The sequence below is a fragment of the Nicotiana tabacum genome, chromosome 22, assembly GCF_000715075.1.
Source record: "Nicotiana tabacum cultivar K326 chromosome 22, ASM71507v2, whole genome shotgun sequence".
Lineage (NCBI taxonomy): Eukaryota > Viridiplantae > Streptophyta > Magnoliopsida > Solanales > Solanaceae > Nicotiana > Nicotiana tabacum.
The window spans coordinates 114,824,898-114,896,986 of NC_134101.1; the positions used below are offsets into that span (position 1 = coordinate 114,824,898).

Sequence of the window (72,089 nt, forward strand, 5' to 3'; positions counted from 1 at the left end):
TATGTAGATGATATGGAATGAATTCTAGTAATTTGGAGCTTTTAAGTATGAGTAAAAGCCTAAAGGATCAAGTGGTGATGGAGTTCGGGGTCGAGAATCACATCCGAAAACGATTTTCAGTCTCGGAGAAAAGTGCATTGATGCGGCACATGGGGCGGCGCGTGGTGCACTGCAACAGTGTGTTTGCTGCCTGGATCTGAATTGCAATCTCCCTCATAAACCCCACTAGCACCCCGCGCGACATGTCGCCCCCGTGCGGTGCGCCTGTACAATTTGTCAATGTCCTATTTCGACTGAGAGAAGGGGGTTTCGTCCGAGCCCGACCCTACTTGGTATAAATATATGGAAAAATGTTATTTTCAGTACTTTTGATACATAATAAACCTAAGGAGGCTAAGAAACAGTTGGAGGAGAAAAAGCACAAGGATTTCAGCATTCCTTCCTCGCTCAAGACCCGAGTTTGGATTGAATTTATGTGTCCTTTATTTTACTCATAATTGTGATTAACTATTCCATATCTATGGAGTAGTTCTCTTTAGGGTTTGATGGATTTGGTATTGATATTTGTTTGTTGATTACAACTCTAGTTTTATGTATTGCAACATTTTGGATGATTTAATTGTTGCATATATTCACTTGTTCATGTAATCGAGGAGGCATAACTTGTGATATCTTTGTATATTTTTGGTTGTGTTTATTAATTTATCTTAGTAATCGAAATAAGCTAGTTGAATCACTGAATAAACCTAGTTAGGAGGATAATCGAGAGAGGTTCTCCTAATGATCAATCCATTATGTATTCTTCAATATCTTCACAAAGCTTAAATTGGTTCATCTCGTGAGGTGGAGAATTAATCGAGGGAGGAGTTTTTACTAAACAATTGAACTAATAATTAAGTGAATTCGAGAGACTCACATGAATATTAGAAGTGAATTATCTAGAGTTAAATCCCGGACAATTATCTTGGACCTATCCTACTAAAACCCTATCTTCTCCCATTGATATCTATCTTTGCTAATTCTTTTCTTCGATTTTCATTAGTGAATAGCTATAGATTCTTAGTTATTTTTAATACTAATCACAAAATTCTTAATTGTTGGTCATCTTGGATAGTAATCTAGCTACAAAAGTACGATAATATTGTTTAATTCCAATTCCTGTGGTTATGATATTATATTATACTATGTTCGACTAGCTAGCATATTTAAATGTGTGTTTTGCACTCGTCAAATTTTAGCGTCATTGACGGGGATTAGCAATCAATAGTGTTTGAAATAGTTTGTAGTGCTCATTCACAAATTTTCTTTTTGTTTTATTTTGTTTTTTTCTTTTTACATTTAGTATTCTTTGACTGTGCGTAGGATACATGTTAGATTGGTGCATGACTCAATCTTCTGGGAAAGAAGTGCTACCATACAAACTAGAGATATAAAAACTATCGTGATAGCTGAGAAAGAAAGAAATCTCCCCGATAATGTATAGAAGGTTAGGCAATCCTCAACCAAAGAAGCTATAGCAGGAGATGATGATAATGTGGATTTGGCTGCAAGAGAGGTAGCCTAACGACTAGAACAAGATGCAAGGGATGCTGAGTAAGCAACACTTAGAGATGCATAAATTGTTTACGAAGAGGAGAGGGCTCGGAGAATTGCTCAAATCAGCCTTTGGTTCAAGACCTGTTTGGAAATATACCAACCGGAGGAGGGAGACCACTTGGCAATTATGCTAGACCGGTATTGTCATGACCCAAACCGATGGGCCGCGACCGGCACCCGGTACCTTACTCAACCGAGTACCAACATAACGTATCTTTTTATGTCATGCTATCATAAATAACTGAACCAGAGAGGCTGACGTGAAATAGGTAGAATACAACAGGTAATGTCAACTTATACATAAGACATATGGGCCTCTATGACCAAAATATCAACTTGAACACTGAACATAGGCCGACAAGGCCATACATTCTTTTACGTACATGACATATGTCTACAAGCCTCTAAGAATACATAATTTTCATAAAGGTCGGGACAGAGTCCTGTCATACCAAACAATACACATCTAACTCATACTAACCAAACAAGCAACTCTAAAGCGAATGGAGCTCACCAATATCTTCTGCTGAGCTGATAGCCTACTTGGAGGGCTCTTGACCTTTTTATCAGGACCTGCGAGCATGAAACGTAGCATCCCCAGGAAAAAGGGACGTCAGTACAAATAATGTACTGAGTATGTAAGGCGCATAAATAAGTACATAACAGACACGGAGGAAATATAGAGTAAATGACTCCACCTATAAATCTAAATAACTTTGTAAATCATGAAATAATTGTAGTATCATGCATATGCGTATGAATGTCATGTCATGCATAGGTACATGTTTCATAACATCATCAGCCTCTGAGGGCATCACATCATATCATCTTGGCCACTGTGGACAAAATCATCAACGTATACCAGCTGATTAGGTGGTAGTGCGTATATAATGCCCATAACCTTTATATATATATATATATATATATATATATATATATATATATATATATATATATATATATATATACACGCGTATATAACGCCATCTGATCATGGGTCAATGTACATGAATGCAATGCATGAAAAGTACGTTAATAAAATCTTTCGGAATGCCATAAGACCATTATACCTTTGAATAATATCATGAAGTAACTTTTTTCAACTTACGTATTTTTCTGGGACCCATGAACAGATGATAGAATAATATGACACATGGAGAATCAAGAATATAGGCATTTCTAATAGTTCTATGAATAGAGTTATGTATGGAAATTGTGCATTTACATGTTTTAATTATGTCGTATGGATTATGCCAAAAGAAAGAAAGGATAGCCTTAACATACCTGGAGTAGGAAAAACTCCGTATAATATTCTTGGATAAGATTTCACCGTACTCCTTTAGAACCGCAAAATTTTACGTTGCCACGATTGTAACAATTCTCGTTGAAATTGTTTTGATGCAAGAATTTCCGTTGGAGCCTGGATTGAATTTAGCTACTGTTCTTGAAGTATTTTGAATCTATGAAGAATGATATTGAAATGAAGATGGACATTCTGAACTTTGCCCAAAATGAAAATGGAATCACGACTTAGTAGTAAGTCTTTCTTTTGTCCAAATGAAAAATGAGCCAAGACTTGTAATAAGTCTTTACTTTAATTTCAAATATATCTTAGATAGTGTCACGATCCATACCGATGGATCGCGATGTGCACCCGGTACCTTACTCAATCGAGTACCAACATAACGTATCTTTTCATGTCATATTATCATAAATAACTAAGCCGAAGAGGCTGCCGTAAAATAGGTAGAATACATGTAATACCAATCTATCCATAAGACATACATGCATATAAGCCCAAAATAACCACTTGTACCCTGAATATAGGCCGACAAGGCCATACAATATCTTACGTATATGACATCTGTCTACAAGCCTCTAAGAATACAAAATTTTTATAAAGGTCGGGACAGAGTCCCGCCATATCAAATAATACACGTCTAAATCATACTAACCAATTAAGCAACTCCGAAGCAAATGGAGTGCAACAACATCTTCCACTGAGCTGATAGCCTATTTGGAGGGCTCTCGACCTGTCTATCGTGACCTACGGGCATGAAACGCAACGTCCCCAAGCAAAAGGGACGCCAGTACAAATAATGTACCGAGTATGTAAGGCATATAAATAAGTACATAACAGACATGGAAGAAATATAGAGTAATTGAGTCAACATGTAAGTCTGGAAAACTTTGTAAATCATAAAATACTTGTAGTACCATGCATATGCGTATGAATATCATGTCGTGCATAGGTACATGTGTCATAATATTATCAGCCTCTGAGGGCATCCCATCATATCATCTCGGTCACTGTGGGAAAAATCATCAATGCATACCAGTTGATCAAGTGGTGGTGCGTATATAATGTCATAACCTTTCTCATATCCTATATACATATATATAATTACATATATACGCATATATAATGCCATCTGGTTATGGATCAATGTACATGAATGCAATGCATGAAAAGTACGTTAATAAAATTTTTCGAAATGTCATAAGACCATTTTGGCCTTGAGTAATATCATAAAGTAAACTCTTTTCAACTTTCGTATTTTTCTGAGATCCATGAAGAGATGATAAAATATTATGACACATGGAAATTCAAGAACATAGATATCTCTAATACTTCTATGAATAGAGTCATTTATGGAATTTGTGCATTTGCACATTGCGTTTGTGTCGTATAGATCATGCCATAAGAAAAAAGGGATAGCCTTAACATACCTTAGATGATTCTCTTGACAATCCCTCTAATACACGTCAATTGTGACAAAACACATTACAGAGGATCGAAGTAAGGAAAACTCCATATGATATTTTTGAGAAAGATTACACCATCCTTCCTTAAAATCGATAAATCTCACGTTACAACAACGACCATTGTAAATCACGTATGCAATCGCTTTTAAATGTAAACCTTGTTATGTGACAGAGAGAACGTAAACCTTCCTTAGAAGGCAAAAGAATATTATACAGGGAACGTAAATTCCTCAGATTGTTAAGATTGGTTACTGACCTTTCGTTGATTTGAATGATCATCTTTTTCAGCCTGCATCTATCATAACATGCATCTTTAGAATTTGAGTGCATCTAAACTACCACACCTATTTACTGGAATTTTTTCAACTCTACTAAGTGGTGGAGGTAAATTTCCTCTTAAGTTTTTGGAATTTTTGATTATCTCCTGTAATTGGTTGATGTTTCATGCATCTGTATATGCTGAATTCTTGATGGTGAAGTGGATAAGGTATTTGACTTCATACCTTATAAAACTAGATAATATAATAAAGGGAATGTAATCCTTGTATGTGGTCTAATAATGTGACACCTTTCTTTACATCATATGAGTCACTTGGTGGCTTTATTAGCTATTTCAAGGGCTGCCATGTGGGGACTTTGTCCCCACTTATTAATTATCCACAAATCCTTAATTATATAGTTAATCTCTCATTAAACCAATAATTAACCAATTACCCACATAATTAAGAATTGTCTTAAATTACTTAGAATACTAATCCCTTTTAACACACCTTATACATCTAACTAACATGGTCACGTGGTACCTTGTATGGTACTAGTCCATAAATACTGGGTATTAACGTTCAGCCCGTATTATCCCAATATCCCAAACTTGGGCGAAAAATTTATTTTCTTTATTTGCTTCCTCTCTCACCTTCACAAATTTACTTATCATTTGTTTAAAATAGCATAATCCTTATAATCTCCAAATAATCCTTTTCCTTGGACTAATGTCAATTACTTTACGACAAATTCAACGTACAATACTACATGGTGCAACATCGTCGTAATTTAATACTGCGTGACGTAATATCGATATAATATTGCGGGGCGTAACAGATAGCGACCTATTCAAGAAGACTAATGAGTCATTTATTAGTTTTGTGGCTTTTGCCACGTTTGGGGGGGGGGAGATTTAGTCTTTATCTCCTTTTTTAATAATTAACTAGGTAATGTTCCGTTACCCGGAATTTAACCAATTATCTGCATAATTTAAAACTATTTCCACTTACTTAAAATACTACTCACTTTTCACATACCTTATACACCTTACTATCATGTCCATGTGGTACCTTGTATGGTACTAGTCCATAAATACCAAGTATTTTAGCTTAGGCCGTATTTTACCCCAAAAATGCCCATCTTTGATGAAAATTCATTTTCTTGGACTTGCTTTCCCTTTCACCTTCACGAATTTACTCATCACTTGTGAAATAACATAATTCTTATAATCTCCAAATAATCTTTTACTTGGACTGATGTCAATTACCTTACGACAAATTCAACGTACAATACTACGGGGTGCAACATCGTTATAACTTAATACTACGAAGCATAACATCACCGTAATGTAATATTGTTGGGTGCAACATTGTCGTAACTTAATACTGCGAAGCGTGACATCACCGTAATATAATACTGCAAGGCATGACATCATCGTAATATATTACTGCAGGACGTAACATCATCGTAATATATTACTGTAGAGGATAACATCATCGTAATATATTACTACAGAGCATAATATCGTTGTAATACAGCGGGGCGTAAAATTATTCCCCTCTTTGGAACATTCATCCTCGAATGTTGACTGATGCACTTATCATTTTCATAACTTATATCTTCCGAATACTTTTGAACTTCCCTTGCCATCTAGGCGACTATTCTGTGAATGAGTCCAAAGTCCAGGGCTTTCCCCCTTAGGCCTCCTTCTCACACCACAACTTGTAGTCGGAATTCTTCCAATCTCATAACTGTTGGTACCTTTCATCATGTAGCCTGTGCAATTTTGACCTTGTAAGTGTGTCCAATCTCTAGGCTTCATATGTATAGCTTGATAAGATGCCCCTTTGGGCATCTATGAGTATACTGAAGTTCTTCGCTCGGTACTTTGTTGAATTCACGAATATTTATTTCATCACATAGGTCCGTTTAGCCATCCGTATGAATTTACTGCCATAACTCTTACTTTAATTTATCGTTGTTGAGGTCTGCTACCAAATCCCAGCTTACTCTCGTTGCTTATTCCATATGTATAAATTTAAGTCCTTTAATGCTTTCTCGTTACTACTCATCTTTAGAATGACAGCCTAATCTCATCTCATACTTTGTGACTTTTGTTCATCTATTATTGATTCACCTCAATATTGATCTACAATATACTACTAATAACTTGAAACTTCTTACGTAATACTTTGCCGCTAGGGCTTATGTTGCATTGAGGAATATTTGAAGTGATTCCCATAATCATATTTCATATTGTCTCAATGTGATTCACCTTATGGGGGTATCCTAATTTCGTGCCGCCAACGAAATCTTTCTCCTTCTTTTTTTTTAAAATCATTATTCAAACGAAGGCCCAAACATCATCCTTTATCTGTCACAATTTCACCCTCATTTTATTATCAGAGCAACATTTCATTCCTTCTAAATGCTATTAATCTTAGACTCCTTTGAGTTCATTCAGGTTATACTGAACTTTCAATAACTTAGAGAAACCATCATCTCTCTTGTTTCCATGGACTTAATCCTGAGCACTTATCCATTCTCATCACCTTTTCACTTACCTTTCCTCGTCCTTACTCATGTTTCCTTAAAACTTTGTTGCTCTGTCATACTTTAGCTTGCAACCTATATATATATCCATTTATACTACTCACAACTTTCCTTCAACTTTCTTGCACCATAGTTTCCTTATGTTATTCTGGAACGTCAAGCGAGACATCATAGGCTGAAAGACATACCGCCGACGATGCTGTTATCATTCCTAGATAATGAATCCTCGTGCTTCTGGCCCTTTTATCCAAAGTATGGACTATTCACGATCTTCTGTCTTTGAGTATCTCGTATGTTGTTCACCTTTATCTTACTTACCTTAAAATCTCGCATCGTATCTTCTATCTCTTTTATGACCTCCCTTCCACCTAGATGTAAATTCATGTCCATAGCTTGAAGCTCTATTATAATACTTGCACCTCTGGTGCATACACAATCCTGTGGGAGCTTCATGCGGACTTCTTATGAGACTGGTACTTTTCTAACTGGCTTCCTTGTAGAGCCATTATAGACTATGGTTGTTGTATTTCTCTTGAACATCTGATATTAAGAGTAATTCTATCATATTCTCAAGCACAACTTCTATAATTTTTCTACGTCCAATAATCAGACTCCTAATTTACTTGGGTGATGTAATTCTTTAGTTTCCTCTTCCTTCTAATCAGCCTTTACGTAGGCTTAAGCTATCTTCCGATCTGTGGCTCATGGTATCAGTTATTACCTTAGTCTTTCATGGGCGTTATGGAATATCCATGATATAATTTTCTAACAATTCAATCCTTTGTCTAGGCCCTGGGCTCAATTCTTTCTTTTAACTTATACCAGAGTCTTCTATGGCTGTATGACTGTCAACAAATATGCTGCCTGGATAATGCTCCAAAATCTTAAGTGTATCCATAACGTACTAACTCTGGATCATTGATCGAATAATTCTTTCATTCCATCTCAGCTTTCTTTAAACGTGTGCAATTACTTTTCCTGGTCTTTCTGCCCCTTGTTGCGTGCATACTTAACTCATCCTAGTTCCCATACATGCCAGAATTTTTATGCAACTCATATAGTCTCGAATATTACCTTCGATCTTTCTCCTCATTCATTAGCCACGGTAGGTGCTGTAGACATGTGATTTTTGACCCTCCCCAAGATTTTACATATTTTAGCATATAAATATTTATTTTAGGCCTAATATCGCTATTTCAATTAGTTTTGACTCTTTTACTTTATTTTATCACAAAAATAAAAACTACAAAAAATATTTTCTTTTATTTAGCTAATTAATATTTTATCTAGTCACTTTTAATTTATGTACTTTACATAAAATTTAAAAATACAAAAATAGTTCCACTTTATTTTTAGGAATATTATTTTACCTTTTGCAATGATTTTAATCTAATTCCATTTTTATCTTTAGTATGATATTTGAAAAATACTAAAAAAATAGGTTTGTTTTAACGGTTAATCGTATTTTAATAGTTATTTTACTTAAGTAGGATTAATTGGCAAATGAGGTCGTATTTTTAGTCTTGTTCACGAAGAAAACATAAAATTTGGGCTCAAACAATCCATTTTTAGGCCTAATTTTCGGACCTAGCCCATAATAACCCAAGCCCAATACCCCTAAAACTCTAAAAACCATTAAAAAAAAGGACCCTAATTTCCTAGACCTAGGCTTCAGCCGTTGAACAAAATACAGAAGAATCTTCAGCTCATCTTCTTCAACAAGGACCTACACTCCCTAGACACAGCCGTCACCTCAAAACCACAAATATCAGCGCCTTCTCCTGTTGCTAAACCCTTCCTCTGTTTATCCATTTGTCGTAATCCTCTGCTAATCTCCATAACCTCTGCATTTACAGCGTAATACAAAGGCATAAGTCTAATTACTTGCTAAATAGCTCTATCTTTTTCTTCTTTTTTTCAATGTCAAAAAATGGGTGGAGGAGCTGCTGCTACACTACCGAATGATGTACCTTGGAGAGCTGCTTCTGGTTCAAATCCAATCCCTAACATTCATTACTCCCCTATTCTTCGTATCCCTCAAAACCCTTGTTCCAATTATGCCTTCTCCGTTAGGAAGGACCCAGATCCAATTGGAAGTGGATTGGGGACGGAGGCTATTGTTTGAAGCTGTAGGTGCAGATTGCATTGGTCTTGGACAGATTGCACCTATTAAATTACTGGGGGTTAAGTTGTGCCGATTCCAGGTTGCGGATCCCAGTTCCGATCGCGGTTTAATTTTCTGGTCAGAGGCTAGCATTGGAAATTCTGCTTCCCATAAGGTCCATTTCTCAGCTTTACATCTATTTAAGCTTTGATGAGTTCTTGAAATTAATCTCATTGAAAGAATACAGTTTGGTTGTTTCACTGTCCTACATGGCTTATGATCTTTCAAATTAGTTTATTTGCCAAAGTTGCAGGTAACCGGTGTAAAGTAGCATTGCATATATATATATAAATCAATAATAGATAGAGCTAACTGATAATAAGAAATAATATATACACAAAGAATGAAGGCCGTGAAATGGCAAACTTCAATTCTTGCTTCACTATCACCGCTTGATGTCTACTGCATAAACTTTCTTAAAAAGATATAGATTGAAAAGGAAACCGTAAAGGTTTGGACTTGCAACTTAATAACTGTAGACTCCCGCTACACTTTTAGCTAATAGGTTTTATTAATCTTACAAGGGTCCATTCTATGTGTCACGATTCAAAACCCTTTGTGACTGAGTTTTTGTTTATGAATTTTATTAATATTTGATTTGTCAAATGCACGTCTATGAGTAAAATTGAGGGGAAGGGAGTGTTAGCTAAAACAAATGGTTTTTGTAATTGTTGGATGATTATTTGGACATACAGAAATTGAAAGATAATCGAGGCCATGTGGTTTCGAATTTAGAAGCCTAAAAATTTACTTTAAGTGATTAATGTAAGTGATTATCTTGGTCTCATTTTAATTTTATTTACTTGTTCATAACGTTCAGAGCATACTTAGGCCGTTAATATCCTTAACATCGTATCTTGCTTTAGCCGCGATCAATAATAAATTATCGTGGCAATGGGTACGGTTCCCGTGGCATGATCACGATACATAAATCTCAATTCGGGTGTGCATTTCATGTGATCCGACCATAACTTCGAATAATAATAAAAATAAACATGTTGTAAATCGTGGGTACAGTTTCCGTGACGCGATTCGCAATGTGTACCAAACAAACAAGTGTACGACAATTGTAACTTGTTCCAGAATAATTCCATAAATAATTAAAAGCGGTCAAAGGAATAAGATGCACAATAGGTTTAAAATATGTAATTAATCAGATAATTAGGCCAATAATAATAGTTGAGTGACCGTGCTAAAACCATGGAATCCGGGAATGCTTAATACCTTCTCCCGGGTTAACAGAATTTCTTACCCGGATTTTTGTGTTCGCAGACTATAATACAGAGTCAAACTTCCACGATTCGTGATTTTAAACCGGTGACATGGGACACCATAAATTATCTCAAGTGACGACTCTGATTTTAAATAAAATAATTTCGTTTTGATTGTCACTTAAATTGGAAAAAAACTCCCTTAATACCCCTTCCAGGGGTAGAAAAAGAAGGTGTGACAGCTCTGGCGACTCTGCTGGGGACAAGAACCCAGAATCTTTGGTTCAGGGTTCAAGAATTCGAGCTTAGAATAATTGTTATATTTGGCTTTTATTTATTATCTGATTTGTATTAAATGTTTGGGCCTAATGTGCTAAATGCCGCTTTTTACCGCTTTGATATTATTTAAACTGTATATAAAGTACTGCGAAACCCTTCTCTTCTCATCTTTGGGGAAGTGCACGCTGGCGTGACTTCTTTTTCTGTTAATGTCATACCCTAAATTTATAAAGAGGTTTGGACAAGTTACAAAACCGGATGACCTTTTGTTTCCCGGTACGTAGCCCCCCTCCCCCCCGACTCGAGTTGTCCACTCGTGTACACAAGTCCAGAAAAATATACCCAGGTTTTGAACCTAGAATAACACAGCCTCATGCCGGATCCCTAGTAGGAACGATTGATTGTATCACATGCGTTTGACTTTGGGGATGCAACACAGGGGTTGGGTCCGTCTAGGACAGGTATACTCAAAAATAAAAGACTATCCTGATGCATCCTATGTGCTACACGTTGCATTTCTTCAAGGGTAAAAGGGTTATTTGGCGGACCAATGATGGCTGAGGGTAAATGAGAAAAAAAGAGGGTGAAGTGTGAAAATTAAGCAAGTAGGGCCTAGCTATGTTTTTCTTTCACATTTTTTTTAAGAAAAAGGCAAAAAAAATATATGAAAAATCCATAAAGATTTTGCACTTTCCCATCATTTTTCAAAAATAAAAAAAAGGAAAAATAAAATACAAAAATAGTTTACATGTTTCATCATTTTTTTTTAAAAAGAGACAAAATATATTTTCTTTAAATTATTTGTTAATTTTTAATTCTCACCTGTATCAGTTCTTCCCGAACTATGCGAACCTGATTCTCGTCTCTCGGGGCAGGATAGGTATGTAGGGTCCGGTCTTCTTAGTGCCTCTTTTGTTCTTGGCTTCGAGGGTCGTAGCCAATTCTTGCATGTCTAGTCACTTTTGGCCACATCGGTCATTTTGCAAAAATAGGGCTATTTTCGCAAAATGGTTTGTTTAATTTTGTTTGGAGAGCGTTCATTCTATAATTAGGTGTCTCTTTACTTTAATGGTCTGCCCTTGTCGAATTTGCATGTCTAGCCATTTTTGGCCACATAGGCCGTTTTGCAAAATAGGGCTTTTTTCACAAAAGTGGTTCAATTAACCCATGTCTTAGAGTCCTAGGTCCACAACAAGGTGTCATCTCTGTTTAAGGTCCATTCTATTGAATTTGCAATGCTCAGCCATTTTTTTCCACATAGACCATTTCTATAAAATGGGGCATTTCTGCAAAGTAATTTTTCCATGTCTTAGAGGTCACTTTTGTTGAGTTGCACTTCTAGCTACCTTTTGGTCACATAAGCCGTTTTGTCAAAAATAGCCTCAATCATGTCTTGCACGTGTCCAATAGGGAGTATTATTGTCTCACATAGTGTTGGTTTCAGTTTTCTCATACATGTGTGGATCTACTTACCAGAGTTTGATCATGACAGACACCCCGGGACCATCCAGTCAGGACCGCTGCATCCAGGAGTTGCTTAAGGAGATTTTTTTTATGTTTGGAGTCTGTTTCTTTTTATGTTGTCTTGTACTTTATAGTCATGTCCAGTAGTAATGTTTCTTTCAGTTGGTGTCGGAGTTTGTCGTAGTATAGTTGAATTGAGTCTCTCATTATCATATTTCCTGTTTTGTATTTGAAAATAAAAAAAAAGTTGTAAATGAATAATCCCAAAAAGATTTTTTTAGTTTAATTTATCCATTACTTTTCCCGAACTATGCAAAGATCTGATTCATGCGGCATCATGATACGTAAGCAACCTACATAGGGTTCGATCGAATCATTTTTTTATTATTAAAAGAAAAAGAAAAAAAAGAAAAAAAAAAGAAAAAGGAAAAAAGAGAAAAAAGAGAGATGAAATTATGGGATGTGAGAAATGAGAGGAAAGAAAAGAGTGATAATTAGCGAAAAAAAGGAAGGAAAATGAGCAAGCCAAGAAATGCTAGAAAAGAAAGAAAAGAGAAGATTGAAATGAACAAAATTGGGATGATGCCAAGTGACTTTGTGACCCTAGAAGTCATTCTAGAACCGTTAATTGTTGCTACGTGCATTGCATGCAATGTGATATTTTTAGCTGTTAAATACCCTAATGCTAACAAGATGTCCCCATTTTGTTCCTTTTGTTATCTTCATTGAGCAGAAGGGTGGTTGGTTTGTGGTTCTTAAGTAACTCATCCATACAACAGAATGTCAAAGAACAAGGTAGTCATGGCTAGCAAAGACTTGGACACAGGGGTTATTGATCCATCTAAGGGAATTGTTGAATCAGAATCTGAGTTGAAAGAAGAGGTCTTAAGGTTGAAAGGACAGATGATCGAAATATATTAAGCCTAGATTAGTGGGCATCCTCCACCATCAGTTCCCACTAACTACACTAAAAACCTTGTCACTATTCCGCCATTGTTACAAGTCCAGGATATCTCCCCACAACCTTTTCAGACTCCATTCCCCAGAACCACCTCATATCCCGATCATTTGACCACTCATATTTTTGTAGCTCATCCACCTGCTACCTTTCCTTGATCCTCCCCGATGCCCAACACTATGCTCCAGAACCAATTTTCAAGGTCTTGGGTCCATACTCTTACGCTCCTCATTTTGAGCCTCCCGGTGAGACTGCAAAGCCCGCTAAGACAGTGGAGCAAGATGAGATATCTAGAAAGCCGAAAGGGTTTAAGATGCCAAAGTTTAATTTGTATGATGGGCGTAGAGATCCAGTAGCCTATCTAAGGGGTTATGGCAGTGAAATGAGAGGTGTTGGCGGGGAAGATGAGTTGTTGATGAAGTATTTCAGTGAGAGCCTGACTGGGACAACTTTGGAATGGCATACTCGTCAAGATGTCGGTAAGTGGCATGCATGGGATGACATGGCTCAAGATTTTATGTGACACTTTCAGTACAATATAGACATTGTCCCAGACCGCTCCTCCCTATCTCAGATGGAAAAGAAACCCGAGGGAAGTTTTAGGGAGTTTTGGCTCAGATGGAACGAACAAGTTAGTTAGGTCAGTTCTCCGATTAATAGAAAAGATGCTGCTGAATCCCGCCAACGAAAGGATCCAGTGGGCATTCCTGCTAAACGCTTTCAGCCTCAATACTGACCCCATGAATATCCTCGTACTCCAGATAATCCTTCCCAGTGCTGCTTTCCTCTACAAATCACCAAGGTCATGCCTTACCTTCCCAGTACTCTATCCACAATGCACCGCCATATGCTCCATACCCACAAGACTCGTAATGGCTTGCACCACCTTCACAAATATCGTCCCCGCCTCCTTAAGCATGTCAAACACCTACCCGTATGAGGTTCCAACCGAGGCGGAGTACAAAATGAAAAGACTTTCACTCCTATTGGAGAATCATATGCTAGTTTGTTCCAAAAGTTCAGGCAATTGGACATGTTGAAGCTGATTCAGATAAAATGTCGAACCCTTTTCCAAAGAATTTAGATTATTCTCAAAGGTGCACATATTGCTCTAATGCCCCGGGTCACAACACAGAAAATTGTTGGCATCTGAAAAGAGCAGATCAGAAGCTTATTGATGCAGGTGACATTATCGTGCAAAATCTAGATGTAGTAGACACTAGCCAAAGTCCATCACATGTTCATAATGAGATGTATATAGTGGGTATGATTTGTGGTGAAAAGGAATACGAGAATTCTTATGAGATCCTCAAAGGGTCACTTGCCGCAAAGTTTTCAGCGCTATCGGTCTTAGTTCCAAAAGTTGACATATCTGTTAGAGGGCTCGGATGTGAGTTCCGATGGTTCGACTAGCTTCGGGAGGTGATTTGTGACTTAGGAGTGTGAGCGGAATGAGTTTTGGAGGTTCGGAGTAGATTTAGGCTTGAATCGGCGAAGTTGATATTTTGACAATTTCTGGTTGATAGGCGAGATTTTGATATAGGGGTCAGAATGGAATTCCGAGAGTTGCAGTAGTTTTGTTGTGTCATTTGAGATGTGTGTGCAAAATTTCAGGTCATTCGGACATGGTTTGGTTGGGTTTTTTATCAAAAGCGGAATTCGGAAGATTTTAGAAAGTTTGGCTTGAATCCGAGGGTTTTTGGTTGATTTGATATTGTTTGAGGTGTTTTAAAGATTGGAACTAGTTTGGATAAGCTATTGGGATATGTTGGTGCCTTTGGTTGAGGTCCCGGGGGCCTTGGGTGAGTTTTGGGTGGTCAATCGGACCATTTCGTGAAGTTTGGAATTGCAGAAATCTGTTGTTCAATGTTGCATACAATAAACCTTCGCATTCGCGATAGAGGAGCCGCGATTGCGAAGGGTTAGCTGGTCAAGGCTGGATTTTGGCCTTCACATTCACGAAGGTCTGGGAAGTGATGCATCACGTTCACGAGCAGGGCAACGCATTCGCATAGAGGAATTGGGTCAGCGGTGTTTGTGGCCGAGTTATTCATCGCGTTCGCGAGAGAGGGAGTGCATTCGCGAAGAGTAAGTCTGAGGAACCATCGCATTCGCAATGGCCTTGTCGCGTTCGCGTAAGAGGATTTTGTTCAAAGTCATTTTTGTTCTTCGCAAACACGAGGCGTTGACCGCGTTCGCGAAGAAGGAATTAATGCCTGGGCAGAAAGTTTTTAAGGTCGTCTTGTCTGCGAATGTGGGGTTTATTTCCTCCATAGTTGGTCATTTTTGGAGATTTTTGAAGGAGATTGAAGAGGGATTCAAGGGGAAACATTTGGAGGTAAGAATTTTGGACTTAAAAATCGATTCTATTGTAAAATCTGCCCAATAAATCATGGATCTAAGCCTAAAAATTGAGAAATTAGGGCTTGAGATTAAGAGACTTTAAATGAGGATTTGAGGGGCCATTTGGACTCCAATTTTAGTGTTCTTGATATGTATAGACTCATGGTGATGTGATTTTTATCGAGTTTCGAGACATGGGCCCGGGGGTCGGGTTTTGGCCAATTTCGAGATTTTTGGTATTATTTGATTGTTTTCACTTGGGCTTCATTCCCTTAGCATATTTTGACGTCCTCGTTCTTATTTTTGATAGATTCGAAGGGCAAAGGCATCACAAACTAGAGATTTGACCGTTTCGAGGTGAGTAGTGGTTGTAAATGATGTTCTGAGGGTATGAAACCCCGGATTTGCACATCGTAGTGCTATATTGAAGTGACGCACATGCTTGATGACGAGCGTGGGGTTGTGCACTGTTGGGGATTGTGACTTGATCCGTCCCGAATGACTATTTTACCGCGTATTTGATTGAAATCTATTTGTTATCATCATGTTTTGGCCTGAATGTCATATTTGGGCCTTGTGCCAACTATTTAAACCCTTTGGGGATTTTTACCGGTATTTCCTCAATGTTTTGATTTATACTCGAACTCAGTCATGTTATATTTCATTGTTTTCGTACTCAACCATGTTTACTATGTTTTAACACTTAAATGATCTTTTAAATGATATTTTGGGCTGAGAAACATGTTTTACTACTGCCCGAGTGGCTTGCGAGGATTTTTGACTGAGTAAGGCCGATGACCTATGTTGTGAGGAAATATTTGATACTGATTATGAAGCCGAGGGCCTGAGATATGTAAGCCACGAAGTGGCTTGATTGATATGAGGTCGAGGACCTAGTGATGATGCCACGGGGTGGCTTGATATTGCGCTTGGGCCGTAAAGGGACCCTCGAGGAGTCTGTACACCCCCATTGAGCGTGGGTACCCATTGGGATGTGAGAATGAGCCCGAGGCCTGGTATTGTTCTATATGATTGCCCGAGGGGTTGATACTGTTCTAAAATGTTGCCCGAGGGGCGGATTTGTTGATACTGTGCCGAGGGGCGAGCCTTTATGTGTTTACTTTTCATAATTGACTGTGAATTACCTGCTTAATTATTGAAAAGGGATTTTCACGAAACTACATTTGAGTTAAAGGGTTTTACCTATCTTTCACTGTTTTACTGATTTTAATAGTTTTACTGCTTCATTATAGAATGCTTTGTGCCTTCCGTGATTTCTTGCTTTCAGTCTTTATTTACATTTGTTACTACTGAGTTGGAGTACTCACTTTACTCCCTGTACCCCTGTGTGCAGATTCAGGCGTTGCTGATCCTGCCAGTGCGAGTTGTGAGCTCCTGACGGACATTCGGAGTTCACGAGGTAGCCGCTTGACGTCCGCAGACTCGTGTTTCTCCTTCTTTATCATTTCTATTTCTGATCAGACAATTGTAATAGTTTATAGACTTATCAGATTTGTAGTAGGATTTATAGATGCTCATGACTAGTGACACCCCGATATCAAGCTGTGTTGGGTTGTTCTATTGCGTATTTATGATATTATCTGCTACTTTAGATTATTTTATCATGTTTAGACTGTTACCTAATGCTTAATTTTTAATAAATGGTAAAATGGGAAGTGTCGTCTGGCCTTGTCTTCATGAGAGGTGCCATCACGACCGGGTTCGGGTTTAGGGCCGTGACAGTTGGCAAAAGGGACCCAAAAGCTATTTGCTGGGGTCAATGTGATTGAAATTGGTAATGATATTGGTAATATTGATGTGGAACTCAGTGGTTAATATGTCAAGCTTGGTAATTGGAAAGAAGCCCCCTTCTTGGTTAGTTAGGAAGGAGTTCTAGTAGTTTATTTTGTTGTCATTTCTGTTGTCCGGGTTATTTCAGGATTTTGATCCAGATATTGTATTGTGACTTAAACCCTTCTATCCTTTTATTTTGCCTAGTTCGTTTAGTCGTAGTAACCCATTTAGTGTTGTCTAGGTTTGTTGCAGGATTGTAACCCCAGTTTATTTTGCTTGTTTTTGTTGTTCAAACCCTGTTACCGTCTGTCTAGTGCAATTTTTTGTTTTCTGTTATTTCTAGTCATTTTTTTGTTTAATTCTCTTCTCCTTTTATAGTTTTTTCATGCTGGCTCTAGTGATATGACATGCATGCATAATTCTAGGCCTGGTCTTAAAAGTTAATTTAGTCATGAAGCAATAAAGCAATTTTGAATATGATAGGGACACTTGAGGTAAATAAGTACAGATTTGGACATTTCGAGATCATTTGAAGCTCGAACCATGTGAAACTGGGGCAAATAATTTGGTAAGTTAATAGGGTGACAAGAATTCATTAAAGGAGAGTGCATCCCGGACAATTTGAAGCAAGCAATTTTGAGTTCAAGTGCATCTCAAGTTACAAGATAGAGTTAAGAAAGTTTTCTCCGAATTGACGGAGGATATCCATTATGAAGAGGGAATAACCCAACGAGGGTTCTGTACTTGACAAGGTGCTAAAGAAAAGTGGAAGGCATATCAATGATATCAATGCCGAAGCCGCAAAAGAAATATTGTGCACGATCTTCATTTTTCATCTTCAGGTTGCATGTGTTATACTTGGTATTCTTAGAGATTGGGAGGCCCACTTTCAGCTATCCAAACACTTTATACCCTTTGGCGCCCCTTTGAGCCTGTGCAGATTTCTTTGACCTCCCCTCTTTTGGAATCAAGTTAGAATCGGAAAAAAAAAATTCATATCCCCATAGATTTATTTTAGAAAGTTCATTCCAAAAGGAAAATTCAAAAATAAAAGAAGAGAAAAATAGAGAAATAAAGGAAAAACAAAAAGAATAAAAAAAAAGGAAAATAGTAACAAAGGTAGTCTTGTGAACTACGTTTGACCTGATTCTTGTCACCACAAGATACGTAGGCAGCCTTACGGTTCGGTCATACCAAATAAAATATTTCATAATCCCACGAAGTCGAAAGTGGGCGGTCTTTCTTAGTAACTCCATCAAAAAGAAAATAGAAAAAAGAGAATCAAATTCCATTGTTTTAGAAATTGGGGCAAAATTTTTAGAATGGATTCCAAAAGTTGTACATAAATTAACCCCGTTGTATTAGTTATTTTGAACTTTTATGATATCCTTTATTTCTAACCCTGTCCAAAAGCCACATTACATTCTAAAAAAGACCTCCCAGATAATCTTTGAGAGTGTTGAGTTTAGACATGCCAAGAGTATATGTTGTTTTTACCATGGTTAATGCCTTCTCATCTGCAAAATCAGAGGAAATTAGAAGAAAAGAATAAAATGAGAGAGTCTTATTGGTGAAAACCTTCACAGGCACCATAAGGCGATGATGAGTTGAGAGAAAGAACAAAATGAGAGAGGCTTGATGGTGAAAACCCTTCGGGCACTACAAGTCGAATAAGGATAGTGAATCAGAAGGATAATCGGAGCATGGAAGCCCAGTTTCAAGACTCAGAGGTACAACGAGAGTTAAACATTAGACTTGCTTGACAGTTTAGGCCACTTAATCCAAAGGTGCATGTCATGGTCATTAGAGTTGGTATCTACATCTGATAAGTTTATACTTTGTAGTTTTCTTGTTAGGTATCATCTCTTTTCATTGTCCTTTACCCTGTTCCTTTTGTCTTGTTTACTTCCTCTTCCTGAGTCTGTTTGGTTAGAACAAGTGAGAAATGACTTCAAAATTTACCACCAGCTTTCCAATTGCACAAAACGGGATCTGGCTAGCACATCAAAGTGGCATACATCAGTAAAGAACAACAAGCGCACTAAGCTGGTAAAAATCAACGTGTTTTGGGATTCATGTGAAGTACAAAGGTTCGGTATATGTCAATTCATGAATAATGCAACAGATAAAGGGTGTTGGGCTTGAACAGATCAAATGTATTTTCTATGATAAGGTTGACAGAGAAAGTGGTTAACCAATAACAAGCAAGGTCTTCCAAGTGGAAATCAAAGTTATCATGGCAAGTGAAGGACCAATAGACCTCAAGGCCAAGGCCAGTGGCATACATCAGGAAAGAACAACAAGCACATTGAGTTGGTAAAAATCAACGTATTTTGGGATTCATGTGAAGTACAAATGTTCGATAAATGTCAATTCATGAGCAAAATACAACAGATAGAGGATGTTGGGTTTGAACGGATCAAAGGTATTTTCTGTGATAAGAGTGACAGAGAAAGTGGTTAGTTAATAAACAAGAAAGGTATTTCGAGTTAAAATCAAAGTTATCATGGGAAGTGAAAGATCAATCTCCCTTAAAGTCAAGGCCACAAACAAACTACCATATCTATAAACTTACAAGTTTTCTTTTTTTGAAACAAGGACGAAAATTTTGTCCAAATCAAAGCTTGGAAGTTTGAATTTTTTTCAAGTGTCGTGCCCAAATTTTGTCAGCACAAAGGCGATTTGAGAAGGGGAAAGAAAAATTTGTTCGATCTGCAGGAACCCTCCATGAGGAAAAGCATGGTTCATGGGCAAGGAATTTTGTTTGTTCTGCAGAGATCCTCTAGGAAGAGAGCATGACTCAGGTAAGTTCATTCTCGGCTTTTCAGGACCCTCCTGGATAATGAGATTTAATTTTAATTTTCAGGACCCTCCTGGATAATGGGATTTAATTTAAAATTTTCAGGACCCTCCTAGATAATGAGATTTAATCTTAAGTTCTCAGGACCCTCCTAGATAATGTGACCTAGTTAAATTTTAAGACCTTCATAAAAAACAAGATTTAGCGTAAGTTCTACCTTTAGGAAATATAATTCAGATTTAAAATGTCACTCTTAAGATGAGATTTAATTTGAAGTTTTCAGGGCCTTCCTGAATAATGGGATTTAACTTTCAAATTCTTAGAGCTCTTTTGGGTAACATGATTCGATTAACGCTCAAAGATGTTTCCAGTACCAAACTAGGGCAGAAAAGTTTCTTTTGTTTTGTCTGCTTTGTTGCAATGGCAGGCGCACACTTGGAAAACAAGGGAATGCAGTTCAAGTGTTGGCAATTAGGCGCCCACCTGGAACACAAGGGAATACAGTTCAAGTTTCGGCAATCAGCGGCCACCTAGAGAATAAGGGAATACAGTTCAAGTTTTGGCAATCAAGCGCCCACCTAGAGAACAATGGGATACAGTTCAAGTTTTGGCAATCAGACGCCTACCTGGAGAACAAGGGAATACAGTTCAAGTTTTGTCAATTAGGCACCCACCTGGAGAACAAGGGAATACAGTTCAAGTTTTGGCAATCAGGCGCCCACCTGGAGAACAAGGGAATACAGTTCAAGTTTTGGCAATCAGGCGCCCACCTGGAGAACAACAGAATATAGTTCAAGTTTTGGCAATGAGGCTCCCACTTGGAGAACAAGGGAATACAGTTCAAGTTTCAATTCAAGTTAGCAGTAGCAGAAGCTCGCGGGAAGAATGCGGGTTAATAGTCCAAGATGACCAACAGAAGTAGTCTCAATCTAGAATATAAAAAAACGGGGAAAAAGAAAAGAAAAAAAGAGAAGTGAATCCAAAATACAGAAGCGGAGAAAGATGTAAACTGCTCAAGACGTGGTTGATGTCACAAGCACTACATGTCCGGTCTTGATCAGAGAAGTTGAAGAAGAACGATCTAGCACGTGCAGATAACAAGCGCCAAGGTTCAAATCTAAAGTCTGCATGAAGAACCATTCAAGACTCAAGATCAAGCTTTAGAAGACTTATAGATAGGAATCTTGTAACTCGTAGTTGACAGACTTAGCTAGTCTTTTTCATTTTTTCATGTAATAATAGGACCGCAGACCGGAACCTCAACGAAATGGCACCTCAATCGGCTCTTCACCTCGGTATACTCCATCACTGTTCCTATTTCTGAACTACACATGGCCTGATTCCTTTATAGCCAAGGATATGTAGGCAGCTCAGATAACAGGGTTCAGTCACATTCTCCTTTCTCTTAGTTTTTGGTCTCTCTAAATAAGGGTCGGGTCAAAAAACCTGTCTCGTCGTTCTTTGTTTGAAAACTCTTCGCATTTTCAGTCAAAGAGGGGTAGCTGTAGATAAGTGATTTTTGACCCTTCCCAAGATTTTACATATTTTAGCATATTAATATTTAGTTTAGTCCTAATATCGCTATTTCAATTAGTTTAGACTCTTTTACTTTATTTTATCAAAAAAATAAAAACTACAAAATATTTTCTTTTATTTAGCTAATTAATATTTTAACTAGTCACTTTTAATTTATCTAATTTACATAAAATTAAAAAATACAAAAATAGTTCCACTTTATTTTTTGGAATATTATTTTAATTTTTGCAATGATTTTAATCTAATTTCATTTTTATCTTTTAATATGATATTTGAAAAATACCAAAAAATAGGTTTATTTTAACAGTTAGCCTTATTTTAATAATTATTTTACTTAAGTAGGATTAGTTGGTAAATGAGGTCGTATTTTTAGTCCTGCTCACGGAGAAAGAATAAAATTTGGGCTCAAACAACCCATTTTTTAGGCCTAATTTTCGGACCTAGCCTATAATAACCCAAGCCCAATACACCTAAAAACTCTAAAAAAACATTTAAAAAGGACCCTAATTTCCTAGACCTAGGCTTCAGCCGTTGAACAGAATACAGAAGAATCTTCAGCTCATCTTCTTCAACAAGGACCTACACTCCCTAGACACAGCCGTCACCTCATAACCACAAAAATCCGCGCCTTCTCCTGTTGCTAAACCCTTCCTCTGTTTATCTATTCGTCGTAATTCCTATGCTAATCTCCATAACCTCTGCATTTACAGCGTAATACAAAGGCTTAAGTCTAATTACTTGCTAAATAGATCTATCTTTTTCTTCTTTTTTTCAATGTCAAAAAATGGGTGGAGGAGCTGCTGCTACACTACAGAATGATGTACCTTGGAGAGTTGCTTCTGGTTCAAAGCCAATCCCTAACATTCATCACTCCCCTATTCTTCGTATCCCTCAAAACCCTTATTCCAATTATGCCTTCTCCGTTAGGAAGGACCCAGATCCAATTGGAAGTGGATTGGGGACGGAGGCTATTGTTAGAAGCTGCACGTCCAGATTGCATTGGTCTTGGACAGATTGCACCTATTAAATTACTGGGGGTTAAGTTGTGCCGATTCGAGGTTGTGGATTTAATTTTCTGGTCAGAGGCTAGCGTTGGAAATTCTGCTTCCCGTAAGGTCCATTTCTCAGCTTTACATCTATTTAAGCTTTGATGAGTTCTGGAAATTAATCTCATTGAATGAATACAGTTTGGTTGTTTCACTGTGTCCTACATGACTTATGATCTTTCCAATTAGTTAATTTGCTAAAGTTGCAGGTAACTGGTGTAAAGTATCATTGCATATATATATATATATATATATATATATATATATATATATATATATATATATATATATATATGTATGTATAAATCAATAATAGATAGAGCTAACTGAAAATAAGAAATAATATATACACAAAGAATGAAGGCCATGAAATGGCAAAATTCAATTCTTGATTCACTATCACCGCTTGATGTCTACTGTATAAACTTTCTTAAAAAGATATAGATTGAAAAGGAAAATATAAATACAGTAGATTCCCGCTACACTTTTAGCTAATAGGTTTTATTAATCTTATAAAGGTCCATTCTATGTGTCACGATTCAAAACCCTTTGTGACTGAGTTTTTGTTTATGAATTTTATTAATATTTAATTTGTCAAATGCACATCTATGAGTAAAAATGAGGAAAGGGAGTGTTAGCTAAACAAATGGTTTTTGTAATTGTTGGATGATAAATTTGGGCATACGAAAATTGAAAGATAATCTAGGCTGTGTGGTTTCGAATTTAGAAACCTAAATATTTACTTCAAGTGATTAATGTAAGTAATTATCTTGGTCTCATTTTAATTTTATTTACTTGTTCATAACGCTCGGAGCATACTTAGGCCATTAATATTCTTAAACATTGTAGCTTGCTTTAGGCACGATCAATAATAAATTATCGTGACCATGGGTACAAAGTACTAAGACTTAGAGTTATGACGACCTGCTTATAGATGTTTTTTTCCTCTTCATCTTTGGCATCCATTCACATTATCAATGACCCTTACTGACCTTGCACTAATCCTTCTGTACCAAGGATAACAAAATCCCTCGCTCGCGATGGTGACACTTAGTGTAAGTGGCACATACAGTCTCTTAAGCTTAACTTTGCTCACCTTGCTCTAGGGAAGCGTCTCCCTAAATGACCATTCTCTGAATTCATAATGGATCTTCTTCTGTTGTCCATTCTATTATTGCCGGAATGCAATCTGAAATTCTAATGATGTCGATCATTATCAAATCACTAAATCCCTAATTCATGTTTACTTTATCTTTAGCCCATACTGATCTCTATTATTCTCTGGTCTAGCTTTTCCTATTTGTAATCTCGTTAGGGTCACGAACTTACTTCTTAAAATGAGGATATGACTTCATGGCCTATACTCTTTTGTTGTCCCAAGGCCTGTCACCTCTCGTCTCTTCATTCACTTGACTAGACTCTGTAATAGTGTCATTTCTGCTTTTTCCTTTTTTTTTCCTACCGTCGTTATCCATATATCACAACTTATTCATAATGCTTCATTATCTCTCTTCTCATTACTCTGCTAATATTTCTGCATATCCTTTTTCTTGTGAAAACTTCAACATGACATTCTTTTGCTTTTAGCTCTCCTTGCTTCATTTATCGGCTCTTCGGGTTGCTCAATGTCCTCGCTCTACTAGGGACGAGAGTCGCATTAAGGTAATATTAATCCCATCCAAGCTTTCAGTGCCTATCTTCTGATTTTTTTTTCATGCTAGTATTCACATCTAATCGTAATATTCTAGAGTGCAGCATCTAAGTGTCTCCAAAGAAAATCTATTGGCACATTTGTAATTCCCTTCGGAAATGTCAACTAACACAAACAATCCATTCACCACTTTGGGTTACTCTAACCCCAGCCGGATCTTGATATCCCGTCCTTCTCTTAACTAAACCTGTTAGCACCCACAGGGCATAACCGAAATAGGTGTGACCAATTGTACATACCTCTGTTACTACTATTGAAGTTAACTCAAAAGGCTTATATCTCTCTTCTTGAGTTGAAATACCGATAATCTTCATTAACTGGGTACCTCGTACCCTTTTTTACCTTGCTCCTTTTACTTACTGAAACTTGTACTTATCTTCTTCATTTCTCATTGTCCTTCACTATAAAGATGGATAGGCATTCGTGCCTTAAGGCTTCTTATCAGGAAGCTTACATCTATTAGTACACCCATGATCTGCTAAAAACATCATATTTACTTATCATAGGCATCATACAAAAATCCAATTCCTCTGACTCAGCTCTTCCACAACTATCTCTCTTTCCAACCTTCTTTCCGGATGTAGGTATCGTCTTATTACGAATAAAATAGAATTTCGGAACTTGAATTCTTATAAGTGAGCTCTACCACACGATCTAGAGTAAGAAGAAAGAGTGACAATCCTAAATGCCCTGTAGCCTCCTACTTATAAGTGTAGTGCATGACACACCCATAAATAAGACTCTACTAGACACGGCTTGTAGACTCCCTAGGACAAAACTGCTTTGATACCACTTTTATCACGACCCAAATCGATGGGCCGTGACCGGCATCCGGTACCTTACTCTACCGAGTACCAACATAACATATCTTTTCATGTCATACTATCATAGATACCTGAGCTGGAGAGGCTATTGTGAAATAGGTAGAATACAACAGGTAATGCCAACTTATACGTAAGACATATAGGCCTCTAAGACCAAAATATCCACTTGAACATTGAACATAGGCCGACAAGGCCATACAATTTTTTACGTACATGACATCTGTTTACAAGCCTCTACGAATACATAATTTTCATAAAGATCGGGACAGAGTCCCGCCATACCAAACAATACACATCTAACTCATACTAACCAAGCAAGTAACTCCGAAGCGAATGGAGCGCACCAACATCTTCCGCTGAGCTGATAGTCTACTTGGAGGACTCTCGACTTATCTATCAGGACCTGCGGGCATGAAACGTAGCATCCCCAGGCAAAAGGGACGTTAGTACGATTAATGTACTGAGTATGTAAAGCGTATAAATAAGTACATAACAGACACGAAGGAAATATAAAGTAAATGACTCCACTTGTAAATCTGAATAACTTTGTAAATCATGAAATAATTATAGTATCATGCATATGCGTATGAATATCATGTCGTGTATAGGTACATGATTTATAACATCATCAGCCTCTGAGGGCATCCCATCATATCATCTTGGCCACTGTGGGCAAAATCATCAACGTATACTAGCTGATCAGGTGGTGGTGCGTATATAACGCCATAACCTTTCCCATATCCCATATACATATATATACATACATATATACACGTATATAACATCATCTGGTCATGGGTCAATGTACATGAATACAATACATAAAAAGTACGTTAATAAAATCTTTCGGAATGTCATAAGACCATTATACCTTTGAATAATATCATGAAGTAAACTTTTTCAACTTACGTATTTTTTTTGGGACCCATGACCAGATGATAGAATAATATGACACATGGAGAATCAAGAATATAGGCATTTCTAATATTTCTATGAATACAGTCATGTATGGAAATTGTGCATTTGCACGTTTCGTTTGTGTCGTATGGATCATGCCAAAAGAAAGAAAGAATAACCTTAACATACCTGGAGTAGGGAAAACTCCGTATAATATTCTTGGAGAGGATTGCACTGTACTCCTTTCGAACCACAAATTTTACGTTGCTACGATTCTAACATTTCTCGTTGGAATTGTTTTGATGCAAGAATTTTCGTTGGAGCCTGGATTAAATTTAGCTACTGTTCTTGAAGTATTTTGAATCTATGAAGAATGATATTGAAATGAAGATGGACGTTTTGAACTTTGTCCAAAATGAAAATGGAATCAAGACTTAGTAGTAAGTCTTTCTTTTGTCCAAATGAAAAATGAGCCAAGACTTGTAATAAGTCTTTACTTTAATTTCAAATACATCTTAGATAGCCACCTATTCAAGAAGACTAATGAGTCATTTCTTAGTTTTGTGGCTTTTTACCACGTTTTTGGGGGGAAGATTTAGTCTGATTTAGTCTTTATCTCATTTTTTAATAATTAACTAGGCAATGTCCCGTTACCCGGTTATTAATCAATTACCCGCATAATTAAAAACTATTTCCACTTACTTAAAATACTACTCACTTTTCACATACCTTATACACATTACTATCATGTCCATGTGGTACCTTGTATGGTACTAGTCCATAAATACCTGGTATTTTAGCTCAAGTCGTATATTACCCCAAAAATGCCCAACTTTGACGAAAATTCATTTTCTTGGACTTGCTTCTCCTTTCACCTTCACGAATTTACTCATTACTTGTGAAATAGCATAATCCTTATAATCTTCAAATAATCTTTTACTTGGACTGATGTCAATTACCTTACGGCAAATTCAACGTACAATACTACGGGGTGCAATAACATCGTAACTTAATACTATGAAGCGTAACATCTCCGTAATGTAATACTGTTGGGTGCAACACTATCGTAACTTAATACTGCGAAGCGTGACATCATCGTAATGTAATATTGCAAGGCATAACATCATCCTAATATATTACTGCAGGACGTAACATCATCGTAAAATATTACTGCAGAGGGTAACATCATCGTAATATATTACTGCAGAGCATAACATCGTTGTAATACTGCGGGGCGTAACAAGTATACAACCAAGGATTATCAAGTGTTAGACCACTTCCAATTGCAGCCAATAATTTTGAGTTGAAGCAAGGGTTGCTTCAAACCCTTCAAAACTTTTGTGTATTTAGAGGGAAGATGAACGAAGATCCAAAAAACCATCTAATGGACTTCAAGGAGATCATGAATACCTTTCAATACAATGATGAGTCACAAGATGCGGTTTACTTAAGAGCATTCCCCTTGACACTCAAAGATGATGCAAAGCAGTGGCTTCGAAGCTTAGCCCAGGGATAAATTAGAACATGAGATAAGATGACCAAAAAATTTCTCGATAAATGTTTCTCATCTGCTAAGACGGGCAAGTTTAGAAGAGAAATCCATAACTTCTGTCAAAAAGAGACTGAAACTGTTTTTGAAGCTTAGGAGAGGTTTAAGGAGACTGTTAGAAAGTGTCAACATAGCGAAATTGAACTCTGGATGCAACACCATGGATTTTGGGATGGATTGACACTGGCCACATATAGAACATTGAGCAATGCAGCTGGAGGCCCGTTAATGAGGAAGACTCTAGAGGAGATAGTTACAATTCTTGATGAGTTGTTTGAAGATGCTAATCACTGGCCCGCTGAGTGTGGTGAAAGAAGAAAATCAACCAGTGTTCACCAAGTTGATGCTAATACATCTGTGCTGGTACGACTTGATGTTATAGCCAAAGAAATATGGAAGCTGACCTTAGCCTCGATACAAAGTGAGCCATATGCAGCATGTGATATATGTGGAAGAGGACACCCTATTCATGAGTGTCAAGCCTCAATCGAGGATGTTAATGATGTGGGGAATTATAACTTTAATGCAATGGGTCAGAAGCACCCCGGTTTTTCATGGAGTTCATCTGGGGGAACCACAAATTCATGGCAACAAAACAACCCCATATTTTAGGGACATGGAGCTTCATGTTTTACGAATCAGCCAAGGCTGTAGTTTCAGCCTCAACAATCCAATCAACGTGGTTTAGAAGATATAATGAATGCCTTCAATGTCAATACATATGAGAGGCTAGATGCTCATGGTGCAACTATCAAGGAACTTGGCACATATTTGCAAAACTTGGAGAAGTAAGTGGGGCAAACTGCAACATTATTGCTTGAGAGAGTCCCAGGACTATCCCAGCTGATACTGAGAGAAATCCTAAAGAAATGGTGAATGCTGTGACCTTAAGAAGCAGGCAAGTGTTGAAAGATCTCACTTCAATCCAAAAAGAGGTTGTACCTGAAAAAAAGTAGGGAGCATCTGAAAAATGAAGTTGATAAGAAGAATAAAGGCAAGAAGGGAGCTGACAAAAAAGAAGAAGGAGGAAACCTCAAGAATGAAAGAACCTAATGAGAGGCAGCATATGATTGCTCTACCTTTCCCATAAAATCTATATAGAGAAAAGCTGGACAAGCAGTTTGAGAGATTTTTAGATATGCTGAAACATGTTCAAGTAAATTTGCCATTCACAGAAGTGCTATCATAAATGGCAGCTTAAGCCAAATTCTTGAAGGAGATCCTGACAAAGAAGAGAAAGATAGAAGAGACCTCAATGGTCAAACTCACAGAGCATTGCAGTGCAATCTTGCAAAACAAACTCCTATAAAGGTATGGAGATCCATGGAGTTTTACTATACCTTGCTCTTTAGGCACTCTGAACTTTGATAAATCATTATGTGATTCTGGTGCCTCAATTAATTTAATGTCTCTATCTATTTACAAGAAAATGGAGAAGGAGATTGGAGAGATAAGGTTGGTGCAAATATCTTTGCAGCTAGAAGAACAAACGACTTTGATACCGATGTCTCAGTTCGGGTGGATAAGTTTGTATTCCCTGTAGATTTTATAATGGTCAAGATGGAGGAGAACAAGGAGGTCTCCTTCATCCTAGGAAGACCATTCTTATCAATGGGTAGAGCGATACTAGATATACACGAGAGAAGCTCACGCTGAGAGTGAGTGAGTAGACTGTGACTTTCAAGATAGATGTAGAAATGGGGGTGACAAAGGAGAATCCAACTGCAAGTGTTGAGTGAAAAGTGAAGGGTTCGAAAGAGAAGGCTGCAGGGAGTGAAAATGAAAAGTGTACGGTATATCCCAAGAAGGCTGAGAAGAAGTTGTCTGCATGGATGTGTGCACTAGTTCGGGCGTGAAGATTGGAGCTCGACTTTGATTAAGACCTAACTAGATGTTCAGGGAAGTTTCCTTTACCATATGCTTTTGAATTGTGTGTCATGGTGTCACAACCCAAATTCCACTCAGGGTTGTGATGGCACCGGACACCGCTGTCAGGAAAGCCAACCTTACTTAATTAAATTCTCGTTTAAATAATTTTGAAAACTATGATTTTTCCTTTAATTTTACCAGTAAAAGATAATCGTTTTAAATAAAATATGTATGTTAAGAAGTTAATACAAGATACCTCATAATCATCCCAGAACCCAGTGTCACAAGTGCACAAGCATTTACTAGAGAATGCAATAAAATACAGTAACTGTCCGGAATACTAGTGGACAAAATGAAAAATACAGTAAAATACTCTAAAGGGGACTCTGCTGGCTGCCGGTCATCTCGATAAATGCAGCTCACCTAAGTCACTAGCCACACTTGAACCTCTGCAACAAAAATGCACAGCAAGTGTAGTATGCATACGAAAACAACATGTATCCAATGAGTATCCCGTCTAATCTCGAAGAAGTAGAGACGAGAGGTCGACTTCGACACTTATTAATGGTCCAATGATAAATAGAAAAAGTGTGAGGAATTCAAGGATTTCATAAAGCAAAATTTAACTCATAAAGTCGGAAAGCAGGTAAACAACTTCTCAAATAATTAGGGAGTTTCAAAGGTATACTTTTCATTATCGTTATCAATTTATCTCTGGCCAGGAAGGGGCAATTATCAACATTTAAAATTCTCAAGCAAGCAATACAAGCATGCGCATATCATGCCGAGGTCGTATGACCCGATCCAACAATATTTAAACTGTGCACTGGCAGGGGGTCGAATGGAGCGAACCATACATGCATTTATTTAATCTACCGAGGTGTTCGACCCGTTCCGAAATTAAACACATTGGGTACATAAATACGGCCCTGCATCCGCAACACCCCATTGTCCCCAACAGTAACCTACTTGTCACCACCGTGCCGCATCATGTCCTTAAGGATAAGAGACGTGGGGGTCATCATATTGACGCTCTCTGATGAACTCATACAAAGAAGACCGAGAGACTATGCAAGCTAAAACACGATTGGGCTTCGAATCATCTAACCAAACAAACTTATTGGCCAAAGCTTGAACATCTGATGCTAGTGGCCTCCCACCCACTGTAATATATGCAAGGCCACCCATACTCACTGCCGTTCTACTCAAGGCATCGGCCACCACATTAGCCTTCCCGGGATAATACAAAATGGTGATGTCTTAGTCTTTCAACAGCTCTAACCACCTCCTCTGCCTCAAGTTGAGATTCTTCTACTTGAACAAATACAATCGACTTCGATGATCTGTGAATACCTCACACGACACACCATAAAGATAGTGCCTCCAAATCTTCAACGCATAAACAATGGTTGCCAACACTAAGTCATGAAGATGGTATTTCTTCTCATGAACCTCAATTGTCGTGATGCGTATTCAATCACCTTGCCATTCTGCATCAATACTATACCGAGCCTAACTTGAGATGCATCACAATACACCGTGTAAGATCCTGAACCTGTGGGCAACACCAACACTAGCGCCATAGTCAAAACAGTCTTAAGCTTCTGAAGGTTCAACTCACACTCGTCCGACCACCTGAATGGAGAACCCTTCTAAGTCAATATAGTCAATGGGGCTGCTATGGATGAAAACCCCTCCACGAACCGGCAATAATAACCCGCCAAGCCTAAGAAACTTTGAATCTCTATAACTGAAGTAGGTCTAGGTTCTGAACTACCTCAATCTTATTATGAACCACCTTTATGCCCTCTCCTGATACAACATGCCCTAAAAAGGTAACTGAGTCTAACCAAAACTCGCACTTTAAAAACTTGGCATATAACTGACTATCTCTCATAGTCTAAAGTACAATCCGAAGATACTACTCATGCTCTTCTCGACTACAGGAGTAGATCAAGATGTCATCAATGAATACGATCACAAAATAATCCAAATAGGGCTTGAATATACGATTTATCAAATCCATAAATGATGCTGGGACATTTGTCATTCTAAATGTCATCACTTGGAACTTAAAATGCCTATACCAAGTCCAGAAAGTTGTCTTAGGGACATCTGATGCCCTAATCTTCAACTGATGGTAGTTATACCTCAAATCAATCTTCAAAAACACCTTGGCACCCTGAAGCTGATCAAATAAGTTATCAATCCTCGGCAACGAATATTTGTTATTGATAGTGACTTTGTTCAACTGCTGATAGTCTATACACATCCTTATCGATCCATCCTTCTTCTTCACAAACAACACAGGCGCACCCCAAGGAAAGACACTGGGTCTAATGAATCCCTTATCAAACAAATCTTGCAACTACTCCTTCAGTTCCTTCAACTCAGGTGGTGCCATACGGTATGGTGGGATAGAAATAGGCTGAGTGCCCGCAACCAGATCTATACAGAAGTCAATATCTCTATCGGGTGACATCCCCGGTAGATCTACAGGAAATACCTTTGGGAACTTATACACAACTAGTACCAAATCCATGGAAGGAACCTCCGCAATAGAATCTCGAATATAGGCCAAATAAGCTAGACATTCCTTCTCGACCATGCATCGTGCCTTGACATAAGAAATAACCATGCTAGTAGAATGGCCAAGAGTCCCTCTCCATTCTATTTGAGGCAATCCTAGCATGGCTAAGGTCACTTTCTTGGTGTGACAATCCAATATAGCATGATAAGGTAACAACCAATCCATACCCAAGATAACATAAAAAAAGTCTGCCATATCAAGAAGTAGGAGATCTACGCTAGTCTCAAGACTCCCAATAGTAATCACACACGAGAGATAGACACGATTTATAAAAATAGAATCTACCATAGGTGTAGACACATACACAGGAGCACTCAAAGAATCGTGATGCACAACCAGATATAAAGCAAAATAGGATGACACGTAGGAATAAGTAGAGCCCGGATCAAATAGAATTGAAGCATCTCTATGGCTAACTTGAACAATACATGTGATAATGACGTTAGATGACTCAGCCTGAAGTCTAGCTGGGAATGCATAAAATCGAGGTTGGGCCCTACCACCCTGACCTCCATCTCTCGGACGACCTCTAGCTGGCTGACCTCTACCTCTAATGGCCTGACCTCCACCACTAATGGCCTAACCTCCATCTCTGGCTGCCTGACCCTTGCCTTTAGCTGGTTGAGAGGGCGGTGAAGCACCCGATGCCGAACGATGGCACAAGAACTTTATTGTGGTATGCCGTTTAACAATCTCAGATAGAACCTCCTGATGACACTAGTATCCCCACACTCAAAATACCTATCCTACTATTATGGCTGCTGAACTTGGAACTTGCCCGAATGGACAGGATAACCATAGTGGCAGCTCTATATTGGAGGCATACTAATAGGACCTGATGGTGCACTGAAGGCTAGCTGCCAAGAATGAGATACATACGGACCACAATACACGAATCATTATGATATGCCAGAAACACTAACTGAAATGGCCTAGGAGGATGGCTCCTACTAAAAGCACCCCTACCTCCAGATGAGGCACCGCTGAAACTACCAGAATTATGAGGCCTCTTATCAGACATCGGCCCCCTCTCTTGACCATGAACCATCTCGATCCGTCTAGCAATATCTACGGCCCTCTGAAAATAAATATCATCTCCAATTTTCTTGGCCATTTGTAGCTTGATAGTGAAAGTGAGTCCATCAATGAATCCCCTCACTCTCTCCCTCTTAGTAGGGAGCAGGATAATGGCATGGCGAGCTAGGTCCATAAATCGAGTCCCATACTATGTAACAGTCATACTACCTTACTGAATATGCTCAAACTGCCTGTGGTAATGCTCTTTTAGAGTGGCAGGAATGAACTTCTCTAGAAAGAGTTGTGTAACTAATCCAGGTAAGTGCAGGCGAACCAACTGGTCTATTTAACATATAATATCTCCACCATCTCTTTCCTGAACCAGTCAATTAAAACACTGCAAAGTCGATCCCATTGGTCTCCACTATACCCATGTTGCGCAATACCTCGTAGCAACGGTCCAGGTAATGTTGTGGATCCTCAGAAAGTGCACTACTAAAATGAATAGGGAAGACTTGGTAAACATATCCAACCTCAACAAGGCCTTAGAAGACATAACGGGCCTGTCACCATCCTTTACCACCATAATTGACTGAACCAGCCCAATTGGATGGGTTGCTGGAGTTTGATACAAGGGAATCGCCTGCTTCGGAGTGTGAGTAGCATGAGTCTGTGCTCCTTCCCCAGCCTGAGAGACGTTTTGTGCCACCGCAAATGCACCAGACTCGGCCACACTCTCCATAAGGCCCACCAAGTGGACTAGAGTGTCATGAAGCACTGAAGTGGCTATGAACACCTCCGGGACCTGAGTTGGTCCAACGGGTACAATCTTAGTTGGAACCTCCTTCTCATGATCAATTTGAGGCTCTACTGCGGCTGCTGCTACTCGAGCTCTAGGCTGGACTCTGCCTTGGCCTCTTCCCCTAGTAGTAGTTGTCACAGGTGGCTCCAGCTCATGTCCAACTGCAGATGTTGTGCGTGTTCTCTCCATATGCGAGAGAACAAGAATAGAGTGGTTCAATAACCAATGATAAAATAAAATCACATGATAGAGAAGCAAAGAACTGAAATTGTTTCTGGACTTCATAGCATCTAGAAGATAAGTAGAGACGACTCCGTACTGATCCTCCAAACTCAAGTAAGCTTGCTCATGACTCATGAGACCTAGGCAACCTACTGCTCTGATACCAACTTGTCACGACCTGAAATTCCCATGGTTCGGACCGTGATGGTGCCTAACTTTACACTTGCTAGGCAAACCAATGTTAGATGTAGTTATTAACCATTTTGAATAATTCAAATCAAATGAAAACCAATAAACTAAATAAACTGAAATAAAGTAGATAAATCTGACAAACGATGATATCAAATATAAATCCCAAAATTGATGTCATGAATATACGAGCATCTAGAGTACTATAAATAATAGTCTGAATGAAAACGTAAATGCTTGATTATAAATAAACAGCTAGGGTAATGTAGAAGGGGACTTCAGTGCTGCAAAAACTGTGCACCTATACCTCAGGTCTCAATCGAGCACATGATCCAGGCAATATACTCACCACTGCTAGGATCGACTCCAAAATCTGCACAAAAAGTACAGAGTGTAGCATGAGTACAACCGATCCTATACCTCAGGTCTCAATCGAGCACATGATCCAGGCAATATACTCACCACTGCTAGGATCGACTCCAAAATCTGCACAAAAAGTACAGAGTGTAGCATGAGTACAACCGATCCTATGTACTCTGCAAGTGCCGAGCCTAACCTCGACGAAGTAGTGACGAGGCTAAGGAGGGTCACATTCAATAATATGTACGCAACGTAATAATAATAATAATAGGAAAGGTAAAGTAGTTAACTTATGAAAAAGAACTCAATTCTTGTAATAAGAGAACCGGGAATAACCGATCTCATAATTTTATATAACACTTGAAAATCAACACAGTAACAATAATGAATACAACACAGAAAACCCATTGCAGCGCGCAACTCGATCCTACCGTACACACAATCCTCCCTTATTTCACTATATCAACATCAAGAATCACATGTAAAATATATTGCAGCACGCAACTCGATCCCACCAGATCATCATAATCAATATAATAATCCTCCCTTATTTTACCATGTCACAATTTATTAATACAAGTATTACGTACAAAGCCGTTGTGGCGCGTAACCCAATCCTACTGTATTCTACCACATCACAACCGTTGTGGCATGCAACCCTATCTATACGAAAATACAATAAATGAAATCAATCCAACAACTCAATTCACAAGAATCTCTATGATTAAAGAATTATGAAAGCAAAGCAAGAAAGGAACCACGAAAGAATCAAAGGAAGGCTACAGATAATACAAGTGCAACAAAACAAGCCAAGTAGGTGACAATGAAGGCGTACAAGTAAGACAATTAAGGCAAGTAGCAGTTAGTCATGGAGTCTCGGAAGGAACAAACATTTCAATACAAGAATAATTAATGACAAGTAACAAGTTACGACATAGAAATAAATTAAAGCATGTAACAGTTAAGACATGAAATAAGATAACTCATGAAATACGAGAAAGCATGGAAACAATTATTTTGACGGAGTATATATATTTGCCACCTCGCATATACGTTGTTACACACGTAATTGTCACGACCCAAGCCGATGGGCCGCGAGTGGCACCCAGTGCCTTACTCAACCGAGTACCAACGTAACATATCTTTTCTATTACATCATCATAGGTCAGTGGGTCAGAAGGGCCTTATGAGGCAACAAGAATAAAATAAGAGGGAACACTCGTCATAAAACAACCAACCTTATATAGAAACTTGTACATGTGAGATACGGGGCTATAAGGCAAACATGGTCGTTTGTAAGCCCGAATCGTAGACCGACAAGGCCATACAAGTATCTGTATACACGACATTTATCTACGAGCCTTTAAGAGTACATAAATGTCATAAAGGTCGGGATAGACCCCGCCGTACCAATCAATACATGTACTAGTCATACTTACCAAATAAGGAACTCCGGAGTAAATGGAGCACACCAACACCTTCTGCTGAGCTGATAGCCCACTTGGAGGACTCTCACCTATCTATCGGGACCTACGGGCATGAAACGCAGCGTCTCTAGACCAAAAGAACGTCAATACAAATAATGTACCAAGTATGTAAGGAATGAAAATCAATAAATAATAGACATGAGAGAAATATGGAGTAAAAGACTCAACATGTAAGTCCAAATAACTCTGTGAATCATTTTTTATAATGACATGTATATGCGTATAAATGTTATACCATGCATAGGTATATGTGTTCATAACATCATCAAGCATCTGAGGGCATCCCATCATATCATCTTGGCCACTGTGGCAAAATCATCAACGTATATCAGCTGATCAGGTGGTGGTGTGTATATAACGTTGTAACCTTTTCCCATATCCCATATATATACACACGTATATATACATGTATATAATACCATCTGATCATGGGTCAATGTACATGTATAAATGAATGCAATGAATGAGAAGTACGTCAATAAAATCTTTTAGAATGTCATAAGACCATTATGCCGTTGATTAATATCATGAAGTAAACTTTATCAACTTACGTATTTTCTGAGACCCATGAACAGATGATAGAATAATAGGACACATGGAGAATTAAGAACATATGCATCTCTAGTATTTCTATGAATAGAGTCATTTATGAAAATTATGTATTTGCTCATTTCGTTTATATCGTATGGATCATTCAAAAAATAAATAAGGGATAGACTTAACATACCTGAGTAGATTCTCTTGAGAATCCCTCTAACACACGTCTTTTGCGAATAACACATAACGATGGATCGAAATAGGGGAAAACCCGTATGATATTCTCGAGAAAGATTACACCGTACTTCCTTAGAATCGCAAAATCTCATGTTGCTAGTATTAAGTAGTCTTGTATGAGATTTGATTATAGCAAATCATGTATATAATTTGTATGAAATTATATTCGATTTTGACAATATACCAGCTTCGACCATTGTCAAGTCCGGCTTAATTTTGTGCTGAAACGTGATGCTTGTATCTTCTAATCTTAAGGGGATAAGCAAACATTAGCTTGCATGTGCGGAGGGAAGTGAATATCATAATGCAAATCATGTTCAGAAAGCTAAAAAAGAGTGTATATCTTGCTGTATGCTCTATAAATGTGACACCTTGCTACATAGTGTATGAGTCACTTAATGGATCATATGTGCTGCCACGTTGGGGGGAAATTTCCCACCCAATAATTATCCACTCATTTTCTTAATTAACTTTTTAATCTCCCATTAATCAATAATTATCCAATTATCCACATAATTAGGAATTATCTCAAATTACGTAAATGCTACTCACTTTTAACACACTTTATACACCTTATTGTCATGGTTATGTGGTACCTTGTATGACACTAGTTCATAATTCTCGGGTATTATAGCTCGCACCGTATTTTATCTCGAAATGTCAAACTTCGGCGAAACTCATTTTCTTCGATTTGCTTACCCTCTCACCTTCACGAATTTACTTACCACTTGTTTGAAATAGCATAATACTTATAGCCTCAAAATAATCTCATTCCTGAGCTTACGTCGATTAACTTACGACGAAACTTTAACGTACGGAAATGCGGGATGTAACATCTCATTTCCGGCATTCATCAATTTACTTATGGCATACTTTTACTTACGAAAACATGAGGTGTAACATCATTCCCTCCTTTGGAACATTCGTCCTCGAATGTTGACTGATGCACTTGTCATTATCATAACCTATAGTAATTGCGAATACTTTAGTACTCTTGTTGCCATCTAGGCAATTGTTTTGTAAATAAATCCAAAGGCCAAGGCATTCCCCCCTTTAGGCTTCTTTCTCACACCATGACTTGTGGTCAGAATCCTTCCAATCTCGTAACTGTTGCTACCTTTTGTCATGCAGGGTACGACTCTAACCTTGTAAGTGAGCCTATGTGACTCTTCTCTCCTTTTTCCTCCGGCTTTTAACCAATCTCTAGGCCTCACTTTGTAAACATATATAGATCTTGATAAGATATCCCTCTGGGCATATATAGGTATACTGATGTTCTTCGCTTGGTACTTTGTTGAACTTACGGATATTGTTATACCTTATTTCATAGATCTGTTTATCCATCCGTATGACTTTACTGCCATAACTCTTACTTTGATTTATCGTTACTGAGGTCTGCTACTAGACTCTAGGCTACTCTCGTTGCTTATCCTATATGTATAAATCTAAGTCCTTTAACGCTTCTTCTTTACTGTTCATCTTAATACTGATGACCCAATCTTATCTCATACTTTGTAAATTGTATCTATCCTTTGTTGATTCACCTCAATTTTGATATACATTCTACCACTGATAACTTGAAACTTCTTACGTAATACATTGTCACTGGGGCTTACGTCTCATCAGGGAATATCTGAAGTGGCTTGCCTAATCCACCTAGGGGTGATACTATACTTCAATAACCATATTTCATAGCATCCCAATGTGATTCTCCTTACGAGGGTAATTTAATCCTGTACAATTCATCAAATCATTACTTAATTGAAGGCCCAACCGTCGTCCTTTATTTATCGTGATTACACCCTCATTCTACTACCAGGGCAGCATTCCATCTCTTCTAAATGCTATTAGTTTTACACTCCTTTGAGTTCATTTAGGCTATACTGAACCTTCTATAACTTAGATAAACCATTAGCTCTCTTATTTTCATGGGCTTAATCCTGAGGACTTATCCATTTCTCGTCACTTTCTAACCCGCCCTTTATTATCCTTACTCCTGTCATAAAACCTTATCGCTTTACTATACTTTAGCTTGCGACCTATACATATCTATTTATACTACTTGTAACCGTCCTTCAACTTGCTTGAACCATAGATTTCCTTATGTTATTCTGGAACATCAAGCGAGACATAATATCGTCTCTAACTCTTCTTTACTCTCTTGGCTAGATCTCTTGATACCTAGAAAACACAAGTTGGAAGATATGCCACTGATGATGCCGCTATCAATCCTGGTTACTGAATCCCAACTTTTTAGCCTTTTGTCCGAAGTATGGACAATTCACAACCTTCTGCATTTGAGTATCTCGTACGTTGTTTACCTTTACCTTACTTATCTTAAAATCTTGTATCATATCTTCTATGTATTTCACAACCTCCCTTCCACATAAGTATAATTTACATCAACAACTTAAAGTTCTATTATAATAACTGCACCTCTCGTGCATACACAATCCAGTGGGAGCTTCATGCTGACTTCTTATGAGGCTGGTACTATTCTAACTGGCTTTATTGTAGGGCCGTTATAGAATATGGCTATTGTACTATCTGTCTTGTACCTCTGATATGAAGAGTGATCCTGCAATTTTCTCAATCATAATTTCTATAATTTTCTCGGTCCAATAATCAGACTCTGATTTACTTAGTTGAAATAACTCTTTAGTTTCCTCTTTCTTCTGATAAACCTTTATGTACGCTTAAGCTATCTTTCGATCTACGGCTCATAATATTAGTTATTACTTTAGCCTTTTATGGACGCTCTGGAATATCCCTGATACAATCTTCTAACAATTCAATCTTTGTATATGACGCGGGCTCAATTCTTTCTTTTAACTTATACGGGAGTCTTGTACGGCTGTATGAATGTCTATATATATGTTGTATGGATAATACTTCGAAATCTTAAGTGCATTCATAACATAACTAACTCTGGATCATTGATCGAATATGTAACGACCCAATTCTAGTTTAGGCCGTGATGGCGCCCAACATCATTGCTAGGCACGCCAACAATGAATTATCTAGTGATCCCCATTTTTATTAAGTTATCAAACATCTAACTTTCCTTAAATTTAAAGGATTTAATAAATAACGTATTTTTAAAGCAATCAAAAGTGAAGATAGCTAAATGAAATCATAACTGTAGAAATACAACCCAAAATCATAAGTCCACTAGTGTGTGCCAAGACCCGGTGTCACAAGTGTATGAGCATTCTAGAAGAATATACAAAAGAATAGTAGTCTAGTGTCTGAAATGTAATACACAAAAAATATAACAAAAGGAAGACTTCAGCTACTGTAGTACGGCTCAGAAGGGCAGCTCACCGTGTAGTCTCGAAGTGAGGATCAAATATGTGCGCCAGACAGGTAACCAGATGCACTCGCCTCAGATCTTGTACAATCAAGTACAGAAGTGTAGCATGAGTACATAAACAATATGTACCCAGTAAGTATCCAGTCTAACTTCGAAGAAGTAGTGACGAGGGATCGACTTTGACACTTACTATGAGCTAACAATATTGCATTTAAACTTTATAATAAGCATGGATTTCACGAATAATATTGAAAGCTCAATAACAGAAAATGATGAATTCTTCTCTCACAAATTATAACGACCCCGCCGGTCGTTTCATGAGTTACTGCTCCATTTTTCCTATTTATATTTTTATTGCCTTATTTAGCTGTATTATGTGGTATCGGGTTGGTTGGTTCGGGTTCGGAGTGGTTTTGTAGAGAAATGAGACACTTAGTCTCTTAAATTAGCCTTTTAGTTGGAAAAGTCAACCGGAAGTTGACTTGTGAGTAAACCATCTCAGAACTTGGTTTTTATGGTTCAGATAGCTCCGTGAGGTGATTTGGGACTTAGGAGCGTGATTGGAATGTATTTTGGAGGTCCGTGTTAGTTTTAGGCTTGAATTGGCAAAATTAGAATTTTGGCGTGTTACAGTTTGGAAATTTGATATAGCGGTCGGAATGGAATTTCGAAAATTGAAGTAGGTCTGTTGTGTCATTTGGGATGTGTGTGCAAAATTTCAGGTCATTCGGACGAGGTTTGATGGACATTTTGATGATTTGGTGTTTTGATGTTGTTTTGGGCGTTCCGAAGGTTGAAACAAGTTTGAATGATGTTATGGGATGTGTTGGCATGTTTGGTTGAGGTCTCGAGGTCCTCAAGTGAGTTTTCGGTTGTTAACGGATCAAATTCTTGTTTTTAGAAGTTGCAGATTTCTTCAATTCTATGTTGCAGAGATTTGTCCTTCGCGTTCGCGAGAGGGCTCTCGCGTTCGCTAAGGGATGTGTAGTGAGGCAGGAGAATTTTCCTTCGCGTTTGCGATGTTGGTCCCGCGTTTGCGAAGGGTGAGGCAGAGTGTGCATCGCGAACACGAAGTAGGTCCCACGTTCGCGTAGAGTAATTGGAGCAGCTGGGTTCCTAGGATTTTGTGCTTCGCGTTCGCGAAGGCTTGGACGGTTGAAGCATCGCGTTCGTGTGGAGTATGTCGCGTTCGTGAAGGAGGAATAATTGGTCAATGAATTTTTGTGCTTCGCGAATGCGAGGCTTTGACCGCGTTCGCGAAGAAGGAAATATCATCTGGGCAGAATGTTTAAATAGTTACCTTCGCGATTTTTGGCCTATTTTCCACTATTGTTGAGCGGTTTTGGAGCTTTTTGAGAGGGATTGAAGAGGAAATCGAAGGGAAACACTTAGAGGTAAGATTTTTGAACTCAATATTCGATTCTATGATGGTTTCTACCCAATTAGACATGAAATTAGTAGGATTTAAAGTCTAAAATTTTGGAATTAGGGCTTGAAATTTGAGGCTTTGATTTAAGGATTTGAGGGGCCATTTTTGGTCGGATTTTGATGTGTTTGGTATGTATGAACTCGTGAGAGTGTAAGGATTCTAATTTTGTAATTTTTATCGGAATTCGAGACGTGGGCCTGGGGGTCAGATTTGGCCAATTTCGGGATTTTTGAGTTAAATTGATTATTTTTGCTTGGGCATTGTTCCTTCAGCACGTATTAATGGTATAATACTGGTTTTGGTTAGATTTGGAGCATTCGGAGGCCGAGTTGAGGGTCAAAGGCATCGCAGGCTAGAGTTTGGACCGGATTGAGGTATGTAATGATTGTAAATGTTCTTCTGAGGTTATGAAACCCCGGATTTCACATTGTTGTGCTACTTTAAGGTGACACACATGCTAGATGACGAGCGTGGATTCGTGCACTGAGGGGCTGATTACGAGTGATTGTGAAGTAGCCTGAGGGGCTAGTTCTGTCGATATTTTGCCTGAGAGGTGTGAGCACATGATTTTTGCCCTATGTGAAATACTCCTACAAATTAAAGAAATGGATTTTTCCCAATTGTTTGAAATTTTATAGGATTTTTGTAGGATTTTTGTTAATTTTTTTGCATTTCTGTGCATGTTTACTTTTATTAAAATCATGAAAAGTACCAAAATTATCATGCATTGCATTTAGATTCTATGTTTATTTTTGCATTCTTAGCTTTTAACTTGGGATTATTAATTTTTCTCTTTTAAGTTAGGATCACTTAATTTTTATTAATCTTATGATTTGATAAGTAGTTTGATTTTATAACTTAGATTAATTTAGGGTTTAATTTAGAATTTTTATTAATTAAGGAAAAAGAAAAGAAAAATAAAAGAAAAAGGATTAAAATAGGAAAAAGAAAAGAAATCTTGGTCTTTAATTTCACTGAGCTAATTAATACTGAAGCCCAAAAATGTTGCCCCAAATCCGCCCCAAACACACCCCAAACCCGCCCCAAATCCAAGCTCAAAATAAAATTACCCGGTCTAGCCTCTTATCTAAACCAAACGACCCCGTTTTGCCCGTCTTTTATCACAGCCGTTGGATCTTACTGATCCAACGGTTCAGAACTAACCTTCCATTCGATATAAGATTGTCCTAACTGATCACCCCCAATTTCGAACCCCCCCATTTTGTCTCTTTTACAAACCCTAGTCAACCTAGCTGCTCCCAAATTACCAAACCCCACCGGCCGGCGACACAACCCCAATCGACCCCAAGTTCACACCCTATAATCACCAGGCATCCCCAAACACAAAACCCCTAACAATTTCCCCAAATAATCTTTGGAACTCATCGAATCCTGGATCTATGGTTTGACCTAGTTTCTGCGTTTTGAGATTTTCTTGAAGTTTCTGCTCGTTTTGGATGGAAGTCTACCCAAATAGGTTACTCTTGAGTGGAGTAGTCATTTAGGTCAACTTCGAGCCCTATCGAAGCATCTTGAAGCCTGTCATTTGGGTCGATCAGTAAATTCTTGACCTCTACTCTTTGTTTTTGTTTTCTCTTCTGTTTTTCTTTCTTTATTTCTCTTCTTCTCAATCGGTTTTGTTTGCATGATAGTTTGGAACGCTTATCAAGCGAGTTTTATTCATTTTTTAATTAGTCAATTGTGTTCAATCATTATTAGCATGTTTAAGTTCTTGGTTAATTACAATTTGCTTTAGGGTAATTTAGAATGAGCTTGATTAGCTATTTTAGGATAATTCAAATAAGCTAATTAGTTAATTGAATGTTTGATTCTGATTTGCACCATTTTCTTTTTCCGTTTTACATGAATGTTTTGATTCTGATGCTGGCTGGATAAAAATGGTGTTCAGCCTAGGCCTGAGTTAAATATTACACTTGGGCCTGTTTGAGACCATTTGGCCACGACTTGGGCCTGTTTGCCAGGGCAGTTGGCCCAAAACTGAAGGGAAAGGTTCTAGAAAGCGTACATCTGCCTAGACTTGGTGGAAAGAGCATGTGGAAATATCTGAATATGGACAGCTGTCCCAAAGCTACCCAGTTTCAGTTACAGAAAGATTCCTTTCTTGAAAGCTGGGGGTGTTTTTTAGAAAATCAGGCTTAAATATAGGGTTTGAAATGAACCAAAAAATGAGGAAGGGGTAATAGTAAAAGAAAAAATCAAGTTTTGTTGCCCTAAAGCCCTCCTATAAGAAGCTCATTTTCCTGAATTCTAGGGCAGAGATGGGGAGGATCCAAAAAGAGAAAACGACTGAAAATTTTTCCAAAAAAAAAAACTACTCAAGTTTTGAGCTTGATTTCTTTCTTTGGCTAAAAAGTTTAGAAGTGGTCTTTCTTGGGATTTTCTGGTTTTTCTAAGCTAAAATATGGATGGATATTGAGGCTATTGAGTTGATGATTACTACTGTTCTTTGCGGCTGGACCTGTTATTGCTTTGCTGCTATAAGCTGATTTTCAAATACATTTCTAGTTTTCTTTTTGTTGTATCCAGGTACTCCTTTGAATCTCTGAAATTTGAAGTGAATATGACAATGCATGTGTTAAGGCTGATGTGATTAGTTATCAATTTTTCCAAAATTGGTTCCTAGGTTCTATTAATTTGTATATCTCTTCTTCTATTAGTCACTGTTCTCTTTCGCATATCAGTAGATGTAAATCTGTGTTAGAGTATAAAAGTTGTCATTGTAACACATGAATTTTAGGACTTGAATTATGTTTGTGTTAAGAATCTTGCCAAAAGTGTTAGATGTCTGAACCAAGTGTATGTACACTGTGATTTTAGTTATGGGTCTATGTTGGAGTCATTTGAGTCTCTAATATGGCGAGTTTAGGAATGATGTTTGGAGTTTGGTTATCGCTATTGCATACAGTCTTATTAAAAAGGTTTTATCTCATTCTTTAGGTCCTCTTAGTGTAAGATAAATCTACTGGTTCTTTAACACTGACTCATGAAATTGATACAGGTGTGAGGTTATGAAATTCCGTGAAAAACAGAAATGAACACAATTACGGGTTGTAAATGTGTCAATATCATTCCTTCTGCTTTAATACGTATGTGTGTGATGTTGACATAAACAAAAGCCTGACGTTGTACATCTTGGTGGTGAATAAAATTTATGAAAAAGTTAAAGCAGGATTAAAGGTGCAGAAGTTATAGTATCTTGTTAAAGTGAACAATGTGGTATGCATGACAATTTTGTTATCAGTTGCTACGCTGTTGTTTGATCCTCTTGTTATAGTTTGTGAATTAATTGAAAATTGGTTAATGTATAATGCTTAGGTTTTGGCTAGCTTGGCCCTACTGTATCATGCTATTCCCATGGTTGACATCACTGTTCAACGAGTTCTTTGTGTTTGGGCCCTTATGTTAAATAACTTAATAAAAGCTGGCCCATTACTTTCTACAATCTAAGGCAGCGGATTTAATATCTTAGAAACGTTATATTAGATGTAGCCATAATTCAATAGGCATCGCGATAATCTTAAACTTAGTCTTGAATTAAACATGAGCATTTCGTAGTTTGCCTTAGGAGCTAATTAAATCATCACAACTACGGGTACGACTCCCGTGGTGTAGTTGTGATTTCTAATTTTAAATTAGTTTTAAGTGTAGATATCCTAGTTCGTTCAATTTGAATGCGTTTCCTTTGAAAGAAACCGAGGCGTGCCATTCACACAATTGAATCACCTAATTTATGGACCTCATATTAATTATCTTAACTAATGTAGAAAAACGCCTTGAATTCTCGTAGTTTGCTTTAGGCGCGTTAATTAAGTAAAGTGTCATAGCTAGGGGTACGGTTCCCGTGACATAGTTGTGATACATAATTTTAAAATCCAGGAGTACATTTATGTGACCCGGCTGCAATTTAATCTTGTTAATAAAATAAACATGTTGTGGATCGTGGGTATGATTCCCGTGACATGATTCGCAATGTGTAATCAAATAACTAGCTATATGACAATCAGATTATTAAAAGAGGTTTTAAAAGGGATAAAATGCACATAGGTTTCAAAATGTTTTAAAATCAGATAAATAGACCAATAATAATAGTTGAGCGACCGTGTTAAAACCACGGAACCCGGGAATGCCTAACACGTTCTCTCGGATTAACAGAATTCCTTACCCAGATTTCTGTGTTCGCGGACTGCAAAACAGAATCAATCTTCCTCGATTCGGGATTTTAAACCGGTGACTTGGGACACCATAAATTATCCCAAGTGGCGACTCTGAACTTAAATAATAATCCTATTTCTATTATTGGCACTTTAATTGGAAAAACTCTCCTATACCCCTTCTGGGGTAGAAGAAGGAGGTGTGACAGCTCTGGCGACTCTGCTGGGGACAAGAACCCAGAACTTCTGGTTCAGGGTTTAAAAATTCGAGCATAGAATAAATATTATATTTGGCTTTATTTATTATCTAATTTTTATCACATGTTTGTGCCTAATGTGCTAAATACTGCTTTTTACCGCTTTGATATTATTTGGCTATATATAAAATGCTACGAAACCCTTCTTTTCTAATCTTCGGGGAAGTGCACGCTGGATTGACTTCTTTTCTGTTAGTGTCATACCTTAAATTAGAAAGAGGCTCAGATAAGTTACAAATCTAGATGGCCTTTTTGTTCCCGGTACCGTAGCCCCCCCTCCCGACTCGAGTTGTCCGCTTGGCTACACAAGTCTAGAACAATATACCCAGGTTTTAAACCTAGAATAACACAGCCTCATGCCGGATCACTAGTAAGAACGCTTGTTTGCATCATGTGCATTTGACTTTGGAGACTCAACACAGGGGTTGGGTCCGTCTAGGACAAGTATACCCAAAAATAAAAGACCATCCTGATGCATCCTAATGTGCTACATGTTGCAATCTTCAAGGGTAAAAGGGGTCATTTGGCAGACCAATGAGGTTTGAGGGTAAATAAGAAAGAAAAGAGGTTGAAGTATAAAAATGAAGCAAGTGGGGCCCAGTTATAATTTTCTTTCACACTTTTTCAAGAAAAAAAAACAAAAAGAAAAAAAGAAAAATGAAAAATTCCAAAAAAAAGTTTGCACTTTCCTCGTCATTTTTTCAAAATAAAATCAAAAAGAGGAAAAGAAAATCCAAAAAGAGTTTACATGTTTCATCATTTTTCAAAAAGGACAAAAAATATATTTTCTCTAAGTTATTTATTAATTTTATTTCCCGTTCGTATCCAATCTGCCTGAACTATGCATACCTGATTCTCGTCTTTCGGGGCGGGATATGTAGGCAATCCACATAGGGTCCGGTCTTCCTAGTGAGTCTTAGGTTCTTGGCTTCGCTGGGTCTTAGCCAAATCTTGTATTTTTAGCCAATTTTAGCCACATAGGTTAATTTTAGAAAAACAGTCACAATTATGTCTTGCATGTGTCTAACAGGAAGTGTTATTGTCTCACACAGTATTTTAGGCCTTTAACTTTATTTTGCCTTAATTTTCTCTTACAGGTATGGGTCTATTTACTGGAGTTTGAGCATGACAGACACCCCAAGACCATCCAGTCAGGATCGCTTATTCAGGAGTTGCTTAAGAAGATTTTTTTTCGTCTTTTACCTTCTACTTTTGTACGGTAATGTCGAGTTTTTTGTTATTTTACTTTCTATTTTGTATTTGAAAAAGTGTGATATAACTCAAAAATCCAAAAAAAGAGATTTGCGTTTTATATTTTCGTTAGAAGTTTTCTTTAGAATACTAATTCTAGAAATGAAAAAAAAAAATTCCTTTGAATTGGTTCTTCTTAGGAAATTAGTATTTGGAGCTCAAAATAAAAAAAAGTGTTTTTATATTTCCTTTAGTATATTAAGACTAAAAATTTTTTAAAAAAGAGAATTTTCTTTTAGTACCCCTTTAAAAGTTTTCCTTAAGAACTTAATTCCAAAAATCCAAAAAGATTTTCTTTTGAGGTTCATCTTTGAGAAATTAATGAAAAAGGAATAGAAAAAAAAATCTTTTTATTTTTACTAGAACTTTAGGATACTATACATAGAAGAAAAAAAACATACTTTATCTTTTGTTTATCTTTAAAGTTTCTTCCTTAGGTAATCAAAAACTGAATTCCAAAAATATTTTTTATCTTGTTCATTTCTCGTTTCGAAATCTTTCTTCAAGGATGCCAAATGAAAATTCAAAATATTTTTCTTTGGTTTATTCTTTAGATTTCCTTCCTAAAAAAAAAGAAGAATCAAAAAATATTTTTCTCTTCTAGGATTTTTTCATTATTAATTTCCCATAGAATATTTGTTTCAAAAAGAAAAACAAAGAGAGAAAAATATATGCTCATTAAGTTTGAGTTTAGAATAGGTTATAGAACATTAAGTATAGAAAATTCAAAAAAAAGAAATTGCTTCTTTTATTTCTCTTTTCTCATCAGAATAGTCATTAGGTAACAAAAAATAAAAAAGAAAATATAAAAGAAAAGAAAAAGAGAACATTAGTTTGTTTACTTTATTCTCGATCTCCCGAACTACGTTTGATCTGATTCATGCAGCATCATGATACGTAGGCAACCTACATCGGGTTCGATCGAATCATTTTTTTTATTATTATTAAAAGAAAAAAAAGAAAAGAAAAGGAAAAAAAGAGGATGAAGTTGTGGGACGTGAGAAATGAGAGGAAAGAAAAAAGCGATAATCAGAAAGAAAAAAAGGAAGGAAAATGAGCAAGCCAAGAAGTACTATAAAAGAAAAGAAAAAAGAAGATTGAAATGAACAAAATTGAGATGATGCCAAATGACCTTGTGACCCTCGAAGTCATTCTAGAACCGTTAATTGTTGCTAGTTGCATTGCACACAATGTGATATTTTTAGCTGTTAAATGCCCTAATACTAACAGGATGACCCCATTTTGTTCCTTTTGTTATCTTCATTGAGCAGAAGGATGGTTGGTTTGTAGTTCTTAAGTAACTCATCCATACAACACAAGGTCAAAGAGTAGGATAGCAATGGCTAGCAAAGACTTGGACACATGGGTTATTGATCCGTCTAAGGGAATTGTTGAATCAGAATCTGAGTTGAAAGAAGAGGTCTTAGGTTGAAAGGACAGATGGCCGAAATATACCAATCCTGGATTAGTGGGCGTCCTCCACCATTAGTACCCGCTAACTACACTGAAAACCCTGCAACTATACCACCACTATCACAAGCCCAGGTTCCCACTGTTGTTGATATCTCCCCACAACCTTTTCACACTGCACCCACCAAAATCATCTCATATCCCGCTCCTTTGACCACTCATGTTTTTGTAGCTCCTCCACCAGCTACTTTTCCTCGATCCTCTAGCGAGACAGTGTTCAAAGTCCCCGATGCCCAACACTGTGCTCCAGAACCAACTTTCAAGGTCTCAGATCCAAACTCTCACGCTCCTCATTTTGAGCCTCTCGGTGAAAGTGAAAAGCCTGCTAAGACAGTGGAGCAACATGAGATATCCAGGAAGGTGAAAATCTTAGAGCAGTCTTTAAGAAATATGCAAGGGATAGAGAGCCAGATGAGCGTTTCTTACAAGACTTGTGCTTGTTTCCTAACATCCAACTACCTGCTGGGTTTAAGATGCTAAAGTTTTATTTGTATGATGAACGTGTAGATCCTGTGTCCCGTCTGAGGGGTTATTGCAGCAAAATGAGAGATGTTGGCAGGAAAGATGAGCTGCTGATGGCGTATTTCAGTGAGAGCCTGAGTGGGAGAGCCTTGGAATGACATACTCGTCAAGATGTCAGTAAGTGGCATACATAGGGTAACATGGCTCAAGATTTTGTTCGTCACCATCAGTACAATGAAGACATTATCTCAGACCGCTCCTCCCTATTTCAGATGGAAAAGAAACCCAAGGAAGGTTTTAGGGAGTTTTGGTTCAGATGGAATGAACAAGTTGCTCGGGACAATCCTCCCATTAATAGAAAAAATGTTGCTGAGCCCGCCAATGACAGGATCCAGTGCGCATTCCTACTAAATGCTTTCAGTCTCAATACCGACCCCATGAATATCCCCGAGCTCCACATAACCCACCCCAGTATTATCCTTCGAACAACGTCCGGCCATCTGTCCAACCACTGGATCATTCCTCATGGAAAGTACCAGCACCGCATAATGCACTTTTGCCTTCACATCATTTTAGAGCATCCAACAACCCTAGAAAACTGGGGCATGGAGGGAAACAAAAGTAATGAAATAGTTTCACGCCAATCGGAGAATCCTATACAAGCCTATTTGAAAAGTTAAAACACTCTGGCCTGATTGAGCCGCTCCTCGGCTATACTCCAGACCCATATGCAAAAGGTTTTGATCCTACTGTACGATGTATGTACCACTCCAATGTCCAAGGGCATAGCATCGATGATTGTCGTGCTTTGAAAAGGAAAATAGAAAGGATGCTTCAAAAAGGGATAATTGTGATAAAGGATAGTGACAAGGGGTATGCGAATCCCCTTGGGAACTTGCTAATTGAAGTTAATGATATTGAAGTTGGTAATGGTTTTTGTGATATTGATGTGGAACTCTGTGGCTAAGATGTTGAGCTTGGTGATTAGAAAGACACTTTTTTCTTGGCTAGTCAGGGAAGAGTTCTGGTGGTTTATTTTGTTGTCATTTCTGTTGTCCAGGTTATTTCAAGGTGTAATCCGGATATTGTCTTGTGACTCAAACCTTTCTATCCTTTTTATTTTTCCTAGTTCCTTTAGTCGTAGTAACTCGTTTAGTGTTGTCTAGGTTTGTTCCAGGGTTGTAACCCCAGTTTATTTTGCTTGTTTTGTTGTTCAAACCCTTTCACTGTCTATCCAATGCAATTTTCTGTTTTCTGTTATTTCTAGTCATTTTTTGTTCAGTTCTCTTCTCCTTTATAGTTCTTTTCATGCTCCCTCTAGTGACATGATATGCACACATAATTCTAGGTTTGGTCTTAAAAGTTAGTTTAATCATAAAGCAATGAAACAATTTTGAGGATGATAGGGACACTTGAGGGAAATAAGTATAGATTGGGGCATTTTTTAGATCACTTGAAGCCCGAACCATGTGAAACTGGGGCAGATAATTTGGGAAGTTAATAGGATAACAAGAATTCGTTAAAGAAAAGTGCATCCCAGACAATTTGAAGCAAACAACTTTGAGTTCAATTACATCTCAAGTTACAAGATAAAGTAAAGAAAGTTTTCTCCGAATTGACGGAGGATATCCATTGTGAAGAGGGAATCACCCAACGAGGATTCTGCACTTGACAAGGCACTAAAAAAGTGGAAGGCATATCAGTGATACCAATGTTTATGCTGCAAAAGAAATGCTATGCATGATCTTCATTTTTTATTTTCAAGTTGCATGTGTTATACTTGGCATTTTCAGGGATTGGGAAGCCTTCTTTTAGCTATCCAAAACACTTATACCATTCGATACCCTTTTGAGCCTGTATTGATTTCTTTGGCCCACCTTCTTTTGGAATCAAGTTAGAGTCATAAAAAAGAAAAAAAAAGAAAAAAAAAGTTCATGTCCCCATAGGTTTATTTTAGAAAGTTCATTCCAAAAGAAAAATTTTTTTAAAAAAGAGAGAAAAAATAGAGATAAAGAAAAAGAAGAAGAAGAAGAAGAAGAAAAAGAAAAAGAGAAGAGAAAAAAAAGGAAAAAGAAAAAAAGAAAAAAGGAAAAGGCAAATAGTAACAAAAAGCAGTCTTGTGAACTACGTTCGATCTGATTCTTGTCAACACAAGATACGTAGGCAGCCTTACGGTTCGGTCGCACCAAATAAAATATTTCATAATCCCACGAAGTCGAGAGTGGGCAGTCTTTCTTAGAAATTCCATTGTTTAGAAATTGGGGCAAAGTTTTTAGAATGGATTCCAAAAGTTGTAAATAAATTAACCCCGTTGTCTTAGTTATTTTGAGCCTTTATGATATCCTTTCTTTCTAACCTAGTCCAAAAGCCATTATACAGTCCAAAAAACACCTCCCAGATAATCTTTGAGAGTGTCAAATCAGACATGCCAGGAGCATATGATATTTCTATCGTGGTTAATGCCTTGTCATCTGTAGAATCAGAGAAAAAAATAAAAGAAATGAGTAAGTCTTATCAGTGAAAACCTTCACAGACACCATAAGGCGACGGTAAGTTGAGCGGAAGAACAAAATGAGAGAGGCTTGATGGTGAAAATCCTTCGGGCACTACAAGTCGAATAAGGATCATGAATCAGATTGGATAATCGGAGCATTCAAGCCCAGTTTCACAGTTTAGGGGCATAACAAGAATCGAACATCAGACTTGCTTGACAGATTAGGCCACTTAATTCAAAGGTGCATGTCACGGTAATTATAGTTGGTATCCACATCTGATAAGTTTCTGCTTTGTAGTTTTCTTGTTAGGAATCATCTCTTTCCATTGTCCTTTATTCTGTTCCTTTTGTCTTGTTTACTTCCTCTTCCTGAGTCTGTTTGGTCGGAACAAGTGAGAAATGACTTCAAAATTTTCCACCAGCTTTCCAATTGCACAAAACGGGATCTGGCCAGCACATCAAAGTAGCATAAGTCAGGAAAGCTTGGAACTTTGAATTTTTTTTCAAGTGTCGTGCCCAAATTTTGTTAGCACAAAGGTGGTTTGAGAAGGGGAGAGAAAAATTTATTCGATCTGCAGGAACCCTCCATGAGGAAAATCATAGTTCAAGGGCAAGGAATTTGGTTTGTTATGCAGAGATCCTCCAAGAAGAGAGCATGGCTCAGGTAAGTTCATTCTCGACTTCTCAGGACCCTCATGGATAATGAGATTTAATTTCAAATTTTTTAGGACCCTCCTGGATAATGGGACTTAGTTTTAAGACCTTCATTAGATGATGAGATTTGGCATAAGTTACATCTTTAAAAAGTTGAATTTAGCTCTGAAGTTTTCACTTTTAAGATAAGATTTGATTTTAATTTTCAGGGCCCTCCTGGACAATGGGATTTAGCTTTAAAATTTTAGAGCTCTTTTGGGTAACATGATTTGATTAACACAAACAGATGTGCCCAGATACCAAACTGGGGCAGAAAAGTATCTTTTGTTTTGTCTGTTTTGTTGTAATGGCAGGAGCCCACTGGAGAATAATGGAATACAGTCCAAGTTTTGGCAATCAGGTGCCCACCTGGAGAACATGGGAATACAGTTCAAGTTTTGGCAGTAAGGCGCCCACCTGGAGAACAAGGGAATACAGTTCAAGTTTTGGAAATCAGGAGCCCACCTGGAGAACAAGGGAATACAGTTCAAGTTTTGGCCATGAGGCGCCCACCTGGAGAACAAGAAAATACATGTTCAAGTTTTGGCAATCAGGCACCCACCTGGAGAACCAGGGAATACAGTTCAAGTTTTGGAAATCAGGCGCCCACCTAGAGAACAACAGAATACAGTTCATGTTTTGGAAATCAGGCGCCTACCTGGAAAACAAGGAAATAGAGTTCAAGTTTTTGGCAATCAGGTGCCCACCTCGAGAACAAGGGAATAAAGTTCATGTTTTGGAAATCAGGCGCCCACATGGAGAACAAGGGAATACAATTCAAGTTTTGGCAATCAGGCGCCCATCTGGAGAACAAGGGAATACAGTTCAAGTTTTTGGCAATTAGGCGCCCACCTAGAGAACAAAGGAATACAGTTCAAGTTTTGGTAATCAGGCGCCCACCTGGAGAACAAGGGAATACAGTTCAAGTTTTGGAAATCAGGATCCCACCTGGAGAACAAGAGAATACAACTCAAGTTTTGGCAATCAAGCGCCCACCTGGAGAACAAGGGAATATAGTTCAAGTTTTGGCAATCAGGCGCCCACCTGGAGACCAAGGGAATACAGTTCAAGTTTTGGAAATCAGGCGCCCACGTAGAGAACAAGGGAATACAATTCAAGTTTCTGGCAATCAGGCACCCACCTAGAGAACAAGGGAATACAGTTCAAGTTTTGGTAATCAGGCTCCCACCTGGAGAACAAAGGTATACATTTCAAGTTTTGTCAATCAGGCGCAGAGAACAAGGGAATACAATTCAAGTTTTGGCAATCAGGCGCCCACCTGGAGAACAAGGGAATACAATTCAAGTTTTGGCAATCAGGTGCCCACCTGGAAAACAAGGGAATACAGTTTAAGTTTTGGCAATCATGCGCCCACCTGTAGAACGAGGGAATACAGTTCATGTTTTTGCAATTAGGCGCTCACCCGGAGAATAAGGGAATACAGTTTTAAGTTTTGGAAATTAGGTGCCCACCTGGAGAACATGAGAATACAGTTCAAGTTTTGGCAATCAGGCGCCCACCTGGATAACAAAGGAATACAACAAGTTTTTGGTAATCAGGCGCCCACCTACAGAACAAGCGAATACAGTTCAAGTTTTGGCAAACAGGCGCCCACCTAGAGAACAAAGGAATACAATTCAAGTTTTTGACAATCAGGCGCCCACCTACAGAACAAGCGAATACAGTTCAAGTTTTGGCAATCAGGCGCCCACCTATAGAACAAGGGAATACTGTTCAAGTTTTGGCAATCAGGCGCCCACCTGGAGAACAAGGGAATACAATTCAAGTTTTTGGCAATCAGGCGCCCACCTGGAGAACAAGGGAATACAGTTCAAGTTTTGGCAATCAGGCGCCCACCTGGAGAACAAGGGAATACAGTTCAAGTTTTGGCAATCAGGCACCCACCTGGAGAATAAGGGAACTCATTTCAGAATTCAATTCAAGTTAGAAGTAGTAGTACAAGGGAATACAGTTTAAGTTTTTGGCCATCAGGCGCCCACCTAGAGAACAAGGGAATACAGTTCAAGTTTTGGCAATCAAGCGTCCACCTGGAGAACAAGAGAATACAGTTCATGTTTTGGCAATCAAGCACCGACCAAGAGAACAAGGGAATACAATTCAAGTTTTGGCAATTAGGCACCCACCTGGAGAACAAGGGAATAAAGTTCAAGTTTTTGGCAATCAGGCGCCCACCTAGAGAACAGGGGAATATAATTCAAGTTTTTGGCAGCGCTCACCTAGAGAACAAGGGAATATAGTTCAACTTTTGGCAATCAGGCGCAGAGAACAAGGGAATACAATTCAAGTTTTGGCAATCAGGCGCCCACCTGGAGAACAAGGGAATACAGTTCAAGTTTTGGCAATTAGGAGCCCACCTGCAGAATAAGGGAATACAGTTCATGTTTTGGTAATCAGGCACCCACCTGGAGAACGAGGGAACACAGTTCAAGTTTTTGAAATTAGGCGCTCACTCGGAGAACAAGGGAATACAGTTTCAAGTTTTGTCTATCAGGCGCCCACCTGGAGAACATGGAAATACAGTTCAAGTATTGGCAATCAGGCGCCCTCCTGGATAACAAGGAAATACATGTATAAGTTTTGGCAATCAGGCGCCCACCTGGAGAACGAGGGAATACAGTTCATGTTTTCGCAATCAGGCGCCCACCTGGAGAATAAGGGAATACAGTTCACATTTTGGTAATCAGGCGCCCACCTGGAGAACGAGGGAATACAATTCAAATTTTGGCAATTAGGCGCCCCCTTGAGTGCAAGGGAATATAGTTCAAGTTTTTGGCATTCAGGTGCCCACCTAGAGATCAAGGGAATACAGTTCAAGTTTTTGCAATCAGGCGTCCACCTGGAGAACAAAGGAATACAGTTCATGTTTTGGCAATCAGGCGCAGAGAACAAGGGAATACAATTCAAGTTTTGGCAATCAGGCGCCTACCTGGAGAACAAGGGAATACAATTTAAGTTTTGGCAATGAGGCATCCACCGGGATAACAAGGAAATACATATTCATATTTTGGCAATCAGGCGCCCACCTGGAGAACAAGGGAATATAGTTCAAGTTTTTGGCAATTAGGTGCCTACCACGAGAACAAGGGAATAAAGTTCAAGTTTTGGCAATCAGGCGTCCACCTGGAGAACAAGGGAATATAGTTCAAGTTTCTAGCAATCAGGCGCCCACCTACAGAACAAGCGAATAAAGTTCAAGTTTTGGAAATCAGGTGCCCACCTAGAGAATAAAGGAATACAGTTCATGTTTTGGCAATCAGGCACAGAGAACGATTGATTACAATTCAATTTTTGGCAATCAGGCGCCTACATGGAGAGCAAGGGAATACTGTTCAAGTTTGGCAATCCGGTGCCCACCTAGAGAACAAGGGAATACAGTTCAAATTTTGGCAATCAGGCGCCCAGCTGGAGTACAAGGGAATACCGTTCAAGTTTTTGGCCATCAGGCGCCCACCTAGAGAACAAGGGAATACAGGTCAAGTTTTGGCAATCAGACGTCCACTTGGAGAACAAAGGAATACAGTTCATGTTTTAATAATCAGGCGTAGAGAACAAGGGAATACAATACAAGTTTTGGCAATCAGGTGCCTACATGGAGAACAAGGGAATACAGTTCAAGTATTGGCAATAAGGCGCCCACCTGGATAACAAGGAAATACATGTTCAAGTTTTGGCAATTAGGCGCCCACCTAGAGAACGAGAGAATACAGTTCAAGTTTGGGCAATCAGGCCCACCTGGAAAATAAAGGAATACAGTTCAGTTTTTGGCAATCAGGCATAGAGAACAAGGGATTATAATTCAATTTTTGGCAATCAGGCGCCTACATGGAGAACAAGGGAATACAGTTCAAGTTTGGCAATCAGGCGCCCACCTGGAAAACAAGGGAATACAGTTCAAGTTTTGGTAATCAGGCGCCCACCTAGAGATACAGTTCAAATTTTGCCAATCAGGCGTCCCCCTAGCGTACAAGGGAATACAGTTCAAGTTTTTGGCAATCAGGCGCCCACTTAGAGAACAAGGGAATACAATTCAAGTTTTTGCAATGAGGCATCCACCTGGAGAACAAAGGAATACAGTTCATGTTTTGGTAATCAGGCATAGAGAACAAGGGAATACAATTCAAGTTTTGGCAATCAGGTGCCTACCTGCAGAACTAGGGAATACAGTTCAAGTTTTTGGCAATCAGGCGACCATCTACAGAACAAGGGAATACAATTCAAGTTTTGGCAATCAGACGCAGAGAACAAGGGAAAACAATTCAAGTTTTGGCAATAGGGCGCCCACCTGGAGAACAAGGGAATACAATTCAAGTTTTGGCAATCCGGCGCCCACCTGGAGAACGAGGGAATGCAGTTCCAGTTTTGTAATGAGGCAACCACCTAGAGAACGAGCGAATATAGTTCAAGTTTTGGCAATCAGGCGCCCACCTGGAGAACAAAGGAATACAGTTCAAGTTTTGGCTATAAGGCGCAGAGAATAAGGGATTATAATTCAATTTTTGGCAATCATGCACCTACATGGAGAGCAAGGGAATACTGTTCAAGTTTGGCAATCAGGTGCCCACCTGGAGAACAAGGGAATATAGTTCAAGTTTTAGCAATCAGGCGCCTACCTGGAGAAAAAGGGAATACAGTTCAAGTATTGGCAATCAGACGCCTACCTGGATAACAAGGAAATACATGTTCAAGTTTTGGCTATCAGACGCCCACCTGGAGAACGATGGAATACAGTTCAAGTTTGGGCAATCAGGCTCCCACTTGAAGAACAACGAAATACAGTTCAAGTTTTGGAAATCAGGCGCAGAGAACAAGGGAATACAATTCAAGTTTTTGTAATCAGGCACCTACCTGGAGAACAGGGGAATACAGTTCAAGTTTTGGCAATCAGGCGCCCACCTGGAGATCGAGGGAATACAGATCAAGTTTTTGTCAATCAGGCGCCCACCTACAGAACAAGGTAATTCAGTTCAAGTTTTGCCAATCAAGCGCAGAGAACAAGGGAATACAATTCAAGTTTTGGCAATCAGGCACCCACCTGGAGGATAAGGGAATACAGTTCAAGTTTTGGCAATCAGGTACCCACCTGGAGAACGAGGGAATACAGTTCAAGTTTTGGTAATCAGGCGCCCACCTGGAAAACAAGGGAATATAGTTCAAATTTTGGCAATCAGGCGCCCACCTGGAGAACAAGGGAATACAGTTCAAGTGTTTGGCAATCAGATGCTAACCTGGAGAACAAGGGAATACAATTCAAGTTTTGGCAATCAGGCGCCCACCTGGAGAACAAGGGAATACAGTTCAAGTTTTGGCAATGAGGCGTCCACCTGGATAACAAGAAAATACATGTTCAAGTTTTGGCAATCAGGCGCCCACCTGGAGAACGAGAGAATAAAGTTCAAGTTTTTGCAATCAGGCGCCCACCTGGAGAACAAAGGAATACAGTTCAAGTTTTGGAAATCAGGCGCAGAGAACAAGGGAATACAATTCAAGTTTTGGTAATCAGGTGCCCACCTGGAGAACAGGGGAATACAGTTCAAGTTTTGGCAATCATGCTCCCACCTGGAGAACAAGGGAATAAAGTTCAAGTTTAGGTAATCAGGCGCCCACCTAGAGAACGAGGGAATACTGTTCATGTTTTTACAATCAGGCGCTCACCTAGAGAATAAGGGAATACAGTTTTATGTTTTGGCAATCAGGCGGCCACCTGGAGAACATGGGAGTACAGTTCAGGTTTTGGCAATTCGGTGCCCACCTACAGAACAAGGGAATATAGTTCAAGTTTTGTCAATCAGGCACCCACCTGGAGAACAAAGAAATACTGTTCAAGGTTTTGGCAATAAGGCGCCCACTTAGAGAACAAGGGAATACAGTTCAAGTTTTTGCAATGAGGCATCCACCTGGAGAACAAAGGAATACAGTTCATGTTTTGGCAATCAGGTGTAGAGAACAAGGGAATACAATTCAAGTTTTGGCAATCAGGCGCCTACCTGCAGAACTAGGGAATACAGTTCAAGTTTTTGGCAATCAGGCTCCCATCTACAGAACAAGGGAATACAATTCAAGTTTTGGCAATCAGACGCAGAGAACAAGGGAAAACAATTCAAGTTTTGGCAATAGGGCGCCCACCTGGAGAACAAGGGAATACAGTTCAAGTTTTGGCAATCCGACGCCCACCTGGAGAACGAGGGAATGCAGTTCCAGTTTTGTAATGAGGCACCCACCTAGAGAACGAGCGAATATAGTTCAAGTTTTGGCAATCAGGCGCCCACCTAGAGAACAAAGGAATACAGTTCAAGTTTTGGCTATCAGGCGCAGAGAACAAGGGATTATAATTCAATTTTTGGCAATCAGGCGCCTACATGGAGAGCAAGGGAATACTGTTCAAGTTTGGCAATCAAGTGCCCACCTGGAGAACAAGGGAATATAGTTCAAGTTTTGGCAATCAGGCGCCTACCTGGAGAAAAAGGGAATACAGTTCAAGTATTGGCAATCAGACGCCTACCTGGATAACAAGGAAATACATGTTCAGGTTTTGGCTATCAGGCGCCCACCTGGAGAACGAGGGAATACAGTTCAAGTTTAGGCAATCAGGCTCCCACTTGGAGAACAACGAAATACAGTTCAAGTTTTGGAAATCAGGCACAGAGAACAAGGGAATACAATTCAAGTTTTTGTAATCAGGCACCTACCTGGAGAACAGGGGAATACAGTTCAAGTTTTGGCAATCAGGCGCCCACCTGTAGAACGAGGGAATATAGATCAAGTTTAGGTAATCAGGCGCCCACCTGGAGAACGAGGGAATACAGTTCATGTTTTTACAATCAGGCGCTTACCTGGAGAACAAGGGAATACAGTTTCAAGTTTTGGCAATCAGGCAACCACCTGGAGAACGTGGGAGTACAATTTAAGTTTTGGCAATCAGGCGCCCACCTGCACAATAAGGGAATACAGTTCAAGTTTTTGTCAATCAGGCACCCACCTACAGAACAAGGGAATGCAGTTCAAGTTTTGCCAATCAGGCGTAGAGAACAAGGGAATAAAATTCAAGTTTTGGTAATCAGGCGCCCACCTAGAGGATAAGGGAATACAGTTCAAGTTTTGGCAATCAGGAACCCACCTGGAGAACGAGGGAATACAGTTCAAGTTTTGGTAATCAGGCGCCCACCTGGAAAACAAGGGAATATAGTTCAAGTTTTGGCAATCAGGCGCCCAACTCGAGAACAAGTGAATATAGTTCAAGTTTTTGGCAATCAGGCGCCCACCTGGAGAACAAGGGAATACAATTCAAGTTTTGGCAATCAGGCGCCCATCTGGAGAACAAGGGAATACATTTCAAGTTTTGGCAATCAGGCGCCCACCTGGAGAACGAGGGAATACAGTTCAAGTTTTGCCAATCAGGCGCCCACCTGGAGAACAAAGAAATACAGTTCAAGTTTTGGAAATCAGGCGCAGAGAACAAGGGTATGCAATTCAAGTTTTTGTAATCAGGCACCCACCTGGAGAACATGGGAATACAGTTCACGTTTTGGCAATTAGGCGCCCACCTGGAGAACAAGGGAATATAGTTCAAGTTTAGGTAATCAGGCGCCCACCTGAAGAACGAGGTAATACAGTTCATGTTTTTGCAAATAGGCACTCACCTGGAGAATAAGGGAATACAGTTTCAAGTTTTGGAAATTAGGCAACCACCTGGAGAACATGGGAGTACAGTTTATGTTTTGGCAATCAGGGGCCCACCTGCACAACAAGGGAATACAGTTCAAGTTTTTGTCAATCAGGCGCCCATCTACAGAACAAGGGAATTCAGTTCAAGTTTTGCCAATCAAGCGTAGAGAACAAGGGAATACAATTCAAGTTTTGGCAATCAGGCACCCACATGGAGGATAAAGGAATACAGTTCAAGTTTTGGCAATCAGGCACCCACCTGGAGAACGAGGGATACAGTTCAAGTTTTGGTAATCAGGCGCCCACCTGGAAAACAAGGGAATATAGTTCAAATTTTGGCAATCAGGCGCCCACCTGGAGAACAAGGGAATACAGTTCAAGTGTTTGGCAATCAGACGCTAACTTGGAGAACAAGGGAATACAATTCAAGTTTTGGCAATCAGGCGCCCACCTGGAGAACAAGGGAATACAGTTCAAGTTTTGGCAATGAGGCGTCCACCTGGATAACAAGAAAATACATGTTCAAGTTTTGGCAATCAGGCGCCCACCTGGAGAACGAGGGAATACAGTTCAAGTTTTTGCAATCAGGCACCCACCTGGAGATCAAAGGAATACAGTTCAAATTTTGGAAATCAGGCGCAGAGAACAAGGGAATACAATTCAAGTTTTGGTAATCAGGTGCCCACCTGGAGAACAGGGGAATACAGTTCATGTTTTGGCAATCATTCTCCCACCTGGAGAACACGGGAATAAAGTTCAAGGTAAGGTAATCAGGCGCCCACCTGGAGAACGAGGTAATACAGTTCATGTTTTTGCAATCAGGCGCTCACCTGGAGAATAAGGGAATACAGTTTTAAGTTTTGGCAATCAGGCGCCCACATGGAGAACATGGGAGTACAGTTCAGGGTTTGGCAATTCGGTGCCCACCTACAGAACAAGGGAATATAGTTTAAGTTTTGTCAATCAGGCACCCACCTAGAGAACAAAGGAATACTGTTCAAGTTTTTGGCAATCAGGCGCCCACTTAGAGAACAAGGGAATACAGTTCAAGTTTTTGCAATAAGGTATCCATCTGGAGAACAAAGGAATACAGTTCATGTTTTGGCAATCAGGTGTAGAGAACAAGGGAATACAATTCAAGTTTTGCAATCAGGCGCCTACCTGCAGAACTAGGGAATACAGTTCAAGTTTTTGGCAATCAGGCGCCCATCTACAGAGCAAGGGAATACAATTCAAGTTTTGGCAATCAGACGTAGAGAACAAGGGAAAACAATTCAAGTTTGGCAATAGGGCGCCCACCTGGAGAACAAGGGAATACAGTTAAAATTTCGGCAATCAGGCGCCCACCTGGAGAACATGAGAATACAATTCAAGTTTTGGCACCCACCTGGAGAACAAGGGAATACAGTTCAAGTTCTGGCAATCTGGCACCCACTTGGAGAACAAGGGAATAAAGTTCAAGTTTTGGCTATCAGGCGCAGAGAACAAGGGATTATAATTCAATTTTTGGCAATCAGGCGCCTACATGGAGAGCAAGGGAATACTGTTCAAGTTTGGCAATCAGGTGCCCACCTGGAGAACAGAGAATACAGTTCAAGGTTTGGCAATCAGGCGCCTAACTGGAGAAAAAGGGAATACAGTTCAAGTATTGGCAATCAGACGCCTACCTGGATAACAAGGAAATACATGTTCAAGTTTTGGCTATCAGGCGCCCACCTGGAGAACGAGTGAATACAGTTCAAGTTTGGGCAATCAGGCTCCCACTTGGAGAACAACGAAATACAGTTCAAGTTTTGGAAATCAGGCGCAGAGAACAAGGGAATACAATTCAAGTTTTTGTAATCAGGCACCTACCTGGAGAACAGGGGAATACAGTTCCAGTTTTGGCAATCAGACGCCCACCTGGAGAACGAGGGAATACAGTTCATGTTTTTGCAATCAGGCGCTTACCTGGAGAACAAGGGAATACAGTTTCAAGTTTTGGCAATCAGGCAACCACCTGGAGAACATGGGAGTACAATTTAAGTTTTGGCAATCAGGCGCCCACCTTCACAATAAGGGAATACAGTTCAAGTTTTTGTCAATCAGGCGCCCACCTACAGAACAAGGGAATGCAGTTCAAGTTTTGCAAATCAGGCGCAGAGAACAAGGGAATAAAATTCAAGTTTTGGCAATCAGGCGCCCACCTAGAGGATAAGGGAATACAGTTCAAGTTTTGGCAATCAGGAACCCACCTGGAGAACGAGGGAATACAGTTCAAGTTTTGGTAATCAGGCGCCCACCTAGAACAAGGGAATATAGTTCGAGTTTTGGCAATCAGGCGCCCAACTCGAGAACAAGTGAATACAATTCAAGTTTTTGGCAATCAGGCGCCCACCTGGAGAACAAGGGAATACAATTAAAGTTTTGGCAATCAGGCGCCCATCTGGAGAACAAGGGAATATATTTCAAGTTTTGGCAATCAGGCGCCCACCTGGAGAACGAGGGAATACAGTTCAAGTTTTGCCAATCAGGCGCCCACCTGGAGAACAAAGAAATACAGTTCAAGTTTTGGAAATCAGGCGCAGAGAACAAGGGATACAATTCAAGTTTTTGTAATCAGGCACCCACCTGGAGAACATGGGAATACAGTTCAAGTTTTGGCAATTAGGCGCCCACCTGGAGAACAAGGGAATATAGTTCAAGTTTAGGTAATCAGGCGCCCACATGAAGAACGAGGTAATACAGTTCATGTTTTTGCAAACAAGCACTCACCTGGAGAACAAGGGAATACAGTTTCAAGTTTTGGAAATCAGGCAACCACCTGGAGAACATGAGAGTACAGTTTATGTTTTGGCAATCAGGCGCCCACCTGCACAACAAGCGAATACAGTTCAAGTTTTTGTCAATCAGGCGCCCACCAACAGAGTAAGGGAATTCAGTTCAAGTTTTGCCAATCAAGCGCAGAGAACAAGGGAATACAATTCAAGTTTTGGCAATCAGGCACCCACCTGGAGGATAAGGGAATACAGTTCAAGTTTTGGCAATCAGGCACCCACCTGGAGAACGAGGGAATACAGTTCAAGTTTTGGTAATCAGGCGCCCACCTGGAAAACAAGGGAATATAGTTCAAATTTTGGCAATCAGGCGCCCACCTGGAGAACAAGGGAATACAGTTCAAGTGTTTGGCAATCAGGCGCTCACCTGGAGAACAAGGGAATACAATTTAAGTTTTGGCAATCAGCCGCCCACCTGGAGAACAAGGGAATACAGTTCAAGTTTTGGCAATGAGGCGTCCACCTGGATAACAAGAAAATACATGTTCAAGTTTTGACAATCAGGCGCCCACCTGGAGAACGAGGGAATACAGTTCAAGTTTTTGCAATCAGGTGCCCACCTGGAGAACAAAGGAATACAGTTCAAGTTTTGGAAATCAGGCGCAGAGAACAAGGGAATACAATTCAAGTTTTGGTAATCAGGTGCCCACCTGGAGAACAGGGGAATACAGTTCAAGTTTTGGCAATCATGCTCCCACCTGGAGAACACAGGAATAAAGTTCAAGTTTAGGTAATCAGGTGCCCACCTGGAGAACGAGGGAATACAGTTCATGTTTTTGCAATCAGGCGCTCACCTGGAGAACAAGGGAATACAGTTTTAAGTTTTGGCAATCAGGCGCCCACCTGGAGAACATGGGAGTACAGTTCAGGTTTTGGCAATTCGGTGCCCACCTACAGAACAAGAGAATATAGTTCAAGTTTTGTCAATCAGGCACCCACCTGGAGAACAAAGGAATACTGTTCAAGTTTTTGGCAATCAGGCGCCCACTTAGAGAACAAGGGAATACAGTTCAAGTTTTTGCAATGAGGCATCCACCTGGAGAACAAAGGAATACAGTTCATGTTTTGGCAATCAGGCGCCCACCTGGAGAACAAGGGAATACAGTTCGAGTGTTAGCAATCAGGTGCCCACCTGGAGAACAATGGAATACCGTTCAAATTTTGGAAATTAGACGCCTATCTGGAGAACAAGGGAATATAGTTCAAGTTTTCGCAATCAAGCGCCCACCTGGAGAATATGGGAATACAATTTCATGTTTTGGCAATCAGGCACCCACCTGGAGAATAAGGGAATACAGTTCAAGTTTATGTAATTAGGCACCCACCTGGAAAACAAGGGAACTCACTTCAAAATCCAATTGCAATTAGCAACATCAGAAGCTTGCCCCGAGAGTGTAAGTCAACAGTTCAAGATGCACAACAGAACTGCAGAAGCGGCAAGACCAAGTTTGATGATGTGTATATAGGATTCTTGTAATTCGTAGATCAGAGTTTAGCCTAATTTCTTTTTATTTTGTCTCGGTGTAATAAGGAGTTCAGCAAGTAGTAGCAGCAGCAACAACAGTGAAATCATATCTTCCCGGTAGTCCTAGCTGCCATAACTTCTCGAACTATACTGACCTGATTCCTTTATGGTCAAGGATATGTAGGCGATCTCGAAAGTAGGGTTCGGTCAGATCTTTCAAAAAATGCTTCCCACAGAGTATTCAAACGGTCAAAAATCGCTCGTATCCGCTCACTTTATCTTTGCCCGAAAACTCTTCGTGTTTCTGAGCAAAGTGAGGCAGCTGTGAGCACGTGATTTTTGCCATATATGAAATACTCCTACAAATTAAAGAAATGGATTTTTCCCAATTGTTTGCAATTTTATAGGATTTTTTGTTAATTGTTTGCATTTCTGTGCATGTTTACTTTTATTAATATCATGAAAAAATCAAAAATACCATGCATTGCATTTTGATTCTATTTCCATGTTTTTAGAATTAATTGCTTTATTTAAAAATAAAAATCATAAAAATGGCTCATTTTTGCATTCTTAGCTTTTAACTTTGGATTATTAATTTTTCTCTTTTAATTTAAGATCATTTCATTTTTATTAATCTTATGATTTGATAATTAGTTTTATTTTACAACTTAGATTAATTTAGGGTTTAATTTAGGATTTTTATTAATTAAGGAAAAAGAAAAGAAAAAGGATTAAAAAAGGTAAAAGAAAAGTAAGCTTGATCTTTAATTTCACTGGGCCAATTAATGTTGAAGCCCAAAAATGTTGCCCCAAATCTGCCCCAAACACACCCCAAACTCGCCGCAAATCCAAGCCCAAAATAAAATTACCCGGTGCAGCCCCCCCCATCTAAACCAAACGACCCCTTTTCGCCCGTCTTTGATCATAGTCGTTGGATCCTAGTGATCCAACGGTTCAGAACTAATATTCAATTTGATATAAGACTATCCTAACCGACCCCCCCTCCATTTCGTCTCTCTCACAAACCCTAGTTACCCTATCCGCCCCTAAATTCCCAAACCCCATCGGCCGGTGACACAACCCCAATCGACCCCAAGTTCACACCCTATAATCACTAGGACTCCCCAAACTCAAAACCCCCAATAATTTCCCCAAATAATCCTTAGAACTCATCAAATCCTGGATCTATGGTTTGACCTAGTTTTTGCATTTTGAGATTTTCTTGAAGTTTCTGCTCGTTTTGGCTGGAAGTTTGCCCAAATAGGTTAATCTTGACCGGAGTAGTCATTTGGGTCAACTTCAAGCCCTTTCGAAGCATCTTGAAGCCTGACCAGTCTTCCGCCTTGTTTTCTTTGTCATTTGCTAAATTCAATCGGTAAATCCTTTTACTCCACTCTTTGTTTCTGTTTTTATTTTGTTTTGTTTTCTCTTCTATTTTTCTTTCTTTCTTTCTCTTCTTCTCAATTGGCTTTGTTTGCATGATAGTTTTGAACGCTTATCAAGCGAGTTTTATTCATTTTTTAATTAGTCAGTTGTGTTAAATCATTGTTAGCATGTTTAAGTTCTTGGTTAATTGCAATTTGCTTTAGGGTAATTTAGAATGAGCTCGATTAGCTATTTTAAGATAATTCAAATAAGCTAATTAGTTAATTGAATGTTTGATTCTGATTTGCACCATTTTCTTTTTTCCTTTTACTTGAATGTTTTGATTCTGATGCTAGCTGGATAAAAATGGTGTTCAGCCTAGGCCTGAGTTAAATACTACACTTGGGCCTGTTGGCCAGGGGAATTAGCCCAAAACTGAAGGGGAAGGTTCTAGAAAGCATACAGCTGCCTAGACTTGGTGAACAAAGCATGTGGAAATATCTGAATATGGACAGCTGTCCCAAAGCTGCCCAGTTTCAGTTATAGAATGATTCCTTTCCTAAAAGCTGGGGGTGGTTTTAAGAAAAAGCAGGCTTAAATATAGGCTTTGAAATGAACAAAACAAATGAGGGAGGGGTAATAGTAAAAGGAAAAATCAAATTCTGCTGCCCTAAAGCCCTCTTATAAGAAGCTCATTCTCCTAAATTCTAGGGCAGAGATGGGGAGGATTCCAAAAAGAGAAAACAACTGAAAATATTTCCAAAAAAAAACTACTCTAGTTTTGAGCCTGCTTTCTTTCTTTGGCTAAAAAGTTTAGAAGTGGTCTTTCTTGGGATTTTCTGGTTTTTCTAAGCTGAAATATGACTGGATATTGAGGCTATTAAGTTGATGGTTATTGTTGTTCTTTGTTGCTAGACTTGTTATTGCTTTGCTGCTATAAGCTGATTTTCAAATATATTTTTGGTTTTTATTTTGCTGTATCCAGGTACTCCTTTGAATCTCTAGAATTTGAAGTGATATGACAATGCATGTGTTAAGGTTGATGTGATTAATTATCGATTTTTCAGAAATTGGTTCCTAAGTTCTGTTAATTTGTATATCTCTTCTTCTATTAGTCACTGTTCTGTTTCGCATATCAGTAGATGTAAATCTGTGTTAGATTATAAAAGTTGTCATTCTAACACATGAATTTTAGGACTTGAATTCTGTTTGTGTTAAGAATCTTTCCAAAGGTGTTAGATGTCTGAACCAAGTGTATGTACACTGTGATTTTGGTTTTGGGTCTATGTTGGAGTCATTTGAGTCTCTAATATGGCTAGCTTGGGAATAATGTCTGGAGCTTAGTTATCGCTCATCCAGTCTTATTAAAAAGGTTTTATCTCATTCTTTAGGTCCTCTTAGTGTAAGATAAATCTACTGGTTCTTTAACACTGACTCATGAAATTGATACAACTGTGAGGTTATGAAATTCTGTGAAAAACAAAAATGAACACAATTATGGGTTGTAAATGTGTCAATATCATTCCTTCTGCTTTTATACGTATGTGTATGATGTTGACATAAACAGAAGCCTGACGTTGTATATCTTGGTGGTGAATAAGATTTATAAAAAGGTTAAAGCAGGATTAAAGGTGCAGAAGCTATAATATCTCATTAAAGTGAGCAATGTGGTATGCATGACAATTTTGTTATCAGTTGATACGCTATTGTTTGATCCTCTTGTTATAGTTTGTGAATTAATTGAAAATTGGTTAATGTATAATGCTTAGGTTCTGGCTATCTTGGCCCTATTGTGTCACACTATTCCCATGGTTGACATATTCAATGAGTTCTTTTTGATTGGGCCCTTATGTTATAGGACTTAATAAAAGCTGGTCCATTCCTTTCTACAATCCAAGTTAGCGAATTTGATATCTCAGAAACGTTATATTAGATGTAGCCATAATTCAATAGGCATCGCGATAATCTTAAACATAGTCTTGAATTAAACATGAGCATTTCGTAGTTTGCCTTAGGCACTAATTAAATCAGCACAACTACGGGTACGACTCTCATGGTGTAGTTGTAATTTCTATGTTTAAATTAGTTTTAAGTGTAGATATCCTAGTTCGTTTAATTTGAATGCATTTCCTATGAAAGAAACTGAGGCGTGCCATTCACACAATTGAATCACCTAATCTATGGCCCTCATATTAATTATCGTAACTAATGTAGAAAAATGCCTTGAATTCTCGTAGTTTGATTTAAGCGCGTTAATTAAGTAAAGTGTCATAGCTACGGGTACGGTTCATGTGACGTAGTTGTGATACATAATTTTAAAATCAGGGTGTACATTTATGTGACCCGGCTACAATTTAATCTTGTTAATAAAATAAACACGTTGTGGATCGTGGGTACGGTTCCTGTGACATGAATCGCAATGTGTAATCAAATAATTAACTGTATGACAATCAGATTATTAAAAGTAGTTTTAAAAGGGATAAAATTCACATAGGTTTCAAAATGTCTTAAAATCAGATAAATAGTCCAATAATAATAGTTGAGCGACCGTTCTAATACCACAGAACCCGGAAATGCCTAACACCTTCTCCCGGGTTAACAGAATTCTTTACCCGAATTTCTGTGTTCGAGGACTGCAAAACAGAGTCAATCTTCCTCGATTCGGGATTTTAAACCGGTGACTTGGGACACCATAAATTATCCCAAGTGTCGACTCTGAACTTAAATAATAATACCGTTTCAATTATTATTACTTTAATTGGAAAAACTCCCCTATACCCCTTCCGGGGTAGAAGAAGGAGGTGTGACAAGGGGCGGTTGTGATACATGTTTTGCCCGAGGGGCTGTTTATGACTTCATCACTTTTACTCTCTGTTTTTATCACTCATTTGAAACTATTGAAAGATGTTTTAAAAAGGTTTTACTGAATTGAGTTATTTTTACGAGTTTTATTGATTTACTTTATTGTTCTAGAGATATACTGTTTTAATGTGGTGCTATGACATGAAATTACCTGTTTCTTACTGCTCAGTTGCTTTTACTTTTATTACTTACTGATTTGGCGTACTCTCATTACTCCCTACACCTTGTGTGCAGATCCAGGAGTCTCGGGGCGCGATAGTAGGTGCTGATCATTCTTCCAGCATGTCTCCAGAGTTGACTAGGTAGCTGTTTGGCGTTCGCAGCCCAGTGCTTCTCCTTCCTATCCTATTTAGATTGTCTTATTATTTTATTTCAGACTATGTTGTCTTTTCTTATTCCTACACGAGTTGTAGTTGCTCATGACTGGTGATACCCCGATGTCGGGCTTGTCTTATGTTTCTGCAATGCTTATCCTAACTTATATTATGGGATTTTAGCTAATGAATGGCTTTAAATGACTTATTATAAATTTCTGGTTGGTTTTAGGGTTTGTGTCGGCTGACCTAGTTTCACGTTAGGCGCCATCACGACCGAGTCAATTTTAGGGTCTTGACACAAATATTTAATCTCAAGTTCATCTTTATCATTTAACAGCTCGCATTTCAAAAAATTTAAACAATATTAATTAGAAATAGTTCCAAAAAATTAACATGCACAAATTATGCTGAGGTCGTACGACCCGATCCAACATAGTATTTAAATTGTGCACTGTCGAGGGTCGAACAACACGAACCACAGATGCATCTACCTGCTACCGAGGTGTTCGACCCACTCCACAAATAGAAAACATTTCAAATAAAACACATATTCTCATATATAGTCAAGTGTCTTATTCGTAACTTCAAGTAAGTAATTTTTACCTTTTAAAACTCTTTTATCAACTTCCATTATGACTTGAGCAATTAAATAAACAAGTAGGGGTGCAAACATTTCAAATAAAGCATAGTACGGGTCCTAGACTAGCCGAACAATAGCATAATAGTAGCTACGTACGGGCTCTCGTCACCTTGTATGTACGTAACCCCCACAAATAGGTACACACATTTATTTAATTCACCTATGGGGTTAATTCCCTCTTACAAGGTTAGAAAAGAGACATACCTCGTCTCAAAACCTACTTCCCAATTCAAAAATATGCTCAAACCTCCAAGTTTGGTGCCCAACAGCTCGAAACTAGTCAAATATTATACAAATTAATCAATGTAAGCTCAAAAGTTCATATTCCCATTATTAATGTGATTACCCAACCCTAAATGTAAGATTCCTAAAATTCGCCCTTAGGTCCACGTGTCCGGATTCTGAAAACTTTCGAAGAAAGTTGTTACCCATAACTTTAGGAACATAAATATATGATTTTTACTAAGTTCCTAACCAATTTCGTGGTCAAATCTCCTTTTTATCAAAACCTAGGTTTTCATCTAAACCCTTGATTTTCACTAATTTTTACATGTTAATCTACCCATAATCTATGTATTTTACTCATGTTATGTAGAAATTACTTACCTCAAAGTGCTAGGTGAAACCCCTCTTCCAAAAGCTCCAAAAATCGCCCAAGATATGAAGTGAAATAAGATAAATGGCCTTAAGTCCCGCACTAAATGAGCTGGGCACATGCCTTTAATGTCGCATTTGCGACACTAGGTTCGCAAATGCGAAGCCTGGGCTTCCGCTGCTGCGGTCGCAAATGCGACCAAAGAGTCGCAAATGCAAACTCTGCCGGGATGGCAAATGCGACAAATGTGTGGCAAATGTGAACACTCCCTAGGTTAGGCTCCTTCGCAATTCAGAAGCCCTTCTTGCAAATGCGAGGTTTGCATTTGCGAACAATTTCTTGCATTTGCGAGACATGTAACTGCTGCCAAGAAACACCAGAAAACTGATGTGTTTTCATTCCTTCCAAACGTCTGAAACTCACCCGAGCCCTCGAGGATCCACACCAAACACCCACACAAGTCTAAAAACATCATACAAACTTTCTCGTGCGATTGGAACACTAGAATAACATCAAAAACCACGAATTGGACGTCAAAATGCATGAATTTACTCATGAACTCAAAAACTTCTAAAAACAATTCTGCGCGTCCGATTCCTATCAAATCAACTCGGAATGACGTCAAATTTTGCATGAAAGTTTTAAATGACATTACAGACCTACTCCAACTTTCGGAACTGGAAATCCAAACCCGATATCAAAAAGTCCACCCTCGGTCAAACTTTCTAAAACTTCAAATTTGTAACATTCACCAAATGACTTCGAAACGACTTACGGACCTCTGAATCCACTTCTAGGCACGCTCCCAAGTCCTGAATTACCATACGGAGCTATTCCCAGTCTCAGAATCCCAAACAAACGTCTAGAATATAAAGATCCATTTCAACCCAAAACCCAGGTTCATCTAAAACCCGATCTGAACATACGCGCAAGTCCAAAATCATCATACAAACCTATTGTAACCGTCAAATCCAGATTCCAAGGTCATTTACTCAAAATATTGGCCGAAGTCAAACTTAGCCTTTTAAGCCAACTTAAAGAACCAAGTGTTCCTATTTCAACCCGAACCTTCCAAATCCTGAACTAATCATCCCTACAAGTCATAAAACAGTAATAGCAAGTACAAAAAGTCTTATTTAGGGGAACATGGTTCTAGAAAGCAAAACGACCGCTCGGGTCGTTACAGAATAATTCATTTTGTTCCTTCTCAGCTTTGTTTATACATAAGCTATTACCTTTCCTGGCCATTCTATCCCCTTTTTGCGGGTATACTTAGCTTATCTTAGTTCCCATGCATTCCTGAATTTTCATGCAACTCACATGATCTTGAATCCTAATTTTGCTTTTACTTCCCGTTCATTAGCTACTGTAGGTGCCACTTTCTTATGGAGTGCATATAATGTGGTTGTGAGACTGTTGTTATAAGACCATTTCATCTTTAGGTCATTGTGCTTAGGTTGAAGCCTTCTTCCTTATTTTCTCATCTAGCCTTTCATTGTAGTACTTAGGGAGGACCCTCTGACTCTTGTAAAGTTGCGAGCTTATTACATCGTATACTCAACGAAATTTTTGATGTCCTTCCTCGCCTATAATTATCCGTAGTTACTTATCTCCACGCCCTTGTACTTGTAAGGTTGCTTTTGAACTTAACCTTTGACTATTTCCCAGTGGCACTCTCTTTTATTTTTGAGACACTTATACGACACCTTTAACTACCCCAACTGCTATCTGAATATTTCTCAA

At 38.7% G+C, this 72,089-nt stretch overlaps 3 long non-coding RNA genes and 1 other non-coding gene across 5 annotated transcripts; 2 read left to right on the forward strand and 2 right to left on the reverse strand.

Annotated features, from left to right (window-relative positions):
* Nucleotides 1–1,852: 1,852 nt before the first annotated feature.
* On the reverse strand, nt 1,853–4,920 carry LOC142176809 (uncharacterized). 2 transcript variants are annotated; one of them, XR_012705616.1, is made up of 3 exons: nt 4,619–4,920; nt 2,881–4,445; nt 1,853–2,169 (listed from the first exon to the last, which is right to left on the reverse strand). It is a non-coding gene; the product is annotated as an uncharacterized LOC142176809 (long non-coding RNA). The 2 variants fall into 2 exon arrangements; XR_012705615.1 differs by having other exon boundaries at nt 2,881–4,920.
* A 3,773-nt stretch (nt 4,921–8,693) lies between these two features.
* Nucleotides 8,694–17,212, forward strand: LOC107780270 (uncharacterized). The gene is made up of 2 exons (XR_012705462.1): nt 8,694–9,455; nt 16,950–17,212. It is a non-coding gene; the product is annotated as an uncharacterized LOC107780270 (long non-coding RNA).
* Nucleotides 17,213–22,230: 5,018 nt separating this feature from the next.
* On the forward strand, nt 22,231–44,645 carry LOC142176718 (uncharacterized). Its single transcript, XR_012705463.1, has 2 exons — nt 22,231–22,840; nt 42,111–44,645. It is a non-coding gene; the product is annotated as an uncharacterized LOC142176718 (long non-coding RNA).
* On the reverse strand, nt 27,786–27,892 carry LOC142176833 (small nucleolar RNA R71). Its single transcript, XR_012705640.1, has one exon. It is a non-coding gene; the product is annotated as a small nucleolar RNA R71 (small nucleolar RNA).
* Nucleotides 44,646–72,089: the final 27,444 nt, after the last annotated feature.